Consider the following 72089-nt stretch of genomic DNA (forward strand, 5'->3'; position numbering starts at 1 on the left):
GCTTTTTGTGTTGAAACCCTAGCAGACTGAAAGTTATCTATTCAAATAAACATGCATTCATACAACCATTATGCTATCATAAGCAAATTCTATGATAAGGGTACGTACCTTTGGTCCTACGTTTGAGAAGGCCTTTAGGGTCCAAACCCTTCTTGGAGTTCCCTTCTTCTCTTTTGTCCTGCAAAACAACCAATTCAAAGAACACAGTAGTATATGGACAAAAAATTATAAAGGAACCATCTTCATGTTATAGAGAAAGGTAGTTAGTTATGAAATCCAAAAAACCTTTTGTATATGAATTCTAAACATGAATATCATTAACATAAAGAAGATTCATTTCGGGAACCAAGACATGTGTTTCTTTTATTATAGACAAATAAAGTACATAAAAAGGAATATTTTCACCTAAGTCACCTTCAGCAGGCTCCAAGCAAAGCTTCCTTCCGGATCCGTTCCAACCTCAAGCCTCTAACAAACTCCTTCCATGACTCTCTCCATGATGTCATAAATGGTGGATGAACATCAACACACAAGGAAACAAAGGTTTCCTGTACAAAATGGGGGAAGTGCAGAAGGCACAAGGGACTTCAGACCTGGTCAAGGGAAAAATCTCAGCATAACCTTTCTCTCTCCTCTCTCCTCCTTTAGGCCTTCCCTTTGAGGTCCTTTTATACCATCTCCAAAGTAGTTTTTTAGTTAGGAGTTGGTTGGGAACAGTTGGGCCACGGGCACTAACAGGTCTCTGCCCGAAAATAAGGAGTGTTATATTTTTTTAAGTGTTTTAATACATACACGCGGGTTGGCTATACACATACCCGCGTATACATGCGTTTAACTCAGGGCAATGTCGCGTATAAGGGATAAAACACTGTTTTTTAAATTTTAGGACCAGGTCTGGAAGGAGGGGTTGCCCTAGGCCATGAATACATCATCACAAACCATGAGAGTGAGATTTGGAGCTATAACAACGGGAGATGTGTTTTGGACCTCTGCTAAGAGGTTTTCAACCTCTTTCCTGATACCCTATAAGTTATTTTCCAATTTTTTGGTCTCATCCATCAGATACTCAGCATTTGTCTTTGTAGCACCTATAAAGGCAAAGTTCGTTGTAGCAATAGAATTTGGGTTCCTTCTAGTGTATGCCATAATCACCCTTTCTCTAATGAATGCAAGAGATGCAAGGTCATTTGGAAAATGTTTCTTTCATGCTAGTACAATATTTATCTAAAGTTTTTAATATGTCATATTGTACGTGTCCATAACCAGACCCTCATCAAGAGGAACAATTTCCTCTTCCTCGCTTGGAGCTTTCTCTACTATCAAAGGAGGGGGAGACTGAATAGTGACCTGTTGTGTGCTTGGAACCATGTCAACATCTTGGTTCTACAGCTATGGTTCCACCTTAATGTATTTGATTAAAATCTATTCCTCAATATCCTAAGCGAGCTCTTTGTCATGCATCTATTTTCTCTCCTCCTCTAGTTGTTGGTTTTTCTCTGGTTATTTGGCTTGTTTCCATGTTTCTTCTCCTTCTTCTATATTTTTCCTTCCTTCCTCTTATTCTTCTTCTCGTCTTCTAATTTATTCTTTGAATATCCTATGCTCTTGTTCTTCACTCTACTTCATCTCTTCCTCCTACTTCCTTTGCTTCCCCTACTTTTCTGCTACTATGGTCGCTTTCAAGGTGATTGAATATGCTTTCATCATCTCACTCTACTCTTCCACTGGACTATGTGCAACTTTCCTCTTGCCCTTTTCATGCATTGGGTTTCACCTTTCTTCTAGTACTACCTCTGGAATGACTTCTTTTGACAGAGTAACATGTGATATTCTTGCGAAGCTAACTGACTCACGGGGCTTGGATACATTATAACAGTTATTCATCTCTTCTTCCTCAGGCTTGTAAAATTTCCCACTTAGCCACTAAAAATAAATCCTCGCATAGTGGTCTTTAAAAACATTCCTTGGATTGTAAAGATTAAAGTCCAAAAAACCGAATGTAATTTTTCTATTGCCTTTTTTTGGTGTCTACAACTTTCATATTCTTGATATCCTACAATCTGATTTGGATAGGAAGAGCGGGCCAAGGCACTTTCTTCTTCCTTTGCAAGACTATTGAAAACCCTATGGAGAGATAGTACGCAACTTCTTGCATGACTAACTTATCGGTGGCATACCTCGGTAAAGGATGTGGAGAATTCTATCAACCGAACACTCTAAGAAAAGTGCCATCTGGTGAGGCAAACCAATCTATTATCTCTAGCAGTGCTTCCATTGCCCCACATGACATGCAAGGTGGCTCTTCTTCAAAGATTAACCTGTATAACAGAACGAGGAAGTGATCAGAAATCCTTCCCATTACTCATTTGTGGCTACACTCCGAAAGAAGCTTGCAATAAATATGCACAACAGACTGTCCTAGTGTCCAAGTCCAATTCATGCCTGGGAATGAATTGTGAGTGAAAAATGCATCTAATAGATAGGTAGATATGTAAAATATAAATTTATTTCCCTTGGGAGAATTTAGGGTATTATCTACATGGAACTTCAATTGTTGATCCAACAAGTCTAACTAGTTGAATGATTTTCCTTCATTCACAACCTGGTTTAGAAATAATTCCCACCATCCAGGGAAGGTCTCAGTACTCAGTTAACCATATATTCTGCAACATAAAACTATCAAGTACTAATAAGACTTCCTAAGAGACTTTGTCTTGTAAGTTTTGGTGGGTGTCTGAAGAAACTCTGCTAGCTCTTTCACCTAGCCTTTGACAACCTCCTTTTTGCTCAAGTAGTTGGTGGCAACATAGAAGTAAGAACCCATGAGAAATTCTTGTCGCGACAAATGATACATAAGATAATCTGGTGCCACAAAAGAAGCGAGTCTTTATCCATTGGTATTTTTCAGAGTCATAGTCTTGGAATCTATATGAAAAATTATCCATTCAGCAAATTTTGAACATGGGAAATCAAGATACCTACATGAAACCTTATGTAACCCTGACTTTTGGACATTGATATACACCTGTCGCTCCTCAAGATCTACTTTGAAGTTTCTTGCTAAGAATGCTTCATTCACTTTCTACCATGTGATATATGATTATTTCTCTATGAACAATTGAGTATCTGAGTAAATTGGCAAGTTCACTGGCATACTCTCAACTGCCGCCCCGGTGTTTCTTTCAGTGGTGTCCCTTGAACAAGATCCCTTTTGTACCATGATTACAGTAATTGATGAAGAGAAGTGCTCAACAATTGCAATACGTATATAAGGAAAAGCATTCATGGAAAACATGAATTAGCTTCAACAAAAAGACTCACGCAACAAGATCACAGTAGAAACCACATGACTGAAGGGAAATATTGTGGAATTATTGAGGTGAAGGAAGATGGATTGGCTACAAGAACTGCACATTGTGCAGTCTCAACATCCATGGGAGAAGCTTGAAGCTAGAGACTACACAATGTGTAGTCTCAGCCTGGGAATATTTAGGGAGAGTGTGCATTACAGAGTCTCAATGGCTAAGGGACAGGCTTGAGCCCTAGAACTACACAATGCGTAGTTTGGAAATACAAGAGCATATTTTGTAGACTGAGAAGCCAAGAATCAAGCTTGAGTGTTGGACTTGTGCAATGCGCAACTAGACAAGGCAATGACTGGCCAAGGGAAGGGAAGATATACCCAGAAAGATTATGGGAAACTGACATATCTGAGTGATGGTGCAAATTAGAGTTCATATCTGACTAAGGAAAGATAGATTAGTGTAAATCAAGTTAACATGCAAAGGGAAAAGTAAACATGCATAGGGATTCATTGAAACGACGAACACTAATTGGAAAGAGTAAGAAAGTTGATGTGGCACTTGTAAAAGGTAAACGATGGATTGAACCAACACTTTTACAAGCTAATATAAGTTAAAATTAAAACAACCATGAAAAGAGACAAGGAAAGTAGCACTCACAAAAGCAAAACAACAAAAAGTGACAAACAAAGCGACAAAATAAGACAAAAGCATAACTCACCTGGAAAAGCATCACAAACTCCACCAAAGGCTCCTTGATCTCCTTAGGAAGGATAAAGCTCCAATATCAAATCTAAAAATGATCTCTAGGGGCATCTATTATATAGATCTAGGTAGGTTAGGGTTTTTGACATGCATGACTAAAATTAAGGAAAAAATGACACTTTGTGGCATGTCCAAAAATAGAAAGTTGTGTCATCCTTCAGGAAACTAATTATTCACTCCCTATCTTCTAAGGATTTATTTTTTCTTCTTGATTGAGTGAATTGTGTAGTTTCTGAGAGCAAGGATTCTTTGTGCAGTTTTTGATCTCAAGGTTGGGTTTCCATCAAGGATTGCATAGTTTCTAAGCTTAAGGTAGTCCTGCAATTCTGGATTGCACAGTTCATATCATCAGGGTTGTCCTGCCTTCCAATATTTTTTATTTTATGGAGGCAAGCCTAGCAATGTTGCAAGGTCTGGGCAGAAGCTTGCTTGTGACTACAAAGGTTTAGATCAGGATCGAAAAAAAGAATCACAAGTACAACATGAAAATATAATTCTTGATCACAACATGAATACTTGATGACAACAAAATATAAGGTCCCGTGGACAAAAGGGAGGATCTAAAATCAAAGCATGGGAAATTTTTTGGAGGGTGGTTGTAGCAGCTATAACACTTGCTGACAAATTGGTAGACCTCCAACTCTCTATTTAGATCTTAGCTCATGTAAAATAGGTCTAAATCTTCAAGAAGTATTTTTCAGTTCATTGATCACCATAGCTTCTTTACTTAGCTCAAGTAAAGGATATATTCCCTAACATTATCTTCATCAGTGGCAGAGTAACAAAGACAAGTCAAACTCAATTGTTTCAATTAGGGTTGAGGAGTATATATATACTCAAGTGAAGCAAGATTGTCAGAGTCTTGGTTTTCATCTCTGGTATTGCCCTACTGCCAGCAGGCATGGACAGTACCCCAACAGAGTCACTTCATGGCCACAAACATTTCTCAGCTTCTAGTGAGCTTAGATAGTACCCCGAAAAAGTTTCTTACTTCACCTCTCTGCATAGGAAGCCTTTGTCTTCTTTCACCTTTTATATTTTTTTCTATTTTTTTCAAATAATTATGCATAAACACTTATTAATTATATGAGGTAGAAGAGGGATCCTTACTTATTGAGAGTCATAGAGGTTCTCCCTTCAAGGAAGGATATTTATACACCTCTAAAATATAGTTCACTTGTTAAAGTTTTCCCCCTTCCTTACTCTAATCAACTTAGATAAAAAGATGAAACCAAACAATTATAAAATCAATTAGAGTAGGTGGTTCTAGTTATAAATTAATCATTGTGAATCCACTATGGTTTTCTATGAAAGGAATGTATTTTCCATTGGGGTATCATTGACTAAAGGTTTCAATATCCACACAAAGAGAGGGAATAAACAGATAACCAAGCATTGAAAGTAGTACAATTTCCTCCCGAACTTCACCATGCTTGCTTTGGAAAAAAAACACGCTCTCATGCATAAACTCTCCTACAACAAAAAGGAAAGAAAAAAGAAGGGCATAAAGTAAATGAAAAGAAAACAAACAAACTACTCCAACTCCTAAACTAATCGAGAATAACCTAAGCTTACATGAAATGAAACTTCCAGTGCAATCATCAATGCATAAGTTGTCCTATATGGGCAATGGAATCCTTATTAACAAATATATTCAAGAATAACAATAAACAATAAATATGAATTGATACATACCTTAACATTAGAAGAGTGAAATTGCATGCGCAAAATACAAAAGGAAAGAACATGCAAGACACTTTATGGTGCTTGTGCACATCGCGACAAGAATTAGAAGACTTTTGAGGTCTAAAATGGGCCTCCTAAGAAAAATGTACAACAAAAATAAACTTTATAAGAACCAACATGAGTCTAGGTGATGATGTCAACCATGGGTAACTATTCACCATCTTTGGAATAAAAAAATAAAAAGATTAAAAAATAATAAAATAATAAAACTACTTTTTCAACTTGTATTTTCAACTTATCTCCCTAATGTTTTACTCAAATTTCAAGTGGGAGTACTTGTTGGATGCAAAATTTAATTCCTCATCCAAATAGTACACATATTACATACTTTTGATGGACCTTGCTACACGAAAAATGAGAAATACATGTAAAAACATGATTGCAATCACATTTTTCATGTATTTCTCATTTTTTGTGTAGCAGGGTCCATAAAAAGTATGCAACACGGGTACTCCTTGGATGAGGAATCAAATTCTTCATCCAATGAGTGTTCCTGCTCAAAATTTGAGAAAACCCAAAGGAAGATAAGTTGAAAGTACGAGTTGAAAAAGTAGGTTTTTCTTTTTTCCCTCTAAAATTTGATGATGTAATCTAATATTATTTTATTATTTCCACTATCATTTAATAATTTCCTTAGGAGGCCCATTTTAGACCTCAAAATTCCCCTAATGAAGGCATGTAAGAGTGATATTTTGAACTTATAAACTTGGCAAACATAAACAAAGAGAAAAACTTATGTTTAATGAACAAGAATTCTAGGTATGATTCCTTCAATGATTGAGTGATAGCATCATGAAAAGTAGATGGAGGGTGTGAATATTTTGGAAAGGATTTACTTTCAACTGGAATGATCAAATTATGAGGATATTTGAAATATAAATACTATCCTGATCATGATTAGGAATAGCCTCAAGATTGCGAGAACTTGACATAACCATCAGTGCGAGCTGAAGTGCCTCAACAAGTTGCAGTAGTTCCAAGACAGTAGATGGTAAATCATCGAAAATCGGTGGCTTAGTAAGATCAACAATAGAAAAGTTAGAGTCATGACCAGATTAGTTGATGAATATATCACGATAGCGCTAATCAAAAAGTTCAACATCAAAATAAAATTCATCCTCCTGATCTAATGAAACGCAGAGAGGGGAAAATTGAAAACAATAAATTTCTCCCTTTGGTTCTTCAGAATGATCAGATGATGGATTTGAGGCATCGAAAAGAGAATATTTCTCCTCTCCATGTTTGTATGTAAAACTGACATTCCACAAGTTTTGAGTATGATCATAATTAACATCATCGAAAACTAATTCTTTGAAATATTCAATGACTATGACAAAACTGTGGAAGATGTGAGGATAATGAAGGAGAGGTGAACAAGGAGTAACATCAGCTTTCTTCAAAATTATTGTTCATAAATAGAATCCTACACATTATCATTGTAAATGATATCGCAAGTTGGTTGGTCAACTCTAACTCCATATTGATTTTGATCCTCATGAACGTCAAAAACAGTTGACACAGGTGAACACAATAACTCACAATCGGGAGGACCAAAAGAACCAATAGATGGAGGGCAAGGAGAATGAACATCACCCGAAAAGTCAAATTTGCAGTCCAAACTTTCCTTTAAATTTTGAATATGCGAGGTGGGAGATGACGGTGGTAGATCATCAGAAGAACTCTCAAGTTCTCCAATCTCAACCTACATAAATGGAGTTGTTAGATGAGGGGAAGATGAAGAGTCACTTGGAACCACAAATTCCTTCATCACAAATTTGGGAGCTCCCTAAGAAATATATATTGGGATAATTTTGAAAGATTCATATTCTTTCAGATTCATCAAAATATGAACAAGAAATTCAAACTTATATTTCATTAAATTCCAATCAATATCATCTTCAGAAAATTCAAAATATAAATGAATGAAGCAATTGTGAAAATTGTTAAGAGATTCATGAGGTGCTTTTCATAAATGCATGATTTTCCTGAAAACATATTTATAAGCATACCTTCCAAAGGTGTGGAAGAGCTCTTTGAAAACATGTTCAAGTGAGTGTATAGAAGTGACTAAAAATGTATAACAACATTCCTTGATATGAACTTCGAATGTGAGAACGAACAACTTGCAAGTAGCATTCTCATAGTGAATATTGTGCTTAGTGAAAAATTCAATAAAGTGAGTGGTGTGCTTGAGAATGGTTGTTTCAACTTTGCCATCAAATTTCATATTCGACATCATTGATTATCCCCATGTGCACTTTCATATTTGTGGTTCTGGAGAAGCATATCTCGGTTAAGATATGAGAAGAAGCCATTAAAAGATAAGGAAGGTTCAAATCAACTTCATGGGATCATCTTGTCATCTGTACATCAATCTAGTGCTAGAAATATTGACAGTGTTGGACCCACCAACATTCAGTGGGTCTCCCTGATATGAAGTCCCAACTAGACCTCACACTGTTTGGTGTAAGAGCCTCATCTGCAATATGGTCTGGTTTTTGAAGTAGTGGGTTTTAATGATGTGCCTTGGCTGCAATAACACATAGAGTGGTGTAATCATGACCTTGGTGAACAAGTGTGTGACTTTGCGGAGGGTTAAGTAAAATGTATGAAATGTTCTAACACATTAGGGGAAAATGAGTGAGCCCCTTAGAAGCCTATAATAGTACATAGCTTAGAAGGAACACGCGAGCATAAAGATATCACAATTTAGCTTGCAAAATAGTTCACAAGTTAACCATGACATAAATAAACAGCGACACAAATTCAACAAGATTCATACTAATGCAAACAAAATAGTTCATAAGCATTAGTGTAAGTGAAATAGCATATATTTCAAACATAGAAAGAATAGTCCTACCATATTCACAACATATGCATGAAAATGTGTTGGCTCTGAGCTTTTATTAAAGTGAAAGTTCTAAGCATATGTATACCATTGATGAACCACTACCCCCAATAGTGGAACTTGAAGTCTACACTTGCTCCTCCAAAGAAAAATACACCCTCTATGATATGGAGAATCTGGGGCTTTCAACAAACTCCCAAGCTCCTGATTCAAAGCTAAAATAATAGCCAAAAGCTTGGCTCCCAAAAATCCATTTACATGAGTTATGAGGACATATATATAAAAAAAGGGGTTGATTGTTCACTTCCCCTTTTGAATATTGGACTTCCCTCATGACTCTTCAACTTCTTTACAAAATCTCTCTTCAACTCCATTACATCATGACCCTCCACATTCCATAACTAACACTTGGAATTCTACTTACAAATTAATTACAAAAGAATATTACAATATAATTATACCCATATATGACAAAAATCGTGGGTAGAGCCAACTTGATAGCCTAAGAACACAAATATGTCAAGCTTTAGTTTGGGGAAACTCCAACTCGGCAACTTGGACATGTAGGTTCTCAGTCACATGATAGTGCCAAGATTTGTACTAAGCAATAACTTCCCCAAACTATGCGATGGGATCAAGCTAAAAGTAGACTCTAGTATCCATGGCATATGGGTACACTAATTTGAAGCCAGTCTGTGTTTCCTTCTTGAGCAGGAGCAACATAATATTGATTTGGACACGGTCACCAATTTACTTCTACATATTCTTCCTCTTCACTTCAAGGTCTTCCTTGGTAATGATATATATGAATCATTCCAAGTATCCTTCAACCTCCTGCCTAACCTGATTACTGCATTTGGCTTCAGTGAGTGAGCCAACTGATGGGATCTTATGTAATTTCATCATGAAATCCATGCTATTATACAATCAAGCATATGAATCTTGAATATTGGCAATGAATGAGGGGATTTGTTTGTTTCTCTGAATGATTATCCACACTTATTCTTTCTCCAACTCTGTTGCTTGCCTTGTTTTTGTCGCCAACTTGGATGATGCCCCTTTGTACTACATTAACCATTCATGCACGGAAGCAATGAATATAAGGATAGCCTTAAGAGCTTTATCATTATCCTTACACTTTTGTTGCAAGTCATACAAGTGGACAACAAATTTATGCATGATGACAAGCACTTCAAACAAGCTCCATATGGTTTCTCACAATGTCGATACTTCACCAAGTATGGCTACGTTAAGTTCATCCAAATAAACTTACGCAAGAGTTGTGTTCTGGACGTCTACTCGGAGTTTTTCAACCTCTTGCCTCACGACATGTAAGTTACTTTCCAAGTGTTTGTTCTCAACCATCAAATACTCAGTGTTTGACTTTGTAGCACTTGTAAAAGCCAAGTTGGCTATGACAATGGCTTTTGGATTCCTTGTAGTGCCTTCCAAAATCACCCTTTATCTAATGAATGCAGAATATGCGAGGTCATCCAGAAAATGTTTCTTCTATGCTTGTACAATATTTTTATGAAGTTCGTTGTAATTTAGATTGTACGCATCTATAACCGGACCCTAATCAAGAGGAACAATTTCCTCTTCCTTGCATGGAGCTTTCTCTTCTACTGGATGAGGGGGAGACTAAATGATGATTTGTTGTGTTCTTGACATCAAGTCAACATATTGGCTTTGTGGCTCTGGTTCCACCTCCATGTATTAGATCAAAATCACTTCCTCAATCTCTTGAGTGAGCTCCTTGTCTTACATCTTTTTTCTCTCCTACTCTGGTTGTCAGTTCTTCTCTTGTTCTTCAACTTGTTTCGTGTTGCTTCTTCTTCTTCTTCCATTTTTTTTCCTTTCTTACTCTTCTTCCTCTTCTTCCTCTTCTTGTCTTCTTCTTTCTTCTTCCAATCTCCTCTACTCTTGTTCTTCCCTCTGTTTTATCTCTTCCTCCTGCTTCCTTTGCTTCCTCCTCTTTTCTGCTTCTATGTTTTCTTTCAATATGATTTGATCTGCTTCCATCTTGTGGTTTTTCTCTTCCACTGGACTATGTGCAACTTTCCTCTTACCCTTCTTTCACACTGGGTTGCACCTTTCCACTAGTACTACCTGTGCAATGACTTCTTTTGAGGGAGTAACATGTGATGTTCCTGTAAATCTGACTCACTTGCGAGACTTGGAGGCATTGTAGTAGTTTCTCATCTCTTCCTCCCTAGGCTTGTAAAATGTCCCGCTTGGCCACTAAAAATGAATCCTCACACAGTGATCTTTAAAAACTTTCCTTGGATCTTATGGATTGAATTCTAGATGATTGAATGCAAATTTTTCTATCACTTTTCGTTCAATGTTTGCAAATTTCAAATTCTCGATTTCGTACAATCTAATTTGCGTAGGAAGAGCATGCCAAGGATCTTTCTTCTTCCTGTGCAAGACCGTTGAAAACCCTATGGAGAGATGCTACGGAAATTCTTGCATGACTAACTTATCGGTGGCATACCTTGGTAAAATATGTAGAGGCTTCTGTCCACCAAACACTTCGATTAAAGTGCCATCCGATAAGGTAAACAAATTTGTTATCTCTGACATTGCTTCCATTTCCCCATGTGACATGCAACACGGATCTTCCTCAAAGATTAAATTGTATAATGGAATGAGGAAGTGACCAATAAGCATTTCCGTTACTCCTTTGTGGTTGCAATCTGAAATAAGCTTGCAATAAATATGCATGACATACTCTCTTGGTGTCTAGTTCCAATTTATGCCAGGTAATGAATTGCGAGTGCAAATTACATCTAGTAGATAGGAAAACATGTAAAACCTAGCTTGCTTTCCTTTGGGATAATTCAAGGCATTAGCTACATGGATATTTTCCTGCTAATCCAATAATTCTGACCAGTTGAATGGTTTTCCTTCATTCACAACCTGGTTCAACAATAAGTCCCACACTTCTAGGAAGGTCCAAGTACTTTGTTGACCATACATTCTACAACATAACACTATTAGGTAATCATAAGCCTTCCTGAGAGACCTTGTCTTGTAGGTGTTGGTTGGTGTATGATGAAAATGTGTTCTCTTTCACCCAGCCTTTGACAACCTCCTTTGTGCTCAAGTAGATGGTGGCATCATAGAAGTAAGAATCCATGAGTGATTCTGGCTTCGAAAAATGGTACATGAGATGGTAATCCAGTGCCAGAAAAGGAGCAAGACTTTTTCTGTCGTCATTGTTCAGAGTCATAGTGTTGGAATCTATATGTGAAATTATGTATATGACAACGTCTGCACATGGGAAAGTCGAATACCTTCATGCAACCTTATGTAACCTTGAAGTTTGGACATTAATATACACCTATCGGTCCTAAAGATCTACTTTGAAGTTTCTTGCTAAGAATTCTTCATTCACTTTCTACTATGTGATGTATGATTCTTTCTCTATGAACAATTGAGTATATGAGTAAGCTAACATGTTGACTAGTGTACTCTCAACTGCCTCCCTGGTGCTTCTTTCAATGGTATCCTTTGCAGAAGATCTCTTTGGTTCCATGGTGAAAGTAACTGATGAAGAGAAGTGCTCAACAACTGAAATACCTGTAGGAGGAATATCACTCAAGGAAAACATGAATTAGCTTCAGCAAAAATACTCACACAATAAGATCACACACACAACCACATGACTAAAGGGAAATATTCTTTAGGTGAAGGGAGAGGGACTAGATGCAATAACTATGCATTGCGGGGCTCTCAGTAGCCAGGGGAGTAGCTTGAGACTAGAGATTTCACAATGCATAGTCTCAACCTACGCACACTGAGGGAGAGACTATACATTGCGCAGTCTCAGTGGCCAAGGGACTAGCTTGAGCCCTCAAACTACGAAATACATAGTTTGGAAAGCTAGGTACTGCACATTGCATAGTCTCATAGGCCAAGCATAAGGCTTGAGCCTTGGACTTTCACAATGCCCAACTAGACAAGGCAACAACTCGCTAAGGGAAGGGCATATCTTCCTGGAAAGAGTATTGGAAACTGGAAGATATGAGTGATGGTGGAATTTAAAGTGCATATCTAACTAAGGAAATATATATTAGTGTAAATCAAGTGCAGAAGATCAACATGCATAGGGAGTCGCTGAAACAACAACCACTAATGGGAAAAAACAAGAAAACTGATGCACACTTGTACAAGGTGAAAGACAGACTCAACCAATACTTGTACAAGCTAATATAAGTTAAAAGGCTAGGAACCATGAAAATAAACAAGAAAAACAACACTTATAGAAGTGAAACGATAGAAAGTGACAGAAAAGGCGACAAAAGATGACAAAAGAAAAACTCACTTGGAAAATCACCGCAAACTCCACCGAAGTCTCCTTGATATCCTTGGGAAGGCTAGAGCTCCAAGATCGAATGTAAAAGTGAGCTCTAGGGGCATCTATTATATACATATATTTATGATGGTTAGGGTTTATGATGTGCATGCCTAAAATCAAGGAAAAAGTGAGACTTGGCAAAATGTCCAAAAATAGCAAATTATGTCATCCTTCGGGAAATGAATTATCAACTCCCTATTTTCTAGGGATTTCTTTTTTCTTTTACTTTTTTCCTTTTTCTGTAAACTAATCATTCACACTGCTAAGAAGTGTTGCACCTTTTCCAACCATTGGGTAACTTATTGACTTAGTGAATTGTGCAGTTTCTAAGAGCAATGATGCTTTGTGTAGTTTCTGAGAGAAAGGATGCATTGCGAAGTTTCTGAGCTCAATGATGAGTTTTCCTCTAGGATTGCATAGTTTTTCAGCTCAAGGCATATTTGCTATTCTGTATTTCATATTTTAGATAATCAAGGCTCACCTACCTTGCAATACTGCATAGTTTTTGGAGGCAAGCCCAGCAATACTGCAAGGTCTCAGCAAAAGCTTTCTTGTGACTGCAAAGGATCAGATCAAGATCAAAACAAGGAATCACAAGAACAACATGAAAATATAATTCTATATCACAACATGAATACTTGATGACAGTGAAAGATAATATCATGTGGACAGAAGGGAGAATCCGAAATCAAGTCATGGAAAATTTTTGGAGGGTGGTTGTAGCAGCTACAACAGGAAGCAAGGAGCAAGTTCATACATGGAAATTTAAGTTTTACAAAATTAATACATCAATTTCAGTTTGAGGAGCAGAAGAAGTCCTGAACCTGGTTGAATTTGCCTATTTCTAATAAAATATAAGTTCTCTTGCTTTTATACTTGTTTATATGTGGATTTAATGGTTGTTATCTCACTGTTATTTTCATGGTTTTATGATGGTTATAAGCATGGTTAATTTATTGGTCCATGTGATGGTTATTTCATGTATTTACTTGTAATTGTTAAAATGATGGATACAATACCTAATTTATGTCATAATCATTCAAGGGTGAAGGTGGTGACCCTTCTTGTCTTGTCTCATAAGAGTTTTCATTCATTCATGCTATGTCCTGTATCCTTGACCTGCAAATTGCATTGATGTCAGGTGTTTAACAAAATTCCAATCACAGTTGGGGATGATCAGGCCTAGTCCTAGAGTTATATTTTGGTTTATTAGTCTTTTCATCATGTGTTTAATGGATTCCAAATATTACAACAAGTTCTAGGTAGTGTCTGGAATTCTAGGCTTGAAAAGTGTCTTAAATCCTGCGGACTCTGGCATAGGTTTGCTGGAAATAGTCCCTAAACGTTGGAATGCCCATAGCATGGGAGAATATAGAGGGTTAATCGCTTAAAAATTTAGTGGGACTTCGGGTCATGATACTTGAGTGGTTGGGATGGGTCTTGGGAGTTTTGTTGCTAATATGGAAGGTATGTTTGATGTGTTTTCGTCGATTCCACTTCCTTAAGGTCACCTAGGAGGTTGAATCATATCATAGTAGCCTCTTGGCACATGTTTAACCTAGTTGGTTGGTTACTTGGGTAGATGTGGGAGGAGGGCATTACACATAGAGTGCCATAAATGAGGTCGTTTTTGCTGCAGTATGTAAGGAAGTGTTATACCACCATTCAGCTAGAGGTAACCACTTGACCGATTGTGTTTTTTTATCAGATACAAAGAAACAAAGATATCCTTCCAAACATTTGTGCACTATGTCATTTTTCCCATCAAATTGAGGATGATAAGATGAACTGTGAGCTAATTGAGTACCCAAACAAGAAAATATTTTCGTCCAAATATTTTCAGTGAAAATGGGATATATGTTGCTTACAATAATCTTTCGGTTTCCATGTAGCTTTTGAAATGTTTCCATAAATTTAATATCAATTGTTTCATATTTAAATGGATGAGATAATGGAAAAAAGTATGAATACTTGGTAAGTCTATCAACTACTACCATGATGACACTTTTTCCTTCTGACTTGGGTAAACTTGTGATAAAATCCATTGAGACCTCTTCCCATAGGGTCTTAATTGTCTCAACTTTATTTTGTTGGAAAACCAACTATTATGCTACAAACTTTTGAACATCATATTCAAGGCCATCCCAAAAAAAATCCTTCTTGACCCTGTGGTAAGTTTTTAAAAATATTGAGTGCCCTCCTAAGTGAGAGGTGTGGAATTACAAAAGAATCTTCTGTTTGAGTTGGGAATTATTACAAAGATATAAGCGAGCTTTGTACCATAATGAATCAATTTTCCAGCTAAATGTACCAGATGTACTAGGATATTGTTGCAAATTTTGAATGAGAGTCCACACTTCTTCGTCATTTTTCCATTCATCCCTTGCTTTAGTTATACAATATTTTTGGATAATAGAAATGGCACAAACCAATGTTGTCGCATCCTCTTTTTTTCTTGAGAGTGCATCTGCAACAACATTTTGCTTCCCTTTTTTGTACATGATTTCAAAGTGATAACCCAAAATCTTTTTAACCCATTTTTGGTTCTCTTCTGAAGTTTATCTTTGTTCCAAAAATTATTTAAGACTATCATGATATGCTCTTACCTTGAAGTGTCTTCTCATTAGGTAAGGTCTCCATTGCTTTAGTGCATGTAGTATTGTCAACATTACCTTCTCATACATATGCTTGTGTAAATACTTTCCTTTGATTGGATGTCTTTCAAAAGCAATGGATCTTCCTTGCATTAAAACAACACCAATTCCATTTCCTAAGGCATCACATTCCACAATAAAGGTTTTTGTGAATTCTAACATAGCTAAGACCGGTGCTTGGCACATTGCCTCTTTAAGATGTCCGAAGGCCTTAATTGCTTCTAGAGTCCAATAAAATGCATCTTTCTTCAGTAATGTTGTTACAGGTTCCACTATTCTCCCACAATTATTAACAAACTTGTGATAATACCTTGTCAACCTAATAAATCCTCGAAGATGCTTTATGGTTGTTGGGATTTTCCATTCCTTAATGGCTTTAATTTTTTTAGGGTCTAACTTAACGCCCTCATGTGATACAATATGACCTAGATATTCCATCTCCTGTACTCCAAATAAACATTTTGAGGTTTTTGTATATAATTATTTCTCCTCCAATAGTTTGAGCACTGTGTCAACATGTTTATATAATCTTTCCAAGACTTTCTATAGATTATTATATCATCAAAAAATAGTAACACAAATTTTCTAAGCAAGGGTTTGAAAATGGAATTCATCAAACCTTGAAATTTGGAAGGCGCATTAGTAAGGCCAAAAGGCATGACCAAAAATTCATAATGAACCTCATGAGTTCTAAATGCTATTTTCAGAATTTCTTTATTATTCATTCTAATTCGATGATATCTCGAATGAAGATCCAACTTGGTGAAGTAAATTACTCCATGTAATTCATCCAAGAATGCATCAATGACAGGAATGGGAAATTTATCTTTAATTGTGATCTTGTTGAGCTCCCTATAATCTAGAAACAGGCACCATGACCCATCCTTCTTATGAACCAATACTACCAAAGTAGAGAAATAACTTTGACTAATTTGAATTATATTGGCCTCTAGCATTTCTGCAACCATACTTTCAATTTCACTCTTTGGGGAATAGGGATATCTGTAAGACCTGATGTTTGGAGGAACACTTCCTGGAATCAAATGAGTAGCATGATCATGATCACGAATAGGTGGGAGGAATTTTGGAGTCTCAAATACCTTGAATGATTTTCCAAGACTTTTTGGAGATCTGGAGAAATAGATGATTTCGATGTTTGAACCTCTAGTGAGCATAACTGTGCAATTATGCCCTAATCTTTTTTCTTTAGAAGATTTTTCATGTCATTAGAGTTGATTATCTTTCTTGGTTTCCCTATGATACCCCTTCAATTTCCTTTCCTTCTCAAAATAATTTCAAGAAAAGTTCTTGAAAATTAAAAGTTATTGTACCCAAAGATTGTAACCATTGGACTCCTAATACAACATCAGCACCACCCATTGGAATGGAAAGAATAAGACTATTCAATACATATTCCTCCATGGCTATATTTATATTATGGAAATTTCTAGAAAAATTTACAGTTCCTCCATTTTCAACCATCACTTGAAACTATGGTGTTGGATATAGGAAGCAATTCAATTCCTTGGCTATCTTACAATGAACAAAATTATGGGTACTACCCGAATCAATAAAAACTATTACATTTTTCTTATTGATTTGTCCTTCTATCTTAAGAGTTTGACGAGTGGTAATTCTTGCAAATGCATTACAAAGTATGGTTATATTCATGTCTTCTTTCTCTATGGTTGGTTCCTGGTGTATATCCTCTTCTTTTGACATTTCTTGTTCCTTTTCATCCTCCTCTTCACAACCTATGTAAAATAATTTCTTCTTGGCACACTTATGACCTTTAGTTTATTTGGTATCACAACTATAAAAAGGTCCTTTTTCTCTTTTTCTTCTAATTGTTGTGGTGTCAACCTTTTAGGTTGTGGAAGGCTAGAAGCAACACTTACATCTTTGTAGTTGTGAGTGGTATACTTCCTTGTTACCATAATTTTTCTTTCAACTTTTCTAGCCACCCTGAATTCCTTCTCCGATGAATCAGGTCCCCAAAGGAAAACCTCATATTATATGTTACCCTTTGAAGTCCCTATGATTACATCAATCATATGATCCTCTAGAATATCATTTACCCTTATATTCAAATTTTGGAAGTCCTCAATGAGCTCTGCCATTGAAGCCTTTTGTTTGAGATTTATCAATTGGCTAAAGAAGGTGTTTCTCTTTGTATCCTCATAATGTGTTGTCATTTCCTCCATAAGAATTGACCAAGTGACAAGTGGTTTACGAGAAAAAATCCATCGATACCATATAAACTGATTTTGTTCTAAATATAAAGATCAATGTGTACCTTTTATGTGTTTGACACATCATGTAGATCAAAGAATTTCTCCATCTGTAGTATACATTTCATCAAATCCTTTCCATCAAACTTCCTCACATCAATCTTTGGAATGTGTTTAGTCTTCAACCCACTATGTGAGTCTCTAAAATCATAATTTGTATTCCTTTTATCCTCATCATGATTTTCGTGGAGTACCTTCTCACCACTAGGAAGCATTTCTTGTAGCAACTTTATCAAACCTTTCAGGTCCCTTTTCAATTCTATTTTTAAACCATCCTTTAAACCTTCCATCTTGACATTCATAATTTCTTCCCTATTGGATATCAACCATCAATCTTATCTTCCAATTAATTTTTGGTTACTCTTTGTGAGAGTGAAATTTGTTGCACTTGACCTTGCAATTTTGATATATCATGCTGCAAGGCTTCCTCTTCTTCATGTGTGACAGAAGATATTTTTGGTTGGTTAATAGCTGTGTCAATTTTTTTTGTTTCGAGACATTTTCAAATCAAACAATTCTATATTTGCTTCAATATTCCCTTTTAATCACCTCAAAATGATTTTTCAAACAAAAGTTATGCAAAATTTAAAACAATACACCTTTTTCTTGCTTTTTAGGACCTAGATACTATAGTTGTTGTATTTCTATAATTGCAAATTTTCAATATATAAAATTACAAATTGTATTATCCCTCTGATTCTTATTTCCAACCCAACAAGTCAAATCAAGAATGGATTATTTAAGAAAGAGTTAGTCCAAATCTCCCACAATGACCTGATTATAGACTAGTTCAGTAGAGAGAAATTGTACAAAGTGCCACATGTCACTGTTTTGACCTTCAGCCCTAAAAATGATACCAAAAAAACAAAATTCCCTTCTCTTTCCATTTATTTTGACACAATTCAAATCCAATGCTTGAAAAAAAAATTATAACCATTTCCCTAGGTCACCAGTTTGAAATGGAATTTTAGATCCTGCAAAAACCCTAACTTCCTCAGATCATATCTCCAAACATATAATGATATTGGATATAAACTTCGTACATTAAGTTCATCAATATTTCGGCTCCACGTCGTTGAAATTTCAGCATCTGAAGCCTCATATAAAAAAAGTTATAGTGAAAATTCCACGATGACCTGTTTGAAGTAGCGAAACCCTAGAATCCAAAGCTCTGATTCCAAATGTCATGCAATCAACTCACAAATAGATAGGTCAACAAATTAAAAATTATCCTCTTCGAGGAGGAAACCTCCTTTAAATTTCATAAATGATTTTTTTTATGATACAAATGAAAACACCTATTTTCTATATATAGGATTCTAAGGGGTCACAATATAATCAGAGCCTACATAACAATAATAATGTAAGGGCACAAAAATAACAATAGTGGGCTTCTATGGGGCACAATAATAATAGTATGGGGACTACATGGGCACAACAATAAAAACAAGGGGTCTACATTAACAATAACAATAAGGGGCTACACTAGTATTATAGGGACCTAACAGAATCATTGTCAAGGACTCTTTGGAGATCAAGAGAAATGGATGACTTAGATGATTGAACATCTAGTGAGAATAATTGTGCAATTACCCCACATTGCTCCTTATTCAAAATATTTTTCATGCCATTAGAGTTGATTATCTTCCCAATTTTTACTTTAATACCTATTAATTTAATTTCCTTTCCTTCCTAGAAAAATTTAGAGAAAAGTTCTTGAAAATTAAAAGTTATCATCTCCAAATATTGTAACCATTCGAATCCTAATACAAAATCAACACCAACTGCTAGAATGGAAATAATTGGACTTGTTGGAAGCAATGTTAATACTAAGAGGGGTGGGGAAGGGGGTGAGTAAGTATTATGGCTAGTTTTTACTTCTTTATGCCAGTTTTCTTTTCTTATTTAAACATGGCATTCATCCACATAACCAGCAACAATCTATAGTGTGGCAGCAACACTAACTCAACATACAAGCATGCAAATGATAAGAATCATCACATAGACACAAGTTTTTCACGTGGAAACCCTTTCGGAAAAAACCACAAATATTTTTGTTGTTATTGATGTAAATATAAGCACCTACTCTATTACATCAATTTTTTTATGAGCACCAACTCCATCTATATGTAGACACCTGTCCAGCTTACCAAAAGCACTATATGACACGTCAACCTCATGGATTTTTTGCAAGCACCAACTTGCAGCTCCTTGAACTTATGAAATCACCAACCCCCAAGCCTTCTCAAGTTCCACTGGAGATGGAAGCACCAACTTCCTAAATGTAGGCACCAAGCCACACTCAAATAATAACTCATTGTTTTATGTAGTTTGGCAGAACAATGCCTGATAACAACTTTTGAATCCACCTCACTCTACTTCACTTTTCATCTCTCTGCAACAATCTTCAACAACCCTCTGATCTGCTTATCATCAGTAGTCTCTAAGATCTCATCCTCTCTGCTCTCACAACACATATTCTACTCTCGGCCTTGCTTCACACATCACAGCCTCATCTCTCAGACTTCTTCTCTCTAAGGAACATGCCCAGCCTTACTCACATAACCCAGGAAACTTTCACCTTTAACACAGAGCACAGGCACTTCCGCCTTGTCTCAGAGATCACAGGAAACTCTTGGCCTAAAGCACACAACATAGGAAACTATTGGCGATTACACATAGAGCACACAGGAACTTTAGCCTCACACACAGAGTGCTTCTCTCGTGTCTTCTCTTTTCTTCTGCTTAGGCACACTCGGCCTTTACACATGAAACTGGCTCTTACATAGCCTCTCATACTAGTGTACTTATTCAGATATCTTTCCTCTTGGATCTATGGCGACAATATTGAATTCCCCCTGCATGCTTAATCGAGCTCCTAGGTTTTGTTCCTATGTTGTCTACCCAATCGATGTTGTCGCACTGTCCTTGGGCATGGCCCTATATTCTACTTTCTGCATCAGACTTGGTCTCTACCCTTGCATTCACTTGAGAATGGGCCTTTGGCTATCCTAACTATTTTCTTCATACTGAGAATTAATTCTCAGTCCACTTGCTTACTCAAGCTAGGCACAATCCTCTCTATCTACAATTCTCCCATCATTGAGACTCTCCATGCCTATTCAAGGCTCTCAGAGCTTGACAGCACATTAGCATGGCTTCTTTATACTCAGACATGCCCTTGATGTGGATTTTTGTCCTTGTTGCCTTGTATCAGAGTTCTAGATAGGTGCTTATTCATACCATTGACCATGTATAAATTTTGAATAATTTAACACATATTCACAGAGATTATCCTGATCATGTACTATTGCGGAATACATACACAATACATAAGCTCCTCTACGTTGATCATCAATTTAGCAGTATCAATAACAATAAAATATCAAGAGCATTCACACATTAACACAGTATGTAACCCGGGGAAAGCATCTCGCTAAAAACCCCAACTATCTGTATATTAATGATTAAGACCATGTAACATTACAAAGTACAATGCTTATCACAAGCAATCCAGTACCAGCTCCACCTGTTACACACAATACAGCTAACATCTGATCTCCAAATCTATTCCACTGCTTGCCTGCCTCCACTGCTCAATACCTGCTCAAGAATTAATGAGAATGGTTTACCAAACTCGTATTTCACCTCCAAAGAATCACTCACACTATGTAAGACATGAGCAGAGGCTATAATACTTGGCAAATACATGAGCAAACTCATTGGCATACTCAATCCCTTGATTGTGCAAATCCTCATGCACAACTATAGTCACAACTGATAGCAATCTGATTCTCTAACACCTGTCCCTGTTGAACTGAACATGCACTAGCATGCAACTGAGTTAACTGATGTATTCTATAGTTGCATTATGAGTTAATAATTAGGTTAACAACTCATCATTAGTCTATTTGCAGTTAGACTAATTACAACTAGTTTAACCAAGTCAAACTGAACACAACTCCATAAACTCCACAATCAACTCCACCAAAATCAATTGATTGAGTTCTAACTGAAGTCATGCATGCAACAACTCAACTGACTCATAAGAAAAGCGTACTTCCTTCTGACAGCTGCATGGGCCACATCTGTAGCTCAAACTGAAGTGCTCCAAGAGAATAAGATCAAGTTTATAGTCCAAATATTGTTATGAGACAATAATATTTGACTTTTCTATTTTGGACAACCAATCTAAAAATAGACTTTGATCACTCCTGCTGTGATCACTCCTGCTGTGATCACTTTTACTGTGATCACTCCTGCTGTGGTCACTCCTGCTGTGGTCATCCCTGCTGTGGTCACTCCTGCTGTGATCATCCCTGCTGGGATCCAAAAATAGAACTTGCGCCATAATTTGCCTGTGGGCCCATTTAGTGAAGGAAACTATTTTCACTAAGCTCCATCATCTTGTTGCAATCTCAACACTCCCTCTCGACAAGATATGGATTATCAGCAACCCTTATCCTACCTCGGTGGTACTCGAATTTGCTCCTGGTGAGAGCCTTCATTAGAATATCAGCATCCTGATCCTCCGTTGGAATGTATGAAAGCAACATGATCCTTTGCTACACACAATCTCTGATATGATGGTACCTGATGTCAATACTGCCATATACTCGGCCTCTTGAGCTCCCTGCCCAATCTGCATCCTCCTGTCTGTACCAAGATCCATATCCCGATGTGCCTCTCAAGTAGTGCAATACATGCTTGCCCGCCTTCCAGAAGAGCTTGGTAGGCTTAACCATAGCTTGTGAAAGCTGGTTAACTGCATAGCATATATCGAGTCGTGTATTGACCAAATACGTCAGCGACCCCACCAACTGTCAATAAACAGTGGCATCCACTTCTTCTCCCGAAGTAGCATCCTCCTTCCTCCAACCTCGAGGAAGAGGAGTATCAACAAGTTTGCAGCCATGCATGTTGAACTTCTCCAGTATCTCCCGAGCATACTTGCCCTGAGAAACAAACAGTCCACCACTGCGCTACCATATTTCCAATCCTAGGAAATAGTGAAGGAGGCCCAAGTCATTCATCTCAAACTCTGTAGCAAGATCCTTCTTGCATGATAGTATAAACAACTCATCACCCATTAGAATCAAATCATCAACATACAGTACAATGATAAGAAACTTACCCTCCACCACAATCTGGTATAGGTTAGGATCCGCCTCGCTCTTGGAGAATCCAAGTCCTGTGAAATAGTTGTCTATCCGTGTGTACCAAGCACGTGGTGCTTGATTCAACCCATACAGCGCTCTCTTGAGCCTGCACACATGCGACTCACTGCTGAAGACCTCAAAGCCTTCGGGTTGCTTAATGTACACCTCCTCCTCAATGGCTCCGTTGAGGAACACAGTCTTCACATCCATTTAATGAATGTGCCATCCCATCTATGCTGAGAGAGCAAGAATCATCCGTATGGAAGAATACCTTGCAACAGGTGCAAAGGTCTCCTCATAATCAATCCTCTCTATTTGTGAAAAGCCTCGGGCAACAAATCTTGCCTTGTACTTCTCTACACTCCCGTCAGCTACCTGCTTAACTTTGTAGATCCATTTTGAACCCACCATTGATTTCCCTTCCAGTCTAGGAACAATCTCCCATGCACTGTTTCTGACAATAGAATCATACTCTTCCACCATGGCGTCTACCCATGTGGGATCCTCCACAGCTTCCTCGAAAGAGGATGGCTCAGTCACAACACACTTGCTCATAAGAGCCATGTATCTAGTGTACCGATCAGGTGATTGTCTCTGCCTGCGTTGGGCTGTAGGTGGTCCTACAACTTTCACTGCATCTTGAGCCAGTCGCTCAGCTTCTGTCAAGCGCTTTCACCCTCTGATGGTTGATGCTGCATGAGTGGTCTCTTCAACTCCATTAACCTCGTCCTGTGGCTGATCCACATCCTGAAGCTCATCCTTAGGAACCAATAGCTCCTCATCTACATGCAAGTGTATCTCCCTCTCAAGCGAACACTTCATGGCTTTCTCCTCTTGAAATTTTATATCCCGTCGCACGACAGTTTTACCACTGTCTGGCAAATACACACAATAGTTGTGGGTGTATCAGTGTACCCAACAAATATCCCAACCTCTGTGGTCGACTCCAACTTCTTCCTGACATCCTTCGTCACATGCATGTAAATGTTAGCACCAAAAATCCTAAAATGAGAAAGATCAAGCTTCTTACCAGAATAAGCCTCCTCGGGTGTACTCATGCCAGGAATCCTATGAGGACAACGATTCTGCACATAAACTGTTGTATTGCATGCTTCTTCCCACAAGTGAAGGGGTAGGCCCTGATCATGCAACATTGCCCGTGCAGCACCCACAATCGTTCTGTTCTTCCGCTCAGCTACCCCGTTCTGTTGTGGGTTATGGGAGCTATGAGCTCTCTACGAATCCCTTCTGCCTTGCAGAAATCCTTGAACTCATCCGAGATGTATTCACCACCATTATCGCTCCTAAGAGCCTTCACCTTCTTCCCTGACTCCTTCTCCACCAGTGCTTTGAATTCACAAAACTTTGAATATGTCTCGCTTTTCTTCTGCATGAAGAAGATCCAGCACTTACGAGAGAAATCATCAACAAAAATCACATAATACCTGTGTTTTTTTGTTGAAGCAACTGAGAAAGGTCCACACACATCTGTGTGAATTCTCTCAAGGATCGTCGTGGTGCGACTATCCTTCTTGTGAAAGGTGGCTTTCACAAACTTCCCCAAAGTACACCCCTTGCACTGATTTGACTGCACAAGTGTGCCTTTAGGAAGCCCTGTAGTGATCTGCTGCAGTATCTTCAAGTCTCCATGGTGAAGGTGACCCAATCTCCTATGCCACAGCTCGCCATCATCCCAGCTCACCAATCCTTCTACCTTGCCTGCCATTGCTGCGCATCCATCTACATGCAACTAATAAAGGTTCCTCACTCGAACCCCTATCTTCCGGGTCTCACCAGTTGTCTTGCTGTGCAGGAAAGCCTTTCCCTCGCTAAAAACAACATCATACCCCTTGTCTTCTAACATCACCACTGAGATAAGATTCTTCTTCAATCCTGGAACATCCATGACTTCTTTCAATACGAAGGGTTTACCAGACTCCCTCTCAAGGATATGGTACCAATACCGGTCGCACTATATCTACCATCATCGCCCATCTCAATGTGCACTCCAAGATCTTTGTCCTCCAGATCAGAGAACAAATCTCTATCTCCCGTCATGTGAAAAGACGCACCACTGTCCAAGAACCACACCGATCCCATCACACTTGAAAACAAGCATGTGATCAATGAAAAATCAAGCTCAAACTGTGAGGCTAGAGCCTCTCCTGCTGAAGATCCAGCAGCCTGCTTGTTCTTCTTCTTTTGCGGACAATTAGTGGCATAGTGTCCGTGCTGGTGACAGTGAAAACACTTCACCTTGGACATATCCTGCTTCTTGCCTTTCGCACCAGACTGAGAAGCTTTCTTGTTCTTCCCCTTCTTTGCTTTGGCAGCCAAAGCGCAATTCTTTTCATCAGATACCTTTGATGAAGATCCATTCTCACCTTTATTATTTCTGAGTTTATCCTTGAGCACCAAGTCGCTCTTGCTTTGGAATAACATTTGCAATCCGTTGAAAGACATTTTCAACAACACTGCTGCAAATTCAAATTTCCACCAACTCCAACTCAATCGCTTCCGATCTAAAATTCGTGAGAACACAATATTTCTCGTACAGAGATTGACTGTATGGGGATTCACTGGATATCTCACCTTCCAAAGGAAGGATGAATCCAGAGGCTATCTGGCCCAATTACAAACTCTGCCTAAAGAAATAGAATGTAAACACTTCCTGAATAGTAGATCTGATGATCAACAGCTCTGATACCATGTAGAAATTTTGAATAATTTAACACATATTCAACAGAGATTATCCTGATCATGTACTATTGCGGAATACATACACAATACATAATCTCCTCTACGTTGATCATCAATTTAGCAGTATCAATAACAATAAAACATCAAGAGCATTCACACATTAACACAGTATGTAACCCGGGGAAAGCATCTCGCTAAAAACCCCAACTATCTGTATATTAATGATTAATACCATGTAACATTACAAAGTACAATGCTTATCACAAGCAATCCAATACCAGCTCCACCTGTTACACACAATACAGCTAAGATCTGATCTCCAAATCTATTCCACTGCTTGCCTGCCTCCACTGCTCAATACCTGCTCAAGAATTAATGAGAATGGTTTACCAAACTTGTATTTCACCTCCAAAGAATCACTCACACTTTGTAAGACGTGAGCAAAGGCTATAATACTGGGCAAATACATGAGCAAACTCATTGGCATACTCAATCCCTTGATTGTGTAAATCCTCATGCACAACTATAGTCACAACTGATAGCAATCTGATTCTCTAACACCTGTCCCTATTGAACTAAACATGCACTGACATGCAACTGAGTTAACTGATGTATTCTATAGTTGCATTATGAGTTAATAATTAGTTTAACAACTCATCATTAGTCTATTTGCAGTTACACTAATTACAACTAGTTTAACCAAGTCAAACTGAACACAACTCCATAAACTCCACAATCAACTCCACCAAACTCAACTGATTGAGTTCTAACTGAAGTTATGCATGCAACAAATCAACTGACTCATAAGAAAAGCGTACTTCCTTCTGACAGCTGCAGGGGCCACATCTGTAGCTCAAACTGAAGTGCTCCAAGAGAATAAGATCAAGTTTATAGTCCAAATATTATTATGAGACAATAATATTTGACTTTTCTATTTTGGATAGCCAGTCTAAAAGTAGACTTTGATCACTCCTGCTATGATCACTCTTGCTGTGGTCATTCCTACTGTGATCACTCCTATTGTGGTCACTCCTATTGTGGTCACTCCTGCTATGATCATCCTTGTTGTGGTCACTCTTGCTGTGATCATCCCTGCTGGGATCCAAAAATAGAACTTGCGCCATAATTTGCCTGTGGACCCACTTAGTGAAGGCGACTCTTTTCACTAAGCTCCATCATCTTGTTGCAATCTCAACAGACCAATTCCTATTTTTCACATTCAATCCTGTAGTTGTTGACCCATACACCTTCAATGATTCTTTGTACTACTGTATTTGATCTTTACATCGCAACATCATATTGGTGCAACATTACAAACTACCAATTATTGATCTTTGATATTCAAGCCCCTTTCAATTAGCTCCTTGTTGTATCTCCACCATAGGATGGGGTGTTGTGACTAGGGACTTGAATTTAAGGCTCTAAGTCTTTCAAACTCTTGTCAGGGGCCTTTTTCCTTATGTTATGCTATGCCCCGTTTATTTTCTATTAGTTTCATGACCAATCGCTAACGCCTATCAGAGCCCTCTTTATTGGTTTTTTTCAATTATTGTCCATGTGCCAACATTCGAAATCCTATGATTGTCAATCTCTAATTCCTAAGCTTCTTCTGCTTAGCCCTTACCACACACTTCCTACCATAAGACTAAGGGTCATGACCAGTCACTTAGCCTGAAGGTTCTTAAGCTTTTAGACTCCCGTCGGGGGCTACACTCCCTTTATTATGCACTGCACCCTTGGTTTTCATATTTTCCTCTTGACCATGCGCTAGCATCATATTAGAGCCCCCTTATCATCATTTTCCATTTTGTGAAAAATGTGCCAACAACCACAAACCTTTGATTGTCGATTATCGATAGGCCCCTCTATTCATCCCTAGCCCTTGGTTCCTTAACACTTCACAATTGTGTGCTATCTTTCATCCCCCATATTAGTGAAATTTCAATGTGGCATCATCACTACCATGTGGCACTCCCTTAGTAGTGACATGTTTCACCTAGATATGGCCCATTAGGCCACCCAAAATGGTCGAATATGCCTGTGATGTGTCCTTCTGTACTCTTATGTCATGCTGACGTCAACTGCCACTTGGCCTTATCGGAAGTAGTAGATCCTTCCATTTGTCCTCATCATATCCCATCACTAGATTTCATGTGTCCTTATCAAACCCAATCAGATGCCTCCATGTGTCCTCCTGGAGGAGAGAGAAAGAGGCTTGCCATGCTTGGTTTTGCAGCGATTTTCTTTGTAAATTTCCTTTTTGGCTCCCCTAACGATTTAACACTAAAGGCTCAAATCTTGGTGTTTTTCTATTTTTTGCACCAATTCCATCCACCAAGGATTGTCGATTGTGATTTGCTGGAACCTTCGATATGCAATTCATCGAGACCTTCGATTCATCGGGATCTTCAATTTCACTGCACCTCTAGTTTGTGGGTCTTGGGATATGTGGGATCTTCCCTACTTAAGGCTTTAACACCCTAAACTTCATTAGGTCATAAATTTTGACCCATAAGTCCATTTATGGACTACCACATGTATTTCAAAATATCTTCTAGAGAAATTTCCAATGGAAGGGATCTGATTAGCCATTAAGCCCATCTAATACCTCAAAATATGGCTCCAACCTCACTGCCAATCTTTTGCTCCTTGGCTCTCTCAACAGCTGGGAAAATCACCCACAATGTATCCTTAGCATGAGGATTACAACTACCATGGACTTCCATCCTGGACCATCACTATAATCATCATTTCATGGCTTTTCCAATAAGCTTGCTACTATGATTCTTTTTTACATGAAGCCTGTAGCTACCAAGGGATTCCTCTTGAGTCATCACTACCAGCATCTGCGGCAAAAAGCAACCAAGTTTGTCTAGTTAAAATCAATGCCAATGCCCATACCAGTTTTTAGGCAAGCCAACTGCCCCACACAACTCCTTGGCATGGATGTTGACATAAATGCCAACACACTTGCAGATGCGTTCTCAAGGACACTAGCCACGCACACAATGCCAATTGTCTAACATGACTATTCAATACATATTCCCCCATGGTTAGATTTATATTATGGCACTTCCTTGAGAAAATTATAGTTCCTCCATTTGCAACCATCACTTGACACTGTAGTGATGGATACATAAATCAATTCAAATCCTTGACTATCTTATAATGAATAAAATTAATTGAAGTACCTGAATCAATTAGCAATATTACATTTTTATTCTTGATATATCCTTCTATCTTGAGATTTTGAGTGCTCATTCCCATCCATGCATTACAAGATATGGCTGGATTCATTTCTTATTCTTCAACCCCTAGGATTAATTCCTAGTATATACTTATTCTTTTAATCCTACTTGTTCGTTTTCTTCCTCCTCTTCACAATCAATGTAAAATAATTTATTTTCATCGCACTTATGACATTTAGTATATTTTATATCATAACTGCAACAAAGCCTTTTTTCTCTCTTTTCCACCAATTGTTATGGTGTCAACCTTGTAGGTTGTGGGATGCTAGGAGAAGAAACATTTCCATTGGTATAGTAGTGCGCGGTAGATCTCCTTGTTTCCATAATTTTTCTTTCAAATTTTCTTGCCACCCTAATGTATTCCCCATTGACTTATGTTCCCAAAAGAAACTTCATCCTGGATGTTATCCTTTAAAATTCATATGAAGACATCAATTAGATTCTCCTCTATAATACCAGTTACCTTGATATCCAACATTTGGAAGACCTCAATGCGCTCCCCAACTGAACCATTTTTTTTATATTTATCAATTGGCTAAAGAAGGTATTGGTCTGTGTATCCTCCTAATGTGTTATCAATTCCTTCATAAAAAATGTCCAAATGACAAGTGATTCATGAGAAAAAATCCATCAATACCACACAAACTCATTGGGTTCTAAATATAAATATACAATGTGTACCTTTGTGTGTGTTCCATATCATGTAGTTGAAAGAACTGCTCCATCTCTAGTATCCGTGTTACCAAATCCTTGTGATCAAACTTTACCCTATCAACTTTTGGTATATGGCTGGTCTTCAATCCAAATTTAGAGTCTCTAAAATCATGATTCACATTCCTTTTGTTCTCATAATGAGTTTCATAGAATAACTTATCACCACTAGGAGGCCTTTCTTGTAGCAACTTTGTCAAACCTTCTTTTAAACCTTCCATATCACCTTTTATGTCTTCTTTCGAACCTTCCATGTCCCATTTTATGTTTTCTTTTATGTATACCTTTAGACCATTCATCATCAATTTTAGTTCATTTTTGGTTTCGCTTTGTTTCACTTTGTATCGTAATTTTGATATATCATGTTGCATTTCTTCTTCTTCTTCTTCAGGCATCATAGTAGATATTTCTAAAGGCTTAATGGGTGTATAATTTTTTTGTTTGTGAGGAATTTTAGAACCAATTAATGATACATATTCTTTATTGTTCTCTTTGAGTCAATTCAAACTTATTTTTCAAACAAAAGTTATGCAAATTTAAAATACACACCTTTTAAGAGCTTCATTTTGAGCTTGTTGATATGACTGATCTTGAAATTGTTGGATCTATGTGATTTTGGCCTCAAAAAATCTGAAATTTCATCATAAGGTAGCTCTATGTGTCTTATTTCTAATTCGACAAGTTTTATCGAGATTGGAATCTTTAAGATAAACTTATAAAAAATCTCCCACGATGACTTGATTATGGAGTAGTTCACTAGAGTGAACTTGTATAGGATTCCACATGTCACCGATTCAACCTTTGGCCCTAAAAAATCCTACTTAAAAAACTATAGTCCATGTAATTTTGGTCCCTTTATATATATTCAAATATGATGTTGGACAAGAAGGTTATGATGATTTTCCCTGGGACATATTTTTGACACTAAATTCTCGACCATATAGAAACCCTAACTTCCTTGGACCTTATCTCTGAAACTATAATGAACCAAGATTTGAAATTGTAACCATATTTTCATCAATATTTTAGCTCCATGTGGTAGAAATTTCACCATACTAAGCTTCACAAAAATATGTTATAGCGAAAATTCTGCAATGAATAGTTTGAAGTAGTAAAACCCTGGGATCAAGAGCTCTGATACCAAATGTTATGTATGCAAATCAAAATAACATAGAACATAATAAAATATAGATCAATGACTAGATAATAAGCCACTTCGAGGGGGAAACCCCCATTTACGTCACATAGATGAGCAATTCTTGAATGATTCAAATAACAAGACCTCATCGGTATATATAGGAGTTTAAAGAGTCCAAATATAATTAGGGCTTATATAAAAATAATAATGTAATGGTTTAACAATAACAATAGTAGGCTTCTATGGGGCACAACAATAACATTATGGGGGCTACACTAGCATTATAGATATCTGACAGTTTCTCATCCCATCAGATGGGCATAGAGCTAATATAAGTCTATGAACGATTGTTTAAAAGAAGAAATATCTAGAATGAAAAGATCGGAAGGAACCAGGAAATTTGATGAAATGAATTCTTAAATAAATTTCATCCCATCTGCTTGTGACTCGATAAATATATTTATTTCTAACAATTTTAAGAACATATATAGTTTTGGTAGCTTGAATATCTATCTGAATTCCTTGGGAGTCGAATAAATTGGGGTCTTCTTCGTTACTAGCATACTTTTTGTTGTGTTTGAATAAAAAAGGTTTGTGCACAAATAAACAACTTCTCTGAAATCAAACACTATTCGAACACATGTAGGATTCACCAATTCTCTAAACCAAATATTATTGCTATTCTTCTCTTCCATTGGTAGGTTCACATATGGTTCATACACAGCCAGCCATTGAATGTTCTCATTGGCAAGAGAAAGTGAGTTAATCATATAAGTGAAAATAACTTATTTCCTTACTTTTCTAGTCATTTTCACTTTGTACTTTAAAATTACTCTCAATCAGTAACATTTTCAATGTCATTTAACTATAGATTTCTCAATATGCTAAATAATCACAATTTTTTACTATTTGGCATGTGAAATCCGTTATATAGGAAAATCTCAATAAAATGGAAATTCAAGCTGCCAAAACCAACATTTACAGGAAGTAGTGGAAATAAATCTTGAAATTTCAAAACCTTCTCCTCCATTTACTTCGCACTTTTCTCTTGCATTAAAATCTTCAATATACGTACCCTAAGTGTCAAAAATATAAAAACTAAATTAAATGTGAATTATTTGTGATAATGATAGCTAGCTTATAGGCTATCAATAATCACTCTAAGTTGAAAGGCATGCAAGGATAGCCACAAAGAAATATTGTGCAAGAATGTGGGAAACAATCTCTACTATGAAGTGAGTTAATAGTTGGGCTATTACCCACTACTATGTCGATGTTGGTTAGCTCTATTTTATAGAAACAAATTTTTATATGTGGCAACACTTCTCATTTCTTACTACATGTTGATTCATTGGTTTGCTGAGAAAATGTCGAAATGTCTTACATTTGATAATAATGAATCCTTTGTTTATTATCAAGTTTGAAATATGTTATATGTTTTAATCTTTTAAAGTTTGAAAGGTGTTATATTTTTAGTATTGAGTTAATTTCATTACGTGGAAGAAAAAAAATGTGGTGGAATCTTTCATTATGCTTCCTTCGCACCTCATTAACGATGTCAACTAAAACACTATAACTCAACAATATTTTGACTATAGATTTTAGAAAAAATAAAATACTTTGTCATGGATGAACATCATCCATGATCTCATTATTTTTTCTATATGACATATGTCTGGAAATTAAATACCACCTACAAAGCAATCATATAAATGAATCCCTAGACATATATTGGAAATGATCCATAGTTTATATTCCACGTCAATGTTTACACATATTTGTTTTATAACTTTGGTTAGGATTCTATAAAATATATTTCACAAGAAATACAAAATATATTTCCTTGAAGTGAAAATGTGTGGAGCAATATTTCATTATTCTTCTTAGGCACATCTGCACCTCCGCACCTTATAGTGAAATCGATGTAATAATTTTCTAAGAACTTAAATTTGTGGGAACTTAAGAAGTTATGTGTTTTAATGTTTTATTTTTAATTGAGTTAGTTTTATTTTGTGGAGTGGATGGGTTCTTTCATTATGCTTCCTCTGAAATACCATACTCTAAATAATGAAAGCTTCTATTATCATACATGATGCTAATTTGTAATTTTGTACCTCAATTTCCTATTGTCGAGTTAATTTGTACTTTGGTCCAATAATTTTCATGTAGTTTGTCTCACGATAAATGCATTTCCTCATCCTTAAAATCCATAGATTCAAAATTCATTCAATCCTGGCCTATTTGGATCACTATGAGATCCACAACACCCAAGAGACATCTAGATATAGATATATCAAGGATTTGAGACACCCAAGAGACATTTGGATCTAGATATTTCTAGATTTGGGACATAAAAGAATCATCTGATCTAGGTCTATTTGCACATTTGAAAACCCAGAAAATAAAAAATCATGTAGCATTAATTAAAAGTGTCGATTCCCATGGTATTTTAGATACACAAAATGTCCCATAAACTTAATCAATATTTTGTAGAGTGAACTAATGTTTATTAAAAAATTAATTAAGTATTAATCAATGCATAATCATGATCTCATTTAAGTGCTTAATAACATTTATTTTGACTCATTATGCAATGATAATTATGTGGGGCCTAGAAGTTCGAGGAAGCTTTCATTGTGAGAATTAAGATTTTGTTGTGTGGGTTGTGGAAGAGGTTTATATGTAATGTTGTTGAGTGTTTTTCTTGCTTCAATTTAATCCAACTGCATAGTATGAATTTCATTGTGCAGAAAGTGAAGGTGTGACTTTTGGAAATGATTCTAGGTTAGTGTAAAGCAATTATGACATTGAATCGCAATTGGTAGCAGTTTGATGGTGGTGATCTACATTAACATAGGGTATACCGAATGAATTAAAAGATGTATATATATGTGATCTAGATCTAAAAATCCTAACCATAGGAATTGAGGTGGTGAAACAAAGGTGGGCCTTGTAGAGCCTAGTTGGGATGTCAACATCTTGGGGCCATACATTTTGCATATGAACTCTCCTTTGTGTTGATAAATCTAAGGCATCATGAATAAGGTGATTTCCCTTGATTAGCAACAACTTGTAAGTGAATTTTACTTCATTAGATTAGGGTCTTCTAATTGCTTAAGTTATTAGTGTTCTTCTTCATCAAACAATTGCCAATGCATGAACATAAATAGACAAGAGACACATAATGTAGGCTATCAGCCAAGGCCAAAACTTGTCTCTTTGAGAGGAAAACCCACACAAATTCTTCTTATAGATATTCCAGTTGGCGAATACCAAGACCAAGACCCTTGACCTAGTAGCCTCTCTAAGACCAAGACACAAGTCTTCTTCCATCTTATTGGTATCTAGGTATCGAGGGGTTTCACATTGCATGATATTTGATTTTTCTAGGATATTAGATATAGAAATATGATCAATCTCCAATATGCACATTTCATGAAACTTTAATGCAAGATTCCACATTCCATATTTCATATGGCTTCATATATAAATAAATTTTAGTGACAAAAACAATATAGACAATATGAAATATCTTTTCAAAATAAACACGGATAGATAACTAACCCACAAATCATTTTTTTAGAATAAAATTGAAAACAAAATCAACAATTGTTGAGTGTTAACATTGGGAGCCATCTTCTGAGTCTTAGGACAAATTAGGAAAGAAATATCTGGCTGGAAATTTGGTAATGTAATGAATATTTTGAGATTTTTTTTTTTTTTCTAAATGGAAAATAAAATATATTAAAAATTTCAACAAATAAAGACTTATGAATTTGTTAAAAAAGACTTGTGAATTTGTTAAAAAATTTTAAAATGCCATGAGATTATGGAAAAAAAATAAAAATAAAATCTCATATTTATTTTTAAAATTTATCTTGTATGATTATATTTACAAAATAAATCAACATTGAAATTATTATTTAATTAAATTTATTAATAATTTCATTTAAAATTATAATAATTTCACATTTTGGAAATTATTTAAGTATTTAGAATAAGTTTTTAAGCCAAAGATGATGGAAAAATAAAATAATGAACATTTATCCTAGATCTATTAAGCTTTTTGTTAATCCTTTTTTAATGTTTGATTTCTATATTGATGTTTTTTCAAATATTTAAAAGAAATAAACAATATATTATGAATAATGATATGTGTTAGTAAATACTTCCATTATTATTCTTTTATTAATTTATTTTTATTTTATTTTTTCAAAAAATATTTCCTTTTAATGACAATATTAATGTATATATTTCTAAAATGTAAATATTAATAATTAAATTTAAACTATTATGTACAAGTAATATAGAAAAAAGAAGAACAAGAAAAAGAAATTTGTAACTTGTAATAGAAAAGGATTATATTTGATTTATTTATATATATTTTAGGAAATAATATCAAGGATGTGTAGAGAGAGGAGATTAGTTGTATCTAAGGAAAAGAAGGGAGATTAATTATGATGATGATGATGATTAATGTCCACTAACAGTAATATGGTCTATTGGACCTTAAGAGAGAAGTGGTTACTTGAGATTATTTAAGATTTTATTTCTATCATAAAAAAGGAGGGAAAGAAGTGTTCTGAGGCCACAGTAGTTTTCTTGAGTCAACAAGTCAAGGAGGTTGGTAGTGGGGAAAACTTAATGGAAATGAGAATGGATGTGAGTAAGGGTCGTGAAATCCAATAGAAATTGTTTTCCATCTTCAACACTCTTAGTATTGCAAAGGAGGCATATTTTTTCGTCCCAATGAATCTTGGGAATATACCAACACCCAATTTTACTCCGAAGCTCATGAGAATTCGTTCTGATGATTCCAACATTGATTCGCTTCTTAGCACTAGTTAATACAAAAAGTTAATTATGGTTAGCAAGTGTGAGGTTGATTACCTCCTTATAGTATCTTAACTTTATTTTCCCCTCTAACTCCTTATCACTCGACATTTTATCCTTAAATTTGGAAAGTAATGATGTTTTTAATATTATCCTTGTTCCCCAAGAGGATCTCCTCCCTTATCTCCCAATGGTTGAGCCAGGACTTGGCATCCTTATGGCACCCTCACTTGAGCCAAAGGTGGTTTTGACTAGAGTTAGAAGAAATTTTTGGGAGCCTCTTAGCTTCCATGTTGTACAACTTCTTCTTATACATCAGATACCTAAACATAGTCATGCATTCAATGGGGGAAAGGCTAGCCTCAATCAAGAGAATAGGGTAGGGAGTATTACCTTTAATCTTGAGGTTGTAGGTTATGAATTGATTTTGGATCATTTCAATCTTTCTCCAAGAATCTCTAGATAGACTACAACCCCACACCTCACATCCATATAAAATAACAAGGGTGACGAGAGTCTCGAAGAGGAACTTTTTTTTACTCCAAACCCAACTATCAGCTGTGTTACAATTGTTATGGAGATCATAGTAAGCAACTCTTTCTACGTAGAAAAAAAATAAGAAAAAAAAATTGTAACAATACATTGTATTAGAAAAAAATTATATTTTATTTAATATTAATTTTTCACGAAAGATTATTGAAGGATGAGTAGAAATAGGAGAGTAGTTGTGGTCGAAGAAAAGGAAGAAGATTAACTATAAGAAGTTATTTTTTTATATAATGAAGAATTGGAAATTTTGTAATCACATTTGAATATTTTTATTATTTTAAATATGATTTTGAATACATCTTAGTTTGATAATACATAATTGGAACTTGTATGTCATTTCCATTACATTTTAAAGAGGATAGAAATCCTAAGAGCTATAAATACAGTCTACATTCCAAGGAATTCCTTCTAAAGTATGAATACAAGAAAGAAGTAATTCATGGTATATTTATAAATTTGTGAACTTTTTTCAATTGTTTATTTTCTACGATTTCTTGCAGTTTGTCAAATTTTATGTCAATTATTTTTTTGTAAAGAATTATTATGAACATAATACATATTTATTTGTAAGCACATATTTAATATTATTTCTATGTGAATTAAATTTTATGTATGTTAATTGAATATATTAGTTTTATGTATGCCGAGGGTAATAAATTCCTTCTTTATTTCTTTCAACATTTATACATATTTATACATGTAATCCATCTTTTCTCAATGTTAGATTAGCATAAGAGTAATAGTTCATTTGCATAATAAAATAGGATTGTGTTTAGGATTTGAAAAAATCTCAAACAAAATTCTCATTTCAAATAGAAACAATTGGGCTCACATATTGATGGGCATTACCACACCAAATGAGCATAGGCATGATTGGGGCTGGATCAAGTGATGGTCCATTTTTGTTTGAGGAAATTTTCCACCTATCAAAAATTAGTGGTAGAAACAAGGTAGATGACAAGTTAACCTTAAACCATTATTTTAATATTTTTATAATTATTAATGACTCCTCCCAAATCCCTATATGGAAATGTATTTCTAGTCAAGTATCTTGTACCAATTCTTTAAAAAAAGTTAATCTCTTGTAAAAATTTAAATTTGATGGTGATGGGACACATCTACATCAAAACGTGTCTTTTAGTTTATTCACAATGGTCTTTCTCATAATATTATTCATGAAGATGTCATGGGCAGGTTCTTCACTCTTAGATTTCAATGTTGGGTGCGAGACTTTACAAGCCGCCTCTATTCACACATAAAAATAATTCATATAATTTTGACCTTGCTATTCATGAACATTATGATTAGAATAAATTATTTTTGGAGTGTGGAAATATTCATAAATATAAAAGTGATTCTCTTGAAGACCTCTTTTCTAGATTTGTGCCATTTTTTTATAAAATTTATCAAGATAACAAACCTTATGGAAAAAAATTGACGAAAATTTTTATTGATATTTTGAAGTCAATACATTGCTTGAACTAGACACTAGGCTTGATTCCTTTGAATACATAATTGATATAATTAATCAATTACATAGGGTAGATTGATTTCATACAAAGTTTCGAAAATTTTAAGATGCCTAAGTTTCAACATGATTTTTTAATTTATCTTCAATTTTTATCAATGTGGGTCTTCTAAAAGGTATGCATAACGGGTAGTCGTTGGATGTGGAATTTAATTCCACATCCAATGAGTGTATACACATGAAATTTTAGTAAACCTATAAGGAGATAAGCCAAAAATACAATTAAAAAGGTAGTTTTCTTCTTTTCCTTCCAAAATTCATAACTCTTATTTTATTATTTTAACTGCTATTTTATTATTTTTCCTTAGCAAGTCACTTTTAGGCCAAAATTTCCTCTAATGATACAACAACAATAAGAAGAAAAAAATAGAAATAGCATATGTTAGGAAGCCTCCAAGAGGGATAATGAACAAAGATTCATGTCAACAACATAAGAAAGGAAAGGAGATTCCCATCTAGGAGAAGCAAAAACGACATAGAATTACTCGATGTAGCAATTCAAATAGGTATGGAGGACACAGGAAGAACTAGTAGAAGTCCTTCCACCCTTAAGGACAAATCCCTCAAAGAAAATGTATCTTTAGTTCTGAAAAACACTTTTATGGATATTGTTTTTCTTGCAAAATTATGGGTGTAAATCACTAGATAGTAGATGGAATGCAAGAAAAAAAGTGTGAGTATTTATAGCAGTGGATTTAGCAAGAGTGCTTTCATATATGGCAATACGTTTTCTCCATTCTTGAGCCATATAAAATGCTACAAATTTGGCAACTTTGAGCATAAGGAAGCACATTTCATATATAATAGAACAAATCCCACTTCTTAGAAGATGTAGAAAAATGTAGCAGTTCGAACTTTGAATATGAGAAGAAATTAAGGGGCATATGAAGCTAATTGTATCTTTAGTTATTTGTGCAAAGGTGACATCTTGAAAGGAGGAGAGAAAAATAAGAAAAAAATCATAATTTTCAGTCAATAAAAGTCAGAGTAACAATTTCTCTATTTCAGCCAACGATTCCACTAAAACAACCAACAATAATAAGTTTACACCTCGAGCTAAAAAAAATAGGCAACCCATTTAATTATTCTTTGCAAATAAAGAAAAAAGGAATCAAGACAACATGGGTGAAGACTGGAAAAATTAAATAGGAATGTCTTCTAGCTCTTGGCAACCAATTTGGAAATCAAAGAAGGTTGAAGAAGAAACTAATAGGTAATTCTCTTATCAAGACTTAGATAATGAAGATGTGGAAGAAAAAATGGGATAATATACTCAAGGGGAGTAGATCCTATATTTCTCTTCATTAAAGTAAGAGATTGGCTTCAAGAGAAGCGAAACAAAATAGATGCAAGCTTCAAGAAGAAATAAAAAGAGAGGTGCATTTGAATGTTGAAGGTATGATTGAGTCTCTTTGCTAAGAACAAATATTACATGTCGATATATATGTATATCAACATTGTAGGAAAGAGGAAAGTAAAACCAGCACAACAACACTTTGTGTTGTGAGAAGAAGAGAAGTTGTAGTAAAAGTGTAGAATAACAAGAGCCCCAAAGTTAAATCAAGTTCATAGGATCAGTCCCTAGGTAGAAGTAAAGAGGTTTAAGAAAATAAGAGATCATTGGCTCAGAGGGAGCTACTTTAGTATTTATAGTAGGAAACAATATTTACTCTTAGAAAGAGTGGTTGCTTCGGAAATGAAAGGTTTGCATCTTATGTGAAATACCCTTATTTCATTTAAGTTGTGAATATGATTATGCCTAGAAATCTTGTGTTAATAAACATAATTGATACAAGCTTTATATGTTACTTAATTTTCAATTGGTATCACTATGTCAATTGGTGGTCTTTGTTTCATGTGGAGTGACCTTTCGTGTAAATGGACATTTCTTTTTTAGGAGCCATGGAATTTTTTTTGGTGCATTGTCCAATATGTATCAATCATTGGTATAGTTGGTATGTTATTTTTAAGCATCAATCCCTATCTCAAGTAGAAGGATCTCAGTGGGAGAAGATTTTACGGTTAGGATGCTCAAGATAAGTGATCATCGTCTTTAAGGGAGCAACAATAATAAATAGTAAGCCCAAATGCATCTCCAATGGCTAGTATATAGAAACATAAATAGAATTTTATAGTTTTAATTGGTATCAATTTATTTTTAGTTGGCACAAAAGATACATCGGAAGAGAGAGTTTTCAGCCAGCAACCATAAAGTGTCTAGAACTGTATGTTCATTCAAAAAGAGGTAGTATATGTTCAAGGGGAGCATATCATATATATTTCATTTCTCCCTAGAGGAGAAGCTATAAGAAGACACAAGGACATGTTTTTGCTAATGTGTTGACACCTAATCATAGGGATTGGGTGAACAACTATAAATAGTGTAAATAAATAATAAAGAAAATGGAGAGTCATCGAGAGATGAAACTCAACGGTCACTCCCTCATGTATATAATAATGAACAACTTAAATGAATAATAGATTCTCATTCCAGGAGTTACCTCCTAGCCTGATATGGTATCAAAGCCAGTTCTAATTTTAGCTTTCCTCCATTTGTAACTACCTCATGTTTTGCCTATTTTTGTAGAACTGACACCTTCTTTGCATATTGTACACCTATGCTAGTGATTTCTCTATCTTGTCCCTGCAATATTCTGTGCATTATTAAATTCACTAGTCTAAATGCAGTGGGAGTGTTGAAGGGTCGATTTGTTGCATTAAGGCATTTCTTTGCCTACTGTGAAGACTGGAGCCAGTTGCTATGTGGAATAGTCATGTCATGCCAGGAAGTGTTGCGACTGTTTTTTGGAAGGGTGGCACAGCTAGAAGCATGGTGTTATGGCGAACATTATGACCACAACTACATTCGAGTCTATTATTCCCTGGAGCGTGGTGTTAGACTGAGTACCCTCTGAGTTTGGTAGAAGACCAAATGACCCTCCATTATATAAATATTTGGAGACTGTTGGTATGAATTATTTTATATGCATTGAATGATTGTGTTGCTAGTCTGGTATCAAAACGCTTCACACACTCAAGAAATCGTTGCATACTCTGAACAATACAACATTTTCTCTATATTTTACAATCTCAAATGTGGTATGATATTTCAATATGAATATTTTGAAAGTCTGCATATAAATCCCTGCCATATATAAATGCATTTTTTTTACTGCACCATGACACCACTACCATATACACCCTCCCAACACCGGGTCATACAATCACACAGTTATGCTATCACAATGGATTGCTTAATGGTCATTCCCATTTCTCCTCGAACTGAACCATTTCTGTGAAAGGAGCTATCATCCTTGCCAAATTCTCTCGCATCTACGCCTGTTCCTTAGCTCCACTCCCATGGCTCCAGTTGTCACAACGTCGAAGACTTTTGGGGTATTTTTCAAACTGGTTACAAATTCACTGCTACAATTCACAGAAAAAAGTTCGAGGTATGGTGAATGTATATGGTGTGAACCGTATTCAACTCCTTTGAAAATGGTGATAGTATTAAAGTTCAGTGATATTTTTGAATGGAATAATAGAATGAGAATTTTAGATGGTATTATTTTCAGATATATATATTATATGGTTTATATGTTGAAACCATCATATAATATATTTGTGAGTGCAAGAATATATGCTACATTAAAAGTATTAATATAGTGAATTCTTTTCCACCTAAACAGAAGATATCCAGAAAGGTTGTGTTTGTTTAGGAAATCAAAAGCAGGCAAAAAAATTTTGGGAATGCATTCACTAATATCTATTGTTGGAGTAGTTCTCTCTGGGAAAGAGAACTATCCAGAATGGTCAAGGAAAATTAAACACACTTTCATTTTTAGTGAGTTGTAGAAAGGAGTGTGTGTTGGAGATGGAGACAAAGAACCAAAACAACCTACCTCAGACAAGGAATTAGCCATTTGGGAAAATAATAATAGCAAGGCTTATGCATTAATTACAGCATCAGTAAATGAAGAGGTGAGTCGCCATATTTCTTCATTTTCAAATTCTTTCAAACCCTTACAAAAATTGAAGGAACTCTATGATTCACACTCTGCACTTGAAGTTGTTCAACTCATGATTATATTGTTTAGCCTTGAATTACAAAATGATGATCCTCTTGCTCTTGCATCAGAAGTAAAATCTATTATGCATGATATCAAAGTCACTAATGTTGAACTGTACATTCCTCTAATAGATTTTCTCAAGGCATCTTATCCGACCTACTCAAATTATCTTGAGTCATTGCAAGCAAATGGAGACCTCAAAGATATTACCTTTGAATCCCTTGTGAAAAAAATTGTTGAAAGAGAGAAAGCTTTTGGGAAGAGGACAACTCCTCGGTCTTCTGAAGAGGTTGTGTGTCTTGCACATAGAGAGAAGAATATTGCTCAAGATTCTTCCAGAGGAAGAGGTGGTCGAAGAGGAAAAGGAAGAAGAAATTTCAGAGGCAGGGGGGGCAAACACTCTCAAGGAGGAAAGTCAGATTTACATTGCATACCTTGCAAAAGATATGGATCACATGATGCATCCACATGCAAGTTTCCTTGGGACATAATTGAGCGAGAAAGAAACCAACCCAAAGGTAAAAATAATAACAAAGAGAAAGGTAGAGCACCCGAATCCGCTCACTATGTTGTGGCACATTGTAATATTGGGGTAAATGAAGACTTATTTAATGCTTCACTTGCTTCTTGTAAAAAATTATTGGCTTCTTGATTCAGGAGAAACTTGCCACATGACTTTTAGAAGAGATTTTTTTGAAGAATTTACTGACAATGTTGATGGAGCAGTATACTTTGCATACAAATCAATCAGGCTTAAATTGCCTGGTCTTCTAGACTTTCTTCTGCATCATGTTTTATATCTCCCACAAATGAGGAGAAACTTGACGTCCTTGTTCTGCATCCGCCAGTAAGGACACTCCATTCACATGTTTGATGGCAAGGTTGATGTGAGAAAAGCATCAAACCACTCACTTTTCATGACAATGATAGAAGAAGAAAGGCTTCTTAAGCTGTAGGGTACCTTTGCTCATGCACAAAATTTCTCATATAATTATCATTATTATGAAGGTACATTTCCATCAATTTTATTATGGCATGCTAGATTTAGACACTTGAACTATGACAACCTCCACTTGTTGAAAAAAAATGGTGTTACTGGTTTGCCTACAATTCCTAGGAAACTTAAGCAATGTGATGCTTGCGTTCTAGGAAAGCATAGCAAATAGTATTTTCATGATTCAAATTCCAGAGCGCATAGAAAACTTGAACTCATTCATTCAAATTTATGTGGTCCAATGCTTGTTCCTTCTGCAAATGGAAATAAATATATGATGACATTTATTGATGACTACACCAGAATGTGTTGGGTTTATTTATTGAAGAACAAATCTGATGCTTTTCAGACATTCAAGAACTTTCATACATGGATTGAAAATGATGCACAATCTCATATTGGCTCTATTCTCACTGATAATGGAAAAGAATACACTTCAAATGAATTTGAAAAATATCTTCACCAACATCAGATCAAACATCAAACAACTATGCCTTATAATCCCCAACAGAACAAAGTAGTTGAAAGAATGAATAGGACAATATCAAATATGGTGTGCTCCATGATTTTTTTCAAAAATGTAAAATTGATGTTTTGGGCTGATGCAGTTCTGTGTTGTATATGTAATGAACAGATGTTCATCTAATGTTATTAGAAACAAGACTCCTTCTGAAAAGTGGTATGGACATATTCCTTCAGTAAAGCATCTCAGGGTCTTTGGTTCCACATGTTATGCCTTGATACCAAAGGTACATAGAAAAAAACTTGGTGCAAGAAGTCGTAAGTGTATCTTCCTGGGGTATTCAAACACCTCCAAAGCATATCGTCTCTATGATGAAGTCAATGAAAATTTAGTTGTATCTAGAGATGTAGTATTTCTTGAATCATCCAAACCTAACAATGTTGTTGAGCGGCAACTTGATCGCTTGGATAGATTCGCAAATGCAAAATAATTTCAAGAATTTGCTAATCAGATTCCACATTTTGAAGGGGGAATTCCTATACTAGATCAACATGTGGAACCTTCTTCTAAAGCACTCTCTTCCCCGCATGAAACTCCAACAATGGATGATACTTTGAGTGATGTGATTTACAGAATTGGGAGACTCAATCTTGATTCAGTCCCAACTCATCAACTGAGCATCCTGGACCATCTCAGAAAGGTCCCCCAAAGTGGATGACAAAGACACTTGAAAGTGTTCATCCTGATGATGTTGGAAAGACATGAACTAGAAATTCAACCTAGCAAAATGGAGGTGATGTAGATGACTCTGATTCACCTGTTGATATGGAGGTTTCTTATGATTGTGAATTGAATTTTTCTACATATTTTGAACCAACTACCTTCAAAGAAGCTTCTTCTCATGATGAATGGAAAAAAGCAATGCAAAAGGAGTATGATTCCTTGATAAAGAATGGCACTTGGAAGTTGGTTGATACTCCATTGGGAACCAAAGCAATTGGCTGCAAGTGGGTCTACAAGAACAAGTATAAATCTGATGGCTCACTTGACAAGTACAAAGAGAGGCTTGTGGCAAAAGGTTTTTCATAGAAGGAAGGGGTTGATTATGAGAAGAATTTTGCACCCACAACAAAATAGGCTACCATCTAGACACTCTTTTCCCTAGCAGCTTAGAATGGTTGGAAAGTCCATCAAATGGATGTAAAAACTGCTTTCTTGAATGGAGATCTAAAAGAGAATATTTTTATGTCCTAGCCTGAAGGATTTTTTGTGAAAGGACATGAACATAAAGTATGAAAACTTGTGAAATCCTTGTATGGCCTCAAACAAGCACCACGAGCCTGGTATGAAAAACTAACTGAGCATCTTCTGAAACTCAATTTCAAACATTATGATATTGATGATGCAACTTTGTTTGTCTAAAAAGTTGGCAAAAAATTTGTATATCTTTTGGTATATGTAGATGATATTTTGAAGACATGGAACAACAAGAGCTACATTACATCCATAAATAAGGAATTCAGGAAAGGTTTTGAAATGACTGATTTGAGCTATGTTCATTACTATCTTGGTATTGAAGTAACTCAACATTCGAAGTCCATATTCCTTTCTCAAAAGAAGTACATTGGAGTTCTGTTGAACAGGTTTGGCATGGCTGAATTCAATCCTCTGACTACTCCAATGGAACAAAACTTAAATCTCACGTCCATTGAAGGAAAATAATTTGAGGATGCAACAAAGTATAGACAACTTGTACGAAGTCTCAACTACCTGACTACTGCTAAACTGGACATTTCGTTTGCTATTGAAATCCTCTCTAAGTTTATGCAAAAGCCTTGTGAGGGACATTGGTCTGCTACAAAAGGAGTTCTAAAGTACTTGAAGGGAACTCAAGACTTTGGACTCAAGTATACACGCGTGGGCCACTTCAGCTTGATTGGATACTCTGATTCAGACTTCGATGGAGACAAAGAAACTGGGGTATCTAATTCTGGTTGTGCTATGAGTCTTCAATCAAGAGCTGTCTCTTGGAAATCACACCAACAACCTATTCCAACAGATTCCACAACAGAGGCATAATATGTGGCAGTAGCTGAGGCAACAAAAGAAATTGTATGGCTGAGGAAAAGAGAAGTCTAAAAAAGATAAATCACATTAGAAGTTCGACCCTTAGTCATTAATTGAAAGGGGGAGAAGAAGCAGTTTGTAGCCCTTAGTCATTGATGTCAAAGGGGAAGAGAAATCCATTGGTGGCTCATGCAAGGAAAGAAAGCTCAATGACATTATGTTATGTTGAAAGTAGCATGACAAGTGGCCTTTAATATGGAGAGGTTTTCTGTTCCCATCAATTCCAGACGGGGATATTGTTATACATAATGTTGAAATTGATGTCAAATGGGCAAGGTTGGAAGATGCATGGTGTGTTATGGTTAGGGGGAGTCCTATGGTGTTTGCAATAATTGGTAGAGAATCATCATAGTAACAAGGTAAGTAAAGAATCTGTAGAACCTTATAACTATGGTGGTTGAGAGTCCTAAACCTTGAAGGCATTTTTTCTTGAGGAGATCAATTAAAATTCTCCTTGAAGTGGGATAGTTGGATTTTTCTTAGAAAGAGATTCCTAATGGTATGTTGAAGTATGAAAAGGCTTCCTAGATTAGAGGTTATTTCTAATCAAAGTTAAGTACCCACAAAGTCAAAAGTTGCAGCTAAAGTTAATGAAGAAGGGTCAAATTGGTGAATGGTTAGTGCTTTTTCCAAATGTGGCTTAGACACTGGTTGATTCACTAAATGAACACTTGGGAGGATGTGGACAGAAAAAAGAGCAGTCGAACGAGCTCGTATTGGCTAGCGGCAAAGCCCCAATAACATGTAATCCTGACAGAGGTTCCCCAGACAATGCAAAAATCGCATAAAGTTGAACACTTGGGTTGACGTAAGCCTGAGAGGATGTGTTTGACAATATAGTAGCGGGAAAAGGCATCAATTGGTGGATTTTAATAACGGGGAGGTCCCATAGCCACATCAACCTAATAAGCCTTCCCTAGAGGCACCCAAGATGTGTGCAAAGGCGAACCTCCAGGATGACGTAATCCAAAGAGGAGACAACACGTGGACAGAGGTCGTGATTGGTGGAAGCATTGTAGGAGGAGGCCCCATTGGAAAATGCACCCCCAAAAGGGATTACCTAGAAGAGTTGGGCGTAGTAGAACTTGGAAGAGCCTAGGATGACGTAGGGATCGAAAAATGGTGCAAGAATCAACAAAGGGATTTGGCTTAGACTTTTAATTTTTTAACGAAGAAAATTCTTGCAAAACCATGGCCCGGGACCCCTTTCTCTCTCAGTATTGGCACGTGATGAAGTTAGCATGATGTTAGCACAGAGGAAACATGACATGTGTTTTCACCACTCATATATTAGAGGAAATTTCAATTCAAAAATAGCCACCTAAGAAAAAATTAAGAAATTAATAAAATATTACCATGTAGACAATTTTCTAATATGTCATTTTTATTATTTTTCTTTTACCAAAATTAATTTATATATATTTTATGTTTAAGTTAATTTAAAAATAAATAATCATGTGTGTGTAATAATTTATTAACACAAGATTTAATAAAATAAATAAATAAATAAATAATTACTCAAATAAATACACTTTTATCAAAATAACCACACACACACACGCGCGCGCACACACACACACACACACATATATATATATATACTTTTGATAAAAGTGCATTTATTTGGGTAATTGGGTAATTTTAATTTTGATTTTAATTTAAATTTTACTTTCTAAATTTAAATTTTATTAAATCTTATGTTAATAAAACACACACACGCACACACACACACACATATATATATATATATATATATATATATATATATATATATATATATATATATATATATATATATATATATATATATATATATATATATATATATATATATATATAGATATATATATATATATAGATATACACACACAAAATATTTAATAAAATTTAAATAAACAAAACAAATTTAAAATTAAAATTAGTTACGCATCATTAGAAACATACTCAACCCATGATTTACCCTTCATTAAAAATATTTTTGATATTATAATTTTTATAGAATAAGGGCACCATTCACACTTAAGGTACATAAATTATATTACTAAAATAATTGTCGATGTCTAGTCGCAACTGTATCTCTTTTGAGTTTTAAAGGATTTTGATTGGCTTACACATTATGACATGGAAATTCAATGTGACACATGTCCACTGGAGATTCACTTAATGAACTAACATATCATGTGCGTTCGTGGCATATTAAACACTATCCATAATTTGACTACATATTGGAAAATACCTCTAAAAATCACATCATTTAACCCCCTACCATTATGAACCCAATAAACCTTCCCAATTTAAAAAACCCATACTTTCACAAGATATTGTAGGTATCCATTTTTTTATTAACATTTTTTATACCCCTTTATATTTTTTAATTAACTTTGAGCTCCATTTTTTATATCTGCTGATATAAAAACCTTTTAATCCTATATATCCCCCAATATATTATGTCATTTTTTCCGCAATATATATCGTCCAATATGAACAGGCATGGTATGGTATTTCTCCCCGGTGAAGTCCCCAAGTATGTGTCACCACTCAAGAGGAAATGTTGTGTTGATGACATAAGCATGATGTGATTTGAACACGTCACCCTGATATGACTTTCCTAAAGGGTTTATAAGGCATGCACGCAATGACATCTGGGATGATTAAGCAATGGGGAAAGGCATCATATAACATGGAAGTACAAGTCCCTCCAACAAGTCTGTGATTTGTCCATGGGTGTGGCACAGGCTCCACCAAGAAACATTATCGTGGATGCACCACCTTTGAAGAAAATTAGAAGGCACAAAAATGAGATACATCAATATTCAAAGTTACATATAAAAAATTCTCATTTTGTTTCTCAACAATCCAAAAATGATGATTTCACTTTGAAAGAAAAATTTTCACCTATGCATCATTCTAAATTTATAACTCAATATAATAACAAGGTATGTTATATTCCTCAAAATTCATTACAAATATTCAAAGTTGTTCATTTTGATAAACAATTGGATACTTGTTTTGAAAAAAAAAATTGGATGAGTTTCCATTTCCTTGTAATGGAAATGTACTTTTTTCTAAATAAAAACTTAGATTTAATAAAATGTTGCTATGTTAATTATTTTAATATTTATAGTATATTTTTTAAAGCAGTCGAACAATATATAATATTTGGTCCAATTAATTCTTTCGAAATTGATGAAAGTTTAAAATATGAACTCTAAGGATTCATTAAAAGAGTTAAGTATTACGATATCAAACAATGGTTATCCGTCATCATCTTTATTTATCTTCCCACATAGTAGGATAATAACTTTAATACCCTACTTGAAATTATTTCACATTATTCATACCATCTATTTTATTCCTCAATAAACTATTTATAATCATTAATAGTTTTCAACTTAATTTTTAATACCAAATTGAATTTACTTACAAAAATAATTCTTCAAAAATTCCTTATTGTCTAATAATATTAATACTTTACTTGATGTAAGTAGGATTAACAAGATGGCTGCAGAGCAGCAAGTCCCTGCCGAGCCAGTGAACTTTACCAATGGAATTTAGCAAACTAGTATCTACTATCTCAGCCACAATGTTCAGAGTGTTCAAAATTCTACAGCTGAGAATGAGCCTTCTCCACTAACAAGTGCCTGAAACCTCATGAGATAGGGCCTATTTCAAAGATCTATGTCTAGCAGGTGAAAGAGTGAGAGGTTATTTAATAGAAGCAATACCCCATCTGATTTCAATACATATGTTGGCATCCAACACACTATGAGTTCACGCCAAAGAAAGAAACCACCCTCTTTCTTGGATTTACTCCTTACTTATAATATCTTAGCCCTTGGGTCGGTGGGCACCTTATAACATTTCTATGAACTTTAGCTTACTCTGCATTACTGAAATCGACGACCTACAAATGTGTTAACCACCTTTTTCTACTGACTACACTTATGACTCGGGCACCCTACAAACATGGGTTCGCTTTATAAAAACATTCATTTTATAAGCTTAAAGATAAACCTCATTTGGAGTGGGTCCGGCTATGTCCCAGTGGGGTCGATAACTCTTATTTTTCTGTAGCTAAATCAATTATCGGAGCATGTAAGGTGATTCCTTACTCTAAGGCAGGTGGGCTGCAGCAGAAAGAGGGGCACAGCGGTGAGGTTGATCCATGAAAACAAAGGGGAGGGGTTTGATCGATCCTATCCATCATTAGCTCTCCTTTCGTGAGTATCCTGAAGCCCGGTCCGAACAATAGTGCCTACCCATGCATTTCTCAAGCAAGTGGTTTGTTTGTAAGCCCCTACAACAATACTTTAAGAGTTAAGGTTTGGTGAGCCGGTCTATATAAGGGTGGTAAAGACACCAGCCAGGTTGTTGGTAGTAGGGCACTAAAATTCATAAATAGGTAGGCAGGGACGTAGCGGTGTGAAAACGATGCTAAAATAAAGTTGAATAGTGCCCGCCAAAACATGTACAATAGATCTTAGTAGTAAGGCAGTATATAATGCAAGAGGGCAGTTTCCAACAATGATTCCACAACTAAGCGGTCTAAAGCAAGGTAGGTAGAGTAAAGGTAAATAGCACTAGTAGTTGCACCAGGGTGGTTAGGAGAGACTAAAAGTCAAGGAGTGCAGCGGTCTCATCTTAGGGAAGTAATTTCTAATTATTCATCACTAGTCTCTGGCTGGAACAAGATTCAAAGGAAAAGAAGGTAATTCGTCACTATAAGCTCTGGGTAAATAAGATATGTTGAATGGAGTCGTAACTTGAAGTATACCTGTGCACTCCTTTATTTATCGAGCACATTCGGCAAACATTCAAGATTAGGTTTATGATATAGATTGGCTCAATTTTCCTCTGCGTCACTAGAAGAACAGATTTAGGAAACCAGTCGATATCAATAAAATAACTATCCACAAACTATTAACTGGTTAATTTTGGAACTGAAGAAGTTACCAGGAACATCAATCTAGGAACCTGTTGCTCAGAAGCAGAGAGATAGGCATATATTCAACTGTTCAGTCAGCAGTACAAGGAGACTTCTTTGCTAAGTGTGCCGGTAATTACGCATGCTTCTTTAAAATGTTTTTCAGAAGAGCATCACCTTCGGGGGTAACTGTGAAGGGAGGAACAGCCATCTCGACTCCCATTTGAACAAGGGAAGACTGCAACTCATTTCTGCTAAGCTTGCCACTGTCATTTGTATCAGATAAGAGATGATGTGCTGATTTAGATTCAGAAAGTAACATAGTGGACTATTATTCACAAGTTAGAAATAATGACGAATAAAAAAAATAATGGTAAGACTTAATTATTTTAGATGTGAACAACGATGAAGTATTATAATTTAGTGGCTAACCCACAGAACCATATTTCACACCAGCTCTTGCATCCAGCCACCGAACTATATTGCACAACACTTCTTGAATCCAGCCACATCATGCAAGGCCAAAGACGCCACGTCACAAAAGAAGGTCCCATCGTCCTGTGCTAGTGCCACTTATCGCTCAGGCTGAATGACAACTTTCATGCATACCAAATGGTATATGCTTCTGAGCTGAGATTTGTCAGCTTGTGAAGGATTTTGTGGCACTGAACTCTGTAGTTACCCAGTTGAAGAAGAGATACCCACATACTACGCTTTGAGTCTTGTCTGAAAGTCCAAAGGCACGTCAACATAAAGCTGCAAAGATACGACTCACAACAAAGTCGTATCGCCGAAGCCCCCTCTCCCTACGGTCGAGTATATTTCAAAACCTCTTCTTTCAGTCGAGCTACTTCTTTCAGAACCTCGCACTCATGTTTTTAAGCAGTCTTCTGGGCTTGGTTGGCTTTCTGACTCAGTTTCAGCAGTCTCTGTCCTTATGGCATATCCGAGGCTGCGTCTTTTATCTCTGGTCTTGGATCACCTACTAACTACTTCACTGCGACAAGGACTGGAACTGCCTCCGTGTTTGGACCTGGAACCATACGAAGGGGTGCATCGGGGTATCGATCTGGAGCTACTGCATATGCGACTGCGTCACCCGGGTATAGAAGCTATGGATCTACTGTGTATGGATCACTGGCTAAGGCTGGCTAAACTCGATCTATCTTTCCGGCTTAGCCGAACTCCTCGCCTAGGGGGTGACTGAAGGATATTCTGATTCAAGCTCTGAACCAAAGCTAATTCTTTTCTCTACTGTACCCTCATCGACATCTCCTTACGCTAATTCAATAGCAGCTGGGTCTGATCCTTACCCCGATGTTCATTAAGGATTTCAGAAAGAAAGTGCCACAGCGTTTGCAGAACGTCCATGGACACTGGTTATGCCGAGATAGAGATGTGAAAGGGGTTTCTTCATACCAACGTTTTATTCCATATCCATTCAATCTGTAGCCTGATTTGTAAATTGAGAGTATAAACTCTGTCATGCATACACTGATGCCAATTATTGCAAATCTATAGTGATGAATTTGCTGCAAAGGTTCATAAATATTGATACACTTTTGGCAAGTTTGGCTCGGTATTTTGGCAGGGTGTGCTTATAATTATGATTCCTCTTTCGTCTAGATCTCACTTGAAGTGCCATCTGGTGGTCTGTTTTTGTAACAGATATCTGGGGAGACAGTTGGCGCAAACAAAAATGGCGCAAACATCAGATTGAGGAGCTCAAAACCTTTTCTGGACGCTTGGAGTTGCTTCAAGAGGAATGTAAGTTGTGCATAAAAGACCTAGAAACTGCAAACGATAAATATAATTCTTAAAATACCATATTTCTTGGCTTTCTACGAAGCTTTCCAGTAGAGCCACTCATTTATATTTCTTCTGTTATATTAGCTTCTAATCACGCCTAAAGCCCTGTACACAAAGTCATGTTTAATGCCTTTGCTAAGCCATACTGTTGGGCATGTTACAGAGGTGGCTTATGCTTGTTAATATCGTTGAACTATTTGATACCCGGTCGATATGCATATCATGGGCTTTATTGATGAATTTACTTTTCATAATTTAGGTTTCGTATACACTAATAACACAGGCCTTTCGGTCATATTTGATATTCCTTGAAAATTTTCATGGCTCATCTGTAATTAGCTTCGTTTTTGTATTTGCTTTTGAAGATCTGAACCAGGTAATGCATTTGTTTTTTTCAAGGTCTAATTGGTTATGGATAACGAATCATATAAGTGTTGGAATAATGTAAAAATGATAAGTCTGTGTTGCGAGTTGGTGATCCCAATTATTTGGATTTAAGTAACTGTACAGGATCTATTCCACCGTTACCTGAAAGTAGTTCTGATGATGAAGATGTTGCCGCAGAGGAATCATTAGTCAGACAGCAAGTAACTGAGGATACGACGAGTCCAAATGTGGCTGTCCAAGTTCGTCCTCATCAAGACATTCGAGCAGACTAAGAAGAATAAGAAGCCCATGGAGCGGTAGCAGCTACGACTTCTTGCTTCTCCAATACTGGTTTCTACATTTCACCATAGGAAAAAGCCCTCTGCAATTGATCAGGTTGGTTATCAATTCCATTTTTTTCCTTTTTTATGCCACCTTTTGAGTTCATAATTACAGAGAAATTTTCACAGTGTTCAGAAAAGAGAAAATATTATGATAAATTCAAATTTTTCAGAAAAGAGAAAATAATATGATAAATTCAAGCGAAATTTTCAAATTGTTCAGAAAAGAGAAAATAATATGATAAATTCAAGCTATTCTAATAATATGATAAATTCAAGCTATTCTATCTTTCAGAAATGCCAGCACTAGGCAGCTTGATCTTCCATTTGTTCATGGAACAGTGCTTCATCCAGGTTAGTTACCAGGACCATCACACAACAACATCTGGTGTGAGTTCAAGATATCATAAGCCCTCTCTGCTTTTGCAGCCTGAATGACCAAGTGGACTTGTTCTTTAAGCTGCTCGACTTTGACATGCATAAGCTGCTCGACTTTGATAGGCATAAGCTGCCCGGTTCCTGCAGACGACCTTCATAGGCATTGACTCCAGGGATCCAGGTCCGGCAGGAGGCAACCAGTTTGGCTTGGCATAGTCTACAAAAATCGATTATCAGCAATAAGGTTTAAACCCAACTCTGGAGATCCCAGCGCCACATAACTGTTACAAAGATCCAAATGGCAGTGTGAGAAAGATCCACAGGTCGAAAGGATCCAGACGTCGAAAAGGGAAGCTTCGAAATGAATCATATTAAACTTCCCATGTATGCAGTGAAACAAAACTAGCATTTAATGTGCTCAGCTAATAGCTAGCATTAAGCTAGCTAGTATTTATAGTTTGAAAATATGAAACCAAATACTACTTATAACATATGCTTTCCCTCTTCAGCCTCGGGAAGAGGCCAAATAAGAAGGAAAATATATCTTTATTGAAAAAATTTCGATCGCGAATCAGTGTGGGTCTAGAAACTTTGGTTATATCCTGATAGTGAATTCCACAGACAGGTGAACTAATGTTAATATCAGCATAACCGATTACTATAGTCCCTGGCCATTGCCAGATGGCAGGGACTAATAATACCATCAATACTAAAATTCTTAAGCAAGATATAGTGTCGTGGGATGGTTTGGATGAAATACATTTGTGTTTAATCTTCAATAGTTTTTGACTCACCCAAATAAGTTTCCAGATAAAATATAAATATGGTTGGATGAACTTTTTTTAAGCAAAATTTTCTATAAATAATAATGTTGCTATATTTGTTATAATGGAAATGATGCTAGGTAATATAATTATTTCTTTTCCTCATTTTATTTGCTCCAATTTCTACTATTAACTTTTGATGTAGATGTGAGTGTAGGTTTGGAGGTACAACAATGGTTGCACTGACATTTTTATTTTACCTAATTCATTTTCTACTTTTCTACTAAGTAATATAGAATAATAAGAAGATGGATTAGATTATTAACTTTTGATGTAGATGTGATTGTAGGTTTGGAGGTACAACAATGGTTGCACTAACATTTTTATTTTACCTAATTCATTTTCTACTTTTCTACTAAGTAATATAGAATAATAAGAAGATGGATTAGATTAAAATAACCCAGTTTCCTTTTTTCTATTTACTTCATTTTTCCTTCTTAGTTTTTATTTCTAATTTAGATTAGTTTGTTTCTAAAAATGTAATCATTTAAGCCAAGAATCTTCTTCATGAGATGGTAATATTATTTAGTATAAGTGCTTACATTTAAATCAACTGATAAATTGAACTTAGAGAATAATTATTGTAAAATGTATCTATTTAGTTTCTTTTCAAATGATAAATATTTATAAATTAAAGAGGTTTATCATGTTATTCACTAACCATTTAATTTTAGTCACGTATATCAATTATAATTTCTAAACAAATTTCAACATGATAAACATTTTTTCAATTAAAATTTCTATTTAGAGTGCCTTTCATTCTATCAGGATTAGTCTAATCATAAACATAAAGATAATATTATCATAGTCAGCACATAGGAATGAAAAAAATTACTGAAATTAATAAAAAAAAATTACCGATAGCAATTTCAACTTCCAAGATTGAAAGTCTTATGTTTTCAAAATTTTATTTTACCAAAGCCTTATCCATGGTAGCAAGTTTCAAGGAATATGCATTTTATTTTGAGAGTATTTATTTTGGGGCTTTATTTTAATGGCTAGCTTATCTTAATAAGTTTTTTCCCTTAGCTATAATTCCTAGAGTTGTGTTGTAAATACTTTTGAACATATTATTCATATTCAGATTCTTTGTATGATGTTTTGGATTTCTAAATACTTTTGAACATATCATTCATATTCAGATGCTTTTTATGGTGTTTTGGATTTTTAATTTAATTTGTTTAGTTTAATTTTATTGTTATTATCATTGGAAGGGCTGAACTTTGTTATTTAGATATTTTTTTAATTTATTTTTATTTTATTTTTTTCATGATTTAGATTTAATTTTAGTATTGGATTTTAACATTTGTCTATTTTTGCTTATAGATATTTTATCCCTGGTTATTATTTTCTTAAACGTATTTGGTACATGATTTTAGCATGAGATTGATCCCTTCCATTTTGAGTACCAATAGTTAGTGTAACTATGGCCAAACACTAAAACCATTACAAGAAATTAAAAACATGGATGGTTGTATCTAAAAAAACATTCATACAGTTTTAAATATTGAATATTAATTATTAACTATGATAGAACACATGTGTCTAAAAAATGTAATGGTAATTTGAGAGTAAAGGAAGGCGTTTATGGTTTATTTTATTTTATTTAAGCTCCATCCACATCATATTTATAAGTTGGTCATTATTATGATGCTATTTTGGGAGACATTTAGGTTAAATCTAAATTCCTGACATTTACTTGGCATATCACACCCAACTAATGTATTACCTTGGTTCCTTCCCCTAGATTACATGTGCAACATTCATAACTCAATTCAAAATGGTGAATTGATAAATAAAGGAAGTTTAAAGCACTATAAACAATGGTGTAAAGTACAACTTGCCATGTCAAACTCACTAATAGTGGGGCTATTTGTGTATGGTACAAAGACAATTTTATTGGGACTATGAGAATCATTGGCAGTAAAGAAATGGTAAGAAAAGAGATAAATAAGATGTTTATATAAATGTCTACTTGTTATAGAAGGCAAAATCTAAGGACCAAATCAAATCTGGCTATTAATGTGTGGTCATTTATAGAAAATCACTTCATTATTGAGCTTTTTGAAAATGATATGTTAGATTAAGGTGCTTGAAATTTGGATTAATATGTTTCATAATATTTGTTATCATTGTGGTAAAATTGGCCCAGATCCATTTTAACTCTAGATCTAGCAAGCATAGAAAGGGATCAAATATCTTTATTTTTGCACTCAAAAAATAGGTTTGCATTGTAACACATTTGAAGTCTCTCGATGCTTGATAGATCTAAAGTTAAGATGGATTTTCCATCTTAACTCCAAATCTATCAAGTGCCAAGAAGGATCAAATTTCTCAAGTTGTACACTGAGAAAAGAGGTTTGCACCATGAGAAATTTGATCCCTCTCAACCTTTGATAAATCAGGAGTTAAGATAGATTTAGGTTGACTATATACATAGGTATTTATTTTGGAATATGGTTAATAATATATAATATAACATTATATTATTATAATATATTATAAATCTTATTATGTAAATGAGAGTTATATTTCCATTTATGAAAAGATAAATGATAGTTATATTCAGAAATAATAATAATATTATTAAAATAAAAATATACAAAACATTATAGTGATTAATGATAATTTAATTATATTTAAATAGGTAGTATTTTTAATTAGATTGATAGGTGTTTATTTTGAAATACACTTTATAAGTGTGATTTTGTCCGTGATTAACTTAGAGGTGATGAGTGTTTTTGTAAAAATAGAAATTAAATACTTGAAATTAAAATAACAATGTTGGTTATAATGAAAAAAATGAATATATATGTTTGGTTAGTTTTAATTAAAAGTATTAGAAAATATGAATGCTAATTAGGTAGATATTACAACTTACTGTGAAGGAGTTGTGTGATAAAAAGCTTTCACTCTTACACTTAGTCAAAAGTGAAATATTTCAAAATTCACTTGAAGTAACATAATTTTATACCAACTTTAAAGAGATAAAGTGATTAAAAGAAAAAAATATTATATTTCATTTTTTGAGTGTGGGAAAAATGTATCACTATTTCAATGTCCATGCCCTCTCTCTCTCTCTTAACAATAATTAGATAAATATACATTTTTCTCCTATTAAAAAGTAATTGAATTTTTTATTTTGAATTACTTGTTTTATTTGGACATTAAAATATTCTATGATGGTTAACATACTAAATAATTAATAAATTATATGTGAGAGAGAGAGTGAAGTTGATATTGAAATAAATTGGTTGACATGGACATGAATAGTTTATTTAAATCTTATATTGAAATTTTTTAACATAAAATCATATGTGTGTGTGAACCATTATAAAATATTTCAATACCCAAACAAAATAAGTAATTGAAAATAAAATAAAAATCAATTAGTTTTCAATAAGAGAGATGTGTAACTCATTTAAATATTAATATAAAATTAATCTGAAGCATTTACATTTTTTTTTTAAATATTATAAAGCTTCATATGAGTGATAAATAAAATATGATTATTCAAGATTAAGTAAGATTGATGTATTTAAAAATATATTAATAATTAAAAATATTTGAATGTTAAAAATGTGGTGCATAATTAAATTATCTCAATACTTTTTTTAGATAAAATATTTCAATGTCAATTTAAATAATGAAAATTATATATATAACCAGTATCCATCTTAACTTCTGACGTGCAATCTAATTTCAAGTTTTTCACTCTAAAAAATCTTAGCACCTCAAGATGGATCTCTGTCGAAGTTTGTAGATATGTGGTTAAGATGGATCTATACTAGTTGACCTCCACTCATGTATTGGAGTTACATATTCTTATCTTTACAAATAGAAAATAAATATTTTAATTATTATAAAATTTTGTCAACCATTTAATTATATAGTTGCGTTAACTTATTTTTAGGAAATGAAAAATCCAAAACAATTAATCTAAACTAAACCACACTTGTAAAGTTTATAATCTTAATAAGTTAATAATTGATCCAAATTTTATTTTATTTTATTGAATTTTCATCTAACCTAGAAGATGGAAAAATAATAATTTAATTATAAATGCATAGTGTGGTGTTGGCTTAGTCTTATTTCCACTCATCTATAGGAAATCATTTAATCACTACAACTATTTGACTAGTTGTTATCTGGGTAACTGTCGAGTATGGTCATAAACATAAGAAAACGTTTTACAAAACGCGTCAGGACTCATTTTTTCCCTCCTTCATTGGATGCCATGGGTGTGATGTAACCACACAATTTATCACACCGATTTTGTGAATGATCCATGCCTTCAAAGTCATTATGAAATATACCTACAATCCACTAAGGAATTACTTTTATTTTCTCGAGTCCTGGTGGGGCTTAACAAATCTAACACCAAGCCTCATCAACCATTTTGTTATTGTTAGAAATAGTAAGTATTCCCATATGCATTAAATGCATGCAGAGTTGAGTTAAGTAGTTCTTTTTCTGGTAAGGAAGTTGTGACTTCATATTAGCAAAAATGATATACAAAATTTATAGAGCCACAATAATGCCACTAAGAATAGGTCTAGGACCAACTTCCCACCATTGGGAAACTAAAAGGCCCCTATGTAAAAGTATGAGTTGAAAAAAGGTCAATCCATGAACGAAGCTAGAGAGAGTAATATACATCAATGATTATCAAAATAAGAAAGAACCTGTGAGGTTTTGCCTAGGATCTTACTATAAAATCCATTAAGAAGGACATGATTGATAGTTTAAACAATTTTCTTACCTTCGGAGGTTGCAAAGCCATCTGGAGCATTGTTGGTCTGCCATTGAGCTAGTGCTTCTTTTGGCAACTTCTCAACAATAAAAAAGCCATATGAGCTTGAAGCTTGTTATGTTAGTACCTTCTCAACATCCCTACTTGCTTGATCGTGCAGTTGTATATCGTCAATCCCAATGGAAGGGGAGGGAGAAGCAAGTGAGATGGAGAGGGAGCCATAGCCATCTTGGGAGCTAGAAGAGGAAGTAGAGAGTGGGACAGGAGGCAAGTAAATTCCAAAGTAGTGGGTTAATTGATGTATAGATTGGTGGAGGCTTCTCACCTGGGTATTGGCTTCAACGACCTTCCTCGTGGTTACCTCTCTAGCTTGTTGCTACTTCCATAAGTGTTTGGCAAGTAAATTTATAAGGGCCCTATGCCCATCACTAAGGCTCCTTATTTCATCAGCATCTAGGGAAGCCACATAGCTTCAATGTCTTGCAAGGATATCTAGGTCGGAGAGATTAGAGTTCTCGTCAAATCCTACAGCGTGAGGGGGATTCCCATGATCACACCCATCGCCTCTATGGCTGACACCTCCACGCTAGTGGATTATTTTTGTTGTTGTTGGGAGGATGAGGAAGGGGAGTTGAGAATCATAGGGGGAATGAAAAAAATCTGCAAGAGGGAGATGAGAGTATAGCAGGGTGAGTGATGTAGCTACTTCTAGAAAAAGTAGAGCGAGATAAGAGGTAGGAAAGAGTCAAATAACCAGAAGGTTCTCAAGCATCATGGAAGGATCTTTTGAAGTAAATGTGGCATGAGGGCCAAGTACAGGGAGATATCACAGAGGATATGGAAGAGAGAATCAAGAATCATCGAGGTTAATGGATTTGTAAGTTGAATGGGAGTATCAAAAGGCACATGAGTGCCACTTGTGGTGATCATGCATGAAGGAAAGAAATGCAGACAAGACAACCATATTTAAATGCCACCCATATCTAGTGGGAATAGTCAAATTAAGTTAATAAAAGTAAGTCAAGTCTAAAATTAGAAGTTGAGTCAGAGTTCGAAAGTTAATCCTTTGTCTAGAAAAACTAACTTAAGGAAAAAGCAAAAGTTAAAGTTGAGTTAAAGCTAAGTTGGAGTGCATGCATTTTAAGTATATATGTGTCTAAGTTTAGAGTGAGTTTACAATATATATATATATACATGTTATTGGATCAGGATAAGACTAGTGAAGTGTGGTGAAGCATAGAGTGTAGATCAAGTTAAGGTCACCTAAGTTGTATAAGAAGCATTGAGTTAATAGATTGTAGTAGCAGCTCATTTGGGTATTTGGTAATTTATGTTTTTATATATTTATGTGTTTTGTGCTTTTCGTATCTCCCACAAACCAACTTGAGTGGTATCAAAGTAAGGTTTCAAAGAGCTTGCATATCCAAGACTCTACAACCATAGTATGTAGAGCCACGTAGAGAGAAAAAAATTATTTTCAGCTAATAGGCCTTCTTTTGAATCAGTTAGTCGTCTACACTTTCATTTTCTGATTGAGATCTGGAATATGATTTTATGTTTGACATCTGGCTACATATCTTCTGTTGTTTGACATTTGGCTACAGTATTTACATTGAATAGGACCATCTCCTTGTTATTCTATCTTCAGTTCTTAATGATTTCTCACTCTACAAAACCACTGAGTAACGCTCGGAACGCTTCATGATATCGCCACGGTAGGGGGATACCTTCGAACCGGTACCTGAGGAACGAGGACATCGGGAACAATGAATTGAGTAACAGAAGTAGGGAAGCGTGATGCGAGGGTAAGAGTAGATCTCATCGAAGTGATTGGATTTCAGTGGATTTCATCGAAGTGATCGGATTTCATCTGATTTCCAATTTCGATCAAGAAACTGGATTTTATAGCTGGGAACCTGAACCTTGAGGGCCTAATTCTAAAGCCCCTTGATGGTATGCTTTCGCTCATCGGATGAGCTACAGCGCTCCGGGACAGGATTTCAAGAAAGATATGATCGAACTGGATCTCACTTTGATTGTTCGAAATCCTTGCCCCTCCGTCCTGATGTCTTCAGCACCAGCTCGATGGATCCCCTCTGGCTACATTTTATACTCCCATTTCCATAACCATTTATGTTGTGTGCACAACCTGCTTTCAGTTTTTTCCGTGCACGATCTGCTTCCATGACAATCAAGAATTATGTTTTCATCTCGCCTTATAGCTCATTAACTACCCAACCCTTATAGACCATGTTCAGTATAGCAGAGAGGCCGTGTTCAAAAGTTTCGTGCTCAAAATCTCATAGACAACCTAGGGAGACTAGAGAAGGAGCCTGTGTTTATTATAACAGATTCACTGTAGGCACTAAAGCCCTTTAGGTAAGTGCTAAAACATTTTTATCTCAGAACTGTTGAAGAATCCATCTTTGTTGTTTTAGTTGCATAGTGTAAAGCTTGTTCACTTCAATCCTCACAATATCATTGTTATAGCATTGCAATATGAATCATTGTCTTCACTGCAATATACATCGAACACCTGTTTTCACTACCTCCCAGGACAAAACCAGCATCCCACCTTTCTCAAAAACATGCAGAACATTTGGCTGCTCCCTCCCTGATTTTAACAGTGGAGGAAAATCAGCAAAGTGGAGCTTGGAAACCCCAAACTCATCACCCATTTAAAACAAATTTCAACTTAGTCCGATGATGAATTGTTTGGTATTTTTAGTACTTCCCAGACACAGAAGCCCTCCTTAACTTTTTGTCTCATAATTCCTTTCAAATCAACAGTTCATTAGTTGTATAGTCATTATCTAGGCATAACATTGTGTAATGAATCAACCATCGGCAACAATATGTTGTATCAGTGCTTCTATTCTCCCTATGTCTTGCTTCAATCCGTAGAAACCATGTTTCTCTTCTTCGAACACGATCATCTGAGTCACCTTACCGTAATTTATAAGAGTCTAGTAGCATGCCTTTGCATAGTATGCTATGTCTCTCAGCATGTCGCATCAGCCAAGGTTGAGTAACCTTACTTGAGAAACCTGCAGAAGTGTTCACAAGATCATGTTACAAAGAAATTGGGAGTTAGTTTATTGTTACAAAGTTTAGAACATGGCATAGACATATTGCACTAAAACTTCCATTGCATTCAGATCAGAGTGCAAACAACCTCTTCATATTTTATCTTGAAAATAGTCTTCTTTCTCAGGGTGCCAGAATAGAATAGATCACCTGTAGTAGATTTTTTCATGTAACATGAGACCAGTCATGTTATTCTTTTTCTTCCTTCCAGAACAAAGCATTCAGAAGCCAAAATTAAGGCCCAGGTTATAAATTGAATATTATTCCAAAATAACATCCATTTATGTCTGTTGGGATGTATTCTGGGGTCAAGTTAGAGCACTTGTGAGGATGACCCAGTTTCAATTTCTGGTGGCCAGGCTCCCATAGAAAATTGCATTCAAGATCAGGTGAAAATCCCGGCAAACTTTATTCACACACAGGTGCACTACAATGTTGAAGAAATACAGTTGTAGTGTGAAATACGGTTGTTCTTTTGCTTCCTTCTAGAACAAAGCATTCAGAAGCTCAAATTAGGGCCCAACTTATAAATTGAATATTATGCCAAAATAGTTCAAAACAAACAAGGAGAGAGATGATCTCATGTTTAGGCTTTCATTCCAATTTATGTTGGAGTAACTAAGGTACCATGTATTATAGGCATTGCCCGATCCATCACTACTGTTATTTTTCATAAACAATTGTGGTTACCCCACCATCATATAAACAAAAAATAGAAAAATGAATAAACTTGTTATTCAAGCAAAATCAACTCCAATTATGTATCAATCAGGAAAACTAACCTTGACCTCTGGCTTCTTCTCCTTCAGATAACGACCTGCACTAGTAATTGTACCCCATGTTCCAATACCAGAAACAAAAGAATCTATTTGGCCAACACTGTCTTGCCAAATCTCAAGTCCAGTAGTTTCATAGTGAACATTCAAAGCCACCAAAAAAATTTTAATAAGACATTTTCTAATTTTAGCAAAGCTTGTAGTTTAGTTTCAAGTGATCAAATTACCTTTGGATTAGAAGGGTTCTAAAATTGATGAAGCATATAAGAATTAGGAGTTTTTTCTACTATTTCCTCTGCTTTCTATACAACACCTTTCATACGCCTCGCAGGATCTGTAAGGACCAATTCAGCTCCTTATAAGAGTTTTATTTGTTGGGATGTATTTAGGGCCATGTTAGAGCACTTGTGAGGATGACCTAGTTTCAATTTTTGGTGGCTAGGCTCCCATAGAAAACTGCATTCAAGACCAGGTGAAAGTCTTGACAACCTTGACAACACATAGATGCACTACAACATTGAAGAAATATAGTTGTAATGTGAAAGATACCCAACACAAATATTGGAAACCATTCCTATAGGTATCTCATGGGAAATGCTAGCTAGAAAAAGACAAATGAAGCCTTTGGTAGTGAGTTACTTGGTCTCTTTCTCCATGGCATGTAAGGAAAATCACATATCTGGCACATATCATGGATGGAGATTGTTGGGTAGAAAATTTCTACTATTTTTCTAGTGATTTTCCTATTAATTTCTGTTTCATAGTTTTTATTGAGAAGTTAAAAATACCAGTGAATTTATTTTCCAACAGTTTTCATAATTTATTGGACTAAATAATTTTCTGAGAATAAAATAATTGTTGATGTAAACTTGATATTAAAATTTAACATACCTGGCTTGCCTTTAGATATAATAGCACTCTTAAGTGGCTCCACACCATATATCTGCCAAGATACGGAGAAATTATTATACATGACTCAATATATAGTTCAAAACAAACAAAGAGAGAGATGATCTGATGTTTATGATCCCAACATGGAGTTGACAATGATAAACACATAACACTTTAGGTTAGGATTTCATTCTGATTTGTGTTGGAGTAACTAAGGTACCATGTATTACAAGCATCATCTAATCCATCACTATTGTTATTTTTCATAAACAATTATAGTTACCCCACAATCATATAAACAAAAAATAGAAAAATGACTAAACTAGTTATTCAAGTGAAATCAACTCCATGTATATATCAATCAGGAGTACTAACCTTGGCCTCTATCTTCTTCTCCTTCAGATGACAACCTGCACCAGTAACCCTACACCCTGTTCCAATACTTGAAACAAAAGCATCTATTTGGCCAACAATGTCTTGCCAAATCTCAAGTCCAATAGTTTCATAGTGAATCTACAAAGCCACCAAAAAAAATTTAATAAGACATATTTTCTAATTTTAGCAAAGATTATAGTTTAGTTTCAAGTGATCAAATTACCTTCGGATTACAAGGGTTCTCGAACTACTGAAGCATATAAGCATTAGGATTTTTTCTACTATTTCCTATGCTTTCTATACAACACCTTTCATACCCCTGGCAAGATCTGTAAGGTCCAATTCAACTCCTTATAAGAGTTTTAGAAACATCGTTATAGTTTTGAGAATGTTTAGACACATACCTTATATGCATAGAAAGGAATTTACATAAAGAATTTGTTATTTATGAAAAAACATGCTAAAAAAATATGTGCTAAAACATCAGCTCGTCCTTAATAGTGGTGTGAATGAAAATGTCACTCTCATATCCTATGCCCTTATTATTGTTTCACCATGAAAAGTTAGCCTTGTTAGATTACATTCCACATTCACATTTCTTTAAGAAGGTTTTCTTTCCTCAAGAAAATATATAGCTAAAAGTATTTTTCCTTTTGGGAAATCGTTAAATAATACTAATAAATAGTTTGTAGTATCTTTCTGAACCCAAAATTTGTTGCCACAATTTTCCTTGCTGGTTTGGGGGCACAGAAGTTATTGAAATAGGATCAAATATATTTGCTTCACTATTTGCAGACAAAAAGCCAACCATCCCATAGTGTCTACTTTCATCTTGACTGTCTGTGGATGCTCCTACTCTCAATGTTCCTATTAGCCTACATCCCTGCAAAATTTCATGCAACCTTGCGAAAGAGCATAACCTCATTGTAAGCCTTTAGATGGATATCCTCCAATAATATCCATGTTGTCCAAAATGCACAAAGCATGATTGTTGTAGTTGTAGATTGCCCAAAACTGTAATTTTCAGTGAAACATAGTTAAGCTCAACCTTGACATATTTCTTTACTAAAATTTTGTGTTGGACGGAAGTAGGTCAATTCTAAATTTGTAATTTGTTTAATTCAGCTGTGTGAGGAGTAATTCTAATGCCATGAATTTATGATTATATATTTAAGTCTTTAGATTCAATATGCATTTTATTATCAATTGATATTATAGATAATAACTCTCTATTGTAACTGACATTGCAAATAAGGTCATTTTAGTTAACTCCATTGACTCAATGAAGAGTGCAAGATGTAAACTTAATGCTGATTTTTGATAGATAGGATTACCTTTATTGTTTAGTTATTGAGATCATTTCTTTTTTCGTGGATTCTCTAAATTTATTCAATTAGGTTTCCTGAAATTGCAAATAGAAAACTACATTCAAGACCAGGTGAAAGTCTTGACAAACTTGACAACACACAGATGCACTACAACATTGAAGAAATATAGGTGTAATGTGAAAGATGCCCAACACAAAGATTGGCAACCATTTGTATAGGTATCTCATGGGAAATTCTATCTATAAAAAGACAAATGAAGCCTTCAGTGGGGAGTTCCTTGGTCTCTTTCTCCATTGCATGTAAGGAAAATCACATATCTAGCAGATACACTGTTGCTTCCATCTATAGTTGCAATTTCTCCAACATGGGATAGATTCTTCCAACCAGTGGATGGGATCTTTCTCCTACCACAAATGTATGCACCTTGTTTCTGGTTTGAGTCTAACTACATCCTAGCTCCTTTTTCACCCCTTGTCTTTCATCATTTTCCTCATGTTTGCTACATCGTCCCACTTTCCAACAACAACATGCATGTTTGAGAGCATCACATATGTTCTAATGTTATATTGTTCCATATCAATGTGGTAAGTTGTTTATTAAGTTCTCTGCCTCATCCATGTTCCTAACACAGGCAAGAAGATCAATCAAGCAGGTATAGTGGTCTGTATTTGGTTTAACCCATGTTGGGCACATGCACAAATCATAGTTGTCCATGAGACAACATGTTCAAGAAGATTTTGAGCATGTTATAAGAGTTTTAGAAACATCGTTATAGTTTTGAGAAGGTTTAGACACATACCTTACATACATAGCATGGAATTTACATAAAGCATTTTTAATTTATGCCAAAACATGTTAAAAATTTATGTGCTAAAAGGTAAAACCGTCTTTAATAGTGGTGTGAATGACAATGTCACTAGCTCATGTGGTAAGTTGTTTATTAAGTTCTCAGCCTCATCCATGTTCCCAACACGAGTAAGAAGATCAATCAAGCAAGTATAGTGATCTATATTTGGTTTAACCCGTGCTGGGCACATGCACAAATCATAGTTGTCCATGAGACAACATGTTCAAGAAGATTTTGAGCACGTTATAAGAGTTTTAGAAATATCTTATAGTTTTGAGAAGGTTTAGACACATACCTTACATACATAGCATGTAATTCACATAAAGAATTTTTAATTTATCCAAAAACATGTTAAAAATTTATGTGCTAAAAGGTCAACTCGTCTTTAATAGTGGTGTGAATGAGAATGTCACTCTCATATCATGTGCCCTTATTATTGTTTCACCATGAAAAGTTAGCCTTGTTAGATTAAATTCCACATCCACATTTCTTTAAGCAGGTTTTCTTTCCTCAAGATAATATAGAGCTAAAAGTAGTTTTCCTTTTCGGAAATCATTAAATAATACTAATAAATAGTTTGTGGTATCATTCTGCACCCAAAATTTGTTTCCACGGTTCTCCTTGTTGGTTTGGGGGCAGTGGAGTTCCTAGAACAGGATCAACTATGTTTTCTTCACTATTTGGAGACAACAAGCCAACTGTCTCATAGTGTCTACTTTCATCTTGACTAATTGTGGATGCTCCTACTCTCAATGTTCCTGTTAGCCTGCAACCCTGCAAAATTTCCTGTAACCTTGAGAAAAAGAATAACCTAGCTGTAAGCCTTTAGATGGATATCCTCCACTAATATCCATGTTGTCCAAAATGCACAAAGCATGATTGTTGTAGCTGTAGATTGCCCAAAATTGTAATTTTCAGTGCAACATAGTTAAGCTCAACCTTGACATCTTTCTTTACTAGAATTTTGTGCTGGACGGACATAGGTCATTTCTAAATTTGTAATTTTTTTAATTCAACTGTGTGAAGAGTAATTCTAATGACATGAATTTATGATTATAGATTTAGGTCTTCAGGTTATATATGCATTTTATTATCAAATTGATATTATAGATAATAATTCTTTGTTCTAACTGACATTGCAAAGAAGGTTATTTCAATTAACTCCCTTGACTCAATGAAGAGTGCAAGATGTAAAATTAATGCTGACTGTTGATAGATAGGATGATGTTTACCATTCAGTTATTGAGATCATTTTTTTTTGTGGATTCTCTAAATTTATTCGATTAGGTTTCCTATCAACTCTTATACATGTAACTATCAAACTTGCAAATGAGGTGAGAAGAATTATCATATTTATAATGACCATGATTTTTTCAATACAACCCATCCCCAATGAGGAAGCATTGTTCTAAAATTCTAGCCATTTTCCCTTATAGGTTCTAAATTGAAAAATAAAATTTGATGATCTATTACTATCCTTCCAACTTGGTGAATTTTATTAATTATAGGTATTACTATCACGGAAAAAATATTTTCCTATGTTAATATTATGGAGCCAACCTTGACTATGAATGTCATTCCTTTGTTGTTGAATGGTTCAGCTGAGATTCAACCACTACTCTAGATAATTGATATCGGTTTTGTTACCTCATTAAAAAATAAATCCTCACACTTCCGCATTACTCTCTCTAATGGAACACATCAACACAAGACTCTGTTACCATCTACATATAGCCCACAAGTTGCATCTGAAGACATCCAAATGGGCTCAATCATTCTTCTTAAAAAATTATCTTGCATGATGCTTCAAAACTCTTCGTAAGGCCCGCCATTTGAATTGACCCTCTTTTATTTTTTGTCTTTTATACTCTTCTTGCATTGCAAAAAAAAAATAATGGAATCTAAATTCATTCCTTTCTCATTTGTTTACATAAGGTCCATCTGAGTTGTTGAGCTTGAAGTTGTGATGCATAAAGAAGCATTGACCAGTGACTCATCAACACTACTACATGCAAAGGTAGGCACATCCTAGTATAGCTCTTCATCAACACAAGAGAACTTGTCCTCTCTAGTGACTCCACTAATTACAGTGACAACTACAACTATTTCATTCAAGGCACTCAATCCCTATTGAAAGTATTGGTCAATCCAAGGTAGAGCATCTGCAAAGACAACATTGAAGACTTACAACAACATGCGAGGCTCACGAAAAAATTTTTGATTTGACCTTATTGATCGTGATAAAGAGAAGATCTACCTTTTCGCATTTGTGGAATTTGCCAAATCTCTTTATAGTCTAATTCAAGTTGGCCAGCTATACATTGTTTTGAATGGAATAGTTAAAGAAGCAAACCAAAACTACAACCACCAAAAGAACAAATGGGAAATTCACTTGTTTTCTGCATCCACTATCAATCCATGTTTCATAGATGATCCAACCTTTCCATATCAGAGATTTCACTTCAAAACTATTGCTGAAATAAAAAATACAAGCCCAAATATGAATGTAGATGTCATTGGTGTTGTTACCTCCACCTCACCTGCATTAACAATTCGACGAAAAGACAGAACTGAAACACTAAGGGAAACACTCATATTAAAGGATAAGTCATGTTTTAGTATTGATGTAACACTATGGGGAGATCATTATGACTCTATAGGACAAAACCTTGTTGAATTCTACTCTTCTAACAACCCACCAATCCTTGCAATCAAAGGAGATTGTGTATCTGAATTTAATGGAACCTATTAGTGTCAGTCTTTGCAACCTTCCTCGAGTGATCAAACATTCTCTTACAAAGTGATTTTAAGGTGTCAAGGTCAAATTTTATCATTTCAGTGAGTCTTCAAGCAAAATTTGGTCACTAGGTATTAGGTCTAGGGTTTTCTTTCACTAATTTCAAAGTTGTCCAAATGTCGGTCCATGTCATCATTCGAACAAAGTGTACCATCATTCAGATAGTTGCAATCATCATGTCAAGTTCCAATGGGTCAGTTTACACCTTGTTCGTGCTTCAATTGCGTCTAGGTAAAGTTCATTTCCCTCTCCTAGGGTTTTGAAAGTAATTTCCCTTGGATGCTCAGATCATCAGAAAAACTTGTATCCTGATGTTCATACACCTTCCCCTATCCTTAATGTACCTTATTAAACACTTCCCATCACTAATATCCCTCAAATTCCTCATTTTCGCACAAACCCTAGTTTCTTGCTACAACTTGACAATTTTCTAGGCTAGGCCTATGTTTTTCCCTTTTGAACCTCTTCCCCTCACTCAATCTCTAAAATTTCACTTTCCCCTACTTCTTAACATCCCTACCTACTTCCAAAAATTTTCTCAAGAATTTAGAAGCCCCTTATCCCCTTCATTTCACTTTAATTCAACAAATCCCCTCTTCCACACATCGGGGTAGGTTTTACTCAAACAATGTTTCTGAGCAATAAAATATGAATTTTGGAAAACTGAGAGAGGTTTTTGTCCAAAATATGCCAAGGAAGAAAAAACTCATTCACTTTTTACAAAGGTGTCGTGGTTTTAGAATAATGTCAAAAAAACAGTTTCCTCAAGAGAATTGATGCACCTCTGAAGTGACCTTGGGAAAGTCAAGTTGTTTCCTAGCTTGGTTGGCCAAATTAATTTCTAGATGAGTCAAATGATAAGTAGACACAAAGAGATTTCCAGTGAGCTATCATGAGCTCAGTTTGTAGTTGAGGAAGACCTTCAAACGTTGACCGCAACAGCACGCTGCCTTTAGGCAGCCTCATTTGGCACATTTTGACCCATCTTGGGAGATTTGATTTTTGATAGGGAAAATTAACTCAAAATTGAAAAATTATAGTTGGGTTAGAAAGTAGACTCAAAGACCTTTCCAACATGTTATCCCGCGCCCAATTTCGACACCGGGAAGTCCTCCTAAAGTCATCTGTAAAAAGGCCCGGTGCACTCAATGGTCCGCATCTTTACCAGAGAAAAGGTGTGGCCAGGTCCACTGGGTACATGACCAATGGGTGCGGGACCGTAGGTAATACTAAGAGAAAGTGCGGAACTAGAAATTTTTGAGCAAAAACAGGCTTTTCGGCCCAATGCGCCGCACCACGTGACGCTCGCTTTTGATAGGAGCCTCTAAATCACAACAACTTGGCATTTTTGTATTTGGGATGGAAAAATATGCTTGCCTACCAATGGCCAAGAAATTTGGATAGGTTTTGAGCCCTAAAAAAGGTCAAAAACACTCAAAAAATGACCTCACTACCCCTATTTTGACACACAGGAAGTAGTGTTGGGAGAATGGACTTTTGGAGGGGCAAATGGAGGCCAAATTGAAAAATTCCTCTTGGGTTGGAAAGCAGACAAGCAAACCTTTCCAGAAAGCACACCTGGAGCTAATTTGGACATCAGGAAGGCCTCCAAAAGTGGGTCCAAATAGGTGCTATGCATAGAGAATCAGGGGCGGTGCAAAGAGGAAAAATTGCTAGTTTGACTAAGCTTTGCTCTGTTTTTTGCCCAGCTTCGCCTAGTTTGACTTTTTCACTTTCCTAATGGCAAATTTATGATGTAATTTGATGTAAAATGATGGATCTTGATGTAAATATGTCAAATTTTCACTTATGGAGGTAGATTCATTCATGAAAAGGTAGTTTGCAATTGAATGAAGGAGTTCCCTAGTTTATAGAGGCAAGCTGTTCCACAGCCTAATTTGTAGTTCTCAGTTTAGAATAGTTGGAACAGCTCCTAAACTCATGAGCTCGACCCCTAGAGGCTAGGATGAGTTGTTGTTTTCCTACATCTTATGTTTTTTCGGTCATTAGCATGGTTGGACTCTTGAGAAAGGAAAGAACTTCATTGTACACTCATATTTTCATTTTGGCTAAGGAATTGAGACCAAGATTTACAGCACTCTTTGGGATTCATGTGGAAATTTTTCTTGGTACAGTGCTTCTCTTTGTAATTGTGAATTTTTTTATGTATGTCGTTATCTATCTTATTTCTTCTGAACTAAACAAACAAGAGTGTAAGTAGAATCCATTGAAAATGCAGTGCTCTACTTGAAGTTCACTTTAGTTATTTGATGTTTTCAACTGTTTGGGGAGGATTCATGATTTCCCTTGCCCTCTTCAACACCTCACCTGTCTACTCCTTCCATCTCACTCAAATTTAAGTGCCAAAATGATTGCGTACCTTTCCCCATTGAGATACCTGTAGAACTAAGCCTCAATCCCCGCACCCCAAAATCTATCTTTCCATCTGACTCTCTTCCACATATACCTAGCCTAAGATCAGTATTTATATCAGTCATCTCAAGCCCTCATTGATCATAATTTGTTGAGATTGACCCAGAGAGAGCCCTCTCCTGACCTGGTAGGGCTTGCTACCAGGCTGAGCATGGTTTGATGTTGGCCCTGGATCCTACCTTTTTAGCCTGAGGTAAATCTAGGCTCTAACATAGTGGTGACCATACTGGGGAAGAAATTTTATTTTCATTGTTTGGCTTTATACACTATAGATGGAGCCTAAAGTTAGCCAGGTAGCCTTCAAAACGCTCTTGCTTTGCATTAGCGAAAGTAGATGAAAGCTGCTTCAGTCAATCTCCGGTTTAGTTTATAAAATGAACATCTGATCTAAACGATCACCCCAGTACATGTATCAAGTTAGATTTGATTGTTGATGGTGAAAAACGATCAGACACTGGAAAGGCTGAAATCATTCACCTAGTGATTCCAAATTAGTTTCGAGATCAGATCCAAGGACTCCACTGGAGGGTGAACCTGACCAGCAAAAACATGAAAGGACAATATGGAAAGATTAGGCATTCAAGTTGGAATTTCATCCAAGACATTTTGTTCTTTGTCCTTAATTATTTCTTCTCTTTTCCCAAGAATGTCAAGAAGGCTCTGCAAAGTAT

The sequence above is a fragment of the Pinus tabuliformis genome, chromosome 1_2 (assembly GCF_031772625.1).
Source record: "Pinus tabuliformis cultivar Carrire ecotype Pingquan chromosome 1_2, CPIR1, whole genome shotgun sequence".
Taxonomy (NCBI): domain Eukaryota; kingdom Viridiplantae; phylum Streptophyta; class Pinopsida; order Pinales; family Pinaceae; genus Pinus; species Pinus tabuliformis.